Here is a 71,899-nt window from a genome sequence, read left to right as displayed (position 1 = left end):
CCTAAGCCACGATTGGTGAGATTCTCCTTTCCACAAACAACATAAAATTGATCTCTCCATTTTTTATTAAAGCCTGTTTTGAAGGTAGATCTCATTAACTATTTTTACCACAATAAAAATGCAATGTCACATTTTAAAGCATGAAAATTCGTTTAACACCAAGAAATTCCAGTCCACGTGATAATAGCTATGCTTTTATGTGTATTTCAATGATTGGAAAATATTTCGATCAAATCAGTATGATGTAGTGAAGCTTTGAAATGAGCTTATGTTTTCTTTATCACAACAGATGGATATGTGTCTGAAAAATGCTCTCTCTTGTGTGAGAAATAGCGAACTGTAAAGAAGGCAAGATCATAGTGAAGAGCTTAAGAGCTTAATTCCAAGAAGACTGAGATTTATTCTGCAGGAGAAGTCTGTAGAGGTTTCACAGGAAAGAGACAAAATTCCATAATTGAATTTGCCTGAAGATGGCTGCAGTGTGGAGAGCCCTATCAGTGTAGGGAAAGTCCAGTAACAGAGGACCAGGTAGGAGGCGAATGATGCTGTCATAGCAGAGGACCGGATAGGAGGCAAATGATGCTGTCATAGCAGAGGACCAGGTAGGAGGCAAATGATGCTGTCATAGCAGAGGACCAGGTAGGAGGCAAATGATGCTGTCATAGAGGAGCCACATTGGTACAGAGATGCCCCTGCCATATGTGGAGGAATGCCAGAGACAACGTGGGCATGCATATTTCCATGCTTGGAAGACACGTTGGTTAGACATTGAGCCAATGAACAAAATAAGGAATATCAGAGGATTCAGCACCTTTGTGACTAGTTTCTTTGTGAGGGAGAGAGTAGAAACAGGGAGGGATAAAGATAACAGTGAGTGGGGTTCTCTACACGCATGTTTGTTTTATATGTGCAAATCTGCCCAATGATATATTCAGAGTGTATGTAAACATTAAAGTGTCACATGCATGTAGACAATATCCAATCAGCTTCTGTATAAGTGGGTGTAAATCTGATGCAATAGAGTAAGAACTTCAGTTAGCAAGAAGCCATAACCCTAAAGAAAACAGATTATGAGACAGTTGAATTCCATTGCAGGCATTTCTTCCTGACCTCTCTTGGGCGGTTTAGGAGCAGCTAGAAGTGGTCATCTAGATGCCTGCTGAGAGAATTGGCATTTCTGGAGATTCTGTATGTTATTATAATCACATTTCATACTAGCTAATTAAACTCTAATGTCCACAGGGGTTGTGGTTTTAGCTTTGATGTTTTAGTTTAGATTAGGCGTTGAGACGCAGACACAGCATATCTGAGGATTTTAGGAAACATAGCTCAGGATCAGGCCTTGACACACTCAAAGGTCTGAAGGATATGGAAGGGATGAATGAATAATGTCTGTTACCCCAATCTTAAGAAAAAATATAGCTGGGTATAATGCTACATACCTTTGATCACAGCACTTGAGAGGCAGAGGTTGGAGGATGTCTGTGAGTTAGAGGCCAGACAAATCTGCATAGTGAGTTCCATGACAGCCAGAGTGTCATAGTGAGACCCTGTCTTGAACATCACAGCAGAAGGAGGAGTAAAAGGAAGAGGAGAAAAAGGAGGAGGAAGAAAAGGAGAAAGGAGGAAAAGGATGAATGCTGTGGGACAATGGTCTGTACCCTGTCACTTGTATTTTAAATAAATGCTGATTGGCCAGCAGCCAGGCAGGAAGTTTAGGCGGGGTGACCAGGCAGGAAGTAGAGAGGCAGGGCAATGAGAATTCTGGGAAGAGAGAAGTTTCAGTCTGCAGTCATCACCCAGACAGGGAGGAAGCCAGACACAGAGCAAGCAACATGTGACTGCCTTGCCGAAAATGGTACCAAGACCCGTGGTTAACACAGACGAGAACGATGGGCTAATATAAGTTATAAGAGTTAATAAGAAGCCTGAGCTACTAGGCCAGCCAGTTTATGATTATTGTAGATCTCTGTGTTTTAATTTGGGACTTAACGACTGCGGGAACAGGGCAGGACAGAAATCTCAGTCAACAGAGGAAGGGAAGGAAAAAGAAAAGATATGTACAAGCAACAGAAAGGACACCCACCCAGGCCTCTGTGCTTATTGAAATCAGTAAGAAACATTATAATCTAATTAAATATTATCATCTTAATTAAACAGGAAGGGCAATGTCACCATGTACAAATGGTTAAGCTTGTGTCTTCAAAGGAATTAGGAAGGTGCAAATACATCGGGGTGCACTAGTCTTTATCACAAGTATTCTTTTAAACATTCTTCTACAAAATTACTGCACACAGTCACAAAAGCCATATTTACACACAAGTATATAATGTACTTTGAACACGTCCCTCCCACACCTGTAACTCCTCCTTTCACCCCCACTCCCCATTCAATTAATCTCCTTTGATCTCCCAGGATCTAGGGAGGAACTTCTCATCTCTCTGTGTTCATGTCATCTGTACACGAACTATTTTATGTACCTATCACGTCTAGGGCGCACAGATCTGAGTGCTCTTATTACCCAGTACTTAACTGTGTTCACCAGCTCTGCACAACGGTAGCATGTGCTGGACACAAAAAAAAAAGAAAGGATTTTTTTGGTTGTTATGGTTTATTTGTTTGCTTGTTTGCTTGCTTTTTGACTTACACTCTTAGAGATTTCAGTCCATGTGGGGTTGGCCTGTTTGCTTTGTGTCTCTGGTACATTATGTCTTGTAGAGAATACATGGCTACTAAAACCTGTCTTCTAAATTATGGCATAGAAAAGAGAGTGGTGAGAAGAAGGGGTGGGGTCCCGCGACCATATTTGATGGAATGCCTTCATTTGCTTAAAACTTCCTACAAAGTCCACGTCACAAAGTTCTCAGCAGTTCCCAGTAGTTCCATGCGGGGAACAAGACTTTAACTTAGGGACACTCGTGAGGGCATGGAATGTCCAAACTGCAACAGTCTACCCTTGACTCCCAAAGGCTTATGCCCACCTCACAACACAGCATGCCTTCAGTCTGTCCCGCGTCCGCACATCATGGCCACTCAGTACCACTCAATGTTTGAACTCTAAATTCTCTGCTCTAGCCAAACTTAGCTTTCAGCCCTTGTGAAAAAAAATCACTAAAAACGTTCCTTGCTTCTGAGATACAGTGGCTCAGGTTAGACATTTCCATCCCAGAAGGAAGGAACAAGGAAGTACCAAGGGAAAGTGGCAGCAATGCCAGACCAAAACCCAACAGGGCAAGCGTTGACTCCTAAGTCTCGGTGTTCCTCGTCAGGAACAGGCTTAGGCAGCCCTGCTCCTGTAACGTGGCTGCTGCAAGCCACATCAGCTCTCTTGGACAGGATTTGCATTCCGCCTGCTTCTCTGCCTGGCATGCATTACTCACTCTTGGCATCTCTCCCTTCCTTTGGCTTCCCCACTGCCAGCTCCAAGCATTGCCTCGTCGGAAGCTATTTGCAGAGATGCCGTGCTGCCTAGGCTTTCCTCTGAAATCCTTCTGGAAGTCTCCATGACTTCATAAATCTTACAACCAGTGCTTTAGATATGTGGAGAGCACCACTTATTACAAATAACTGTATGTTGGAGATCATGTGATCGTGACTGATTGCTCCCTTGTTGTGACGTCCGATCTTAGTTTTTCACTTGACTCACTGCAAAGAAGGAACCTCAGATGAGGAACTGCCTCCATCAGATTGGCTTGTGAGCATGTCTGCAGGACATTTTCTTGATTCTAATTGATCTATGAGGGCTCAACCCACCGTGTGTAATGCCACTCCTGGGCCTGGGCTGCATAAGGAAGGTAACTGCAAGCCACAGCAAACAAGGTAGTAAGTAGTATTCTTCCACAGTGTCTGCCTTAAGTTCTTGCCTCAGCTTCCCTCACCATGGAAGAATGCTATTTTGGTATTTTGCCATGGCAACAGAGAAACAGTCTTTCTCACATAAAATGGGAATTGTTCCCATTAAACTTTAATGTTTAAATGTTTTTGAAATTGTTCCAATAAAACTTTATCAGTGATGAACATTGTCTTTCATTCATTCTCTTGCTACTTTCAACCCTTAAAATATAAAATCAGTTCTTAATTTCTAGGTAATCTTGTGGTTTGACTCACGGATTGCCTTTTACTGAGCCCTGCTGTAGAAGCCTGTCTCCTTGTGTAATATTTGCAGCCTTTGGTCATTATGTGTCTATGTCGTACCTTACCAGTGCTCAGTACAGTGTTCCGCACACATCGGGTGCTGATGATTTACAGACACATTGACAATGACATTCCCTGAATCTTAATGGTTTTAACAGTGGCTTTATGACTATTTTGTTAAGTTCCATGTTTCTTGTGACATACTTTGCAGTGTTATTTGCTATTTAAACCATTTGGTGTAATAGTGTTTGGCACGCTCCCAAAGCCGTGCTATCATTAGCAATCACATTGGCGCCAGATGTAGCAAGACTAATAAAAATCTAGATACAGATATTGGGGTTCAAGCTGAAGATCAGAAAAGCAAAGCAGCCAACCACTAGAGAGCCCTTATCTATAGAGAATCTTCAGACTGAAAGAGAGCGAGTTCCTGTCTCATCCCACCTTATATTCCTCTCTAGTGCTGGGATTAAAGGCGTGCACCACCACGGCCCAGTGTATGGATGACTAGTGTGGCCGCTGGGATTAAAGGCGTGTGCCGCCACTACCTGGCCTGTACGGTTGACTAGTGTGGCTGGCTTCGCACCCTGACCTTCAGGCAAGCTTTATTTCTTAGATCAGAAACAAAATATCACCACGACTAGCTTTGAGACCTTTTTCATCACCCTAAGAGGAAAGTCACTTCCTACGCTGTTGCTCAGCTTGTCCCTGGAGTTAGTTTCCCTACAGCGTTCATATGACTGGAATAACACAACCTGAGCGTCCTGTGTCTGGCTTCTCCGACTTAGTATAATGTTTTCATTGTTTGCTGTGCTGCAGCGTGAGTCTGTGCTCTTCATTTCCGTGGCTGAGTCATACCCCCTTGTACGTGCATGCCGTATTTTGTTTAGTGCTGGTCAATGTCTGAACACTACGCTCTTTTCACTTTTTTGACTGCCATTAATAGTATAGTTACAAACACTCATGTACAGGTTTTTGTATAGATGCATGTTTTCAGTTCTGCCGGATATAAATCCAAGGATAGAATTGCAGGGTCAGCCGGCAACTCTGTTTAAGTCGGAGCAACTCCAGAATCAACGCCAGTCTTTGCCAGTCACTGCAACGTGACTGCCACCTGTTGGCCAGTGATTTTATCGCGCAGTCACTATAAGGCACTTGAAGGAGGGAAAATTTGGTGGGAAAATTGGTTTAAGGTTTTTATAATACAATATAAGGATTCAGTTTTTCTCAATTTAAAAATTTCTCGTTTGGGGAAAATATACTCTCAACCAAACAAAGAAAATAAATCACCCACAATCCACCAGAGAGATGGCCTGGACTCAGCGGGTCCATTGCAGATTTCTGGCCTCCATTTGGGTAATTCCTTGAGTGAGAAAGGGATCATTCTCAGAACTCTAGGTTGTGACAAGGTACCTGCTGACACAAAAATCACAGCTTTCATTTTAAAGGAAATAAGAGAGTTTTTTTTCTAGAGCCATTTTGAGTGACCAAAGCCTAGGAACACAGATTTGGGTCACCCCAAATTCCATGTTTCAATGTACAGTTCTACAGAACAAGTAAGTCATAAATCAGGGCAAGTTTAAAATCCGTGGGGGTGGGTGTTTTAGAGAGATGGCTACGGGAAGACTGGGGGCGTCTGCTTTGTAGGATACTTTCTGATGATTTCCTTAGCCTTTGAATTGGTGAACACTAGGGGCTTACTAAGTCAATAAATTCCAAAGTTTTTTATCCATTAGTCACAAGAGAGGTGGGCAAAGATTACACGTGAGGCTTTAAGATTAGCCTAAGATAAAGTAAGTAGCCATTGGGCCAGTAACATTGCAGTCTCCCCTCAGGACTGCCGTTCTAATGAGTCAGTCTCTGCAGACACAGCTTCCTTCATGGAGTTCTCGTTCACTGTCGAAAGACGAGATGCCAGAAAGGATGCTAGTCTTCCAAAGACGACCGTGTCTGGAAAGGTTAAATAATTGGGAAACCTTAAGACAAGTATCCAGGTCATGTCACCAGTGCTGGGACAGAGATAGTCACACTGCCACTCTGTCAACCTGAAGAGTTCCCCCAGGCTTTTCGGGGCTTTGACCCACATCAAACCAGGTGTCATGTCTTCAACAGTGGACATCATTTTAGGACTGCCTGGTACAGAGAAGAAGAGCAGGACATTTTATTCAAGGTATTTTAATATCAGACTAAGCAGGACGTTAGGGAGAAAGGCACCGAAAAGGAAGTAAGATACTTCAAGTGTGAGTGCCAGCTTCTCAAAGTCACAAAAAGGAAGACATAGCCAGTGTGGGTATGGGTTCCTCGAGGAAGAGCAAGAACTCATTATCTTAGCTTAGCATTGGCTATACGCATCATTTTGAAGACTCTCCAGTTACATTTCAAAAAGTCACGGTGAAACCTGCCCCTCTCTCCTTTATGTTTTTGTGAGAAAGAGAGGTGAGGTGGTTGGTGGCTCTGGAGATGATTAGGAGGGAAGTGCAATCTGATAAAGAAAGAAAGAAAGCCAGAAGCAGCCCAGTTGCTTGAGGGGTTAGTCTATGGCCTCTTGTGTGGATGGAGATGGAGTGAGCTTCCTGGAATCTGCAGGTTTGCAGCTGTGGAAGGAGAGAGGCCTTAGGCCATCCTTAGTGTACTGGAATTTTTATTCAGTAGGTGAGAGGCTTCAAGCAAATCTTGAGCACATGGCTCCTTTTCCTTCTCAAGATTCCTGGATTTCCCCTGCCTTTCTATTTTGCCTTAGTTTACCCTCCACGGCCTCTGTTTCATCTTCAGTTGTAGCATCATATTCCTTTCCTCATACAAGGAGTGTGTATGCACATAGGACACCTTGAAAAGAGAAATTTATAATCCTTTGTGAGGCAGAGAGGTGGGGACAGAAAGCTCTCTCCTACCCTTTCTAGTGTGGCCTTCAGCTCAAACTAAACCTCATGCATAAGTGCCATGTTTAGGCCCAGTACACTACTCCTCCACACAGTGAGCACATTGGCTTTCGTGGCAAGAGGAACTTTGTTAGATGTCATTGAGTTAAGGATCTTGAAATGGAGAGACTAGCTTGGATTGAAAGTGTGGGCCCCAAGCAAATCTTACTGTAGGTGTAAAGGAAGGCAGGAACCCTTGAGCAATTAAGATGGGTTAGGAGTAGGAAGTGGCTACAAACTTGGGATACAGGCCACCCCTAGAAGCTCAGAAATTCAAAGAAATGGCATCATCCCAAGAGCCGCCAAAGCAATGAAATTCTACTTGAACGAAATTTTCTTGCCCTTAGGAATTCTGATATTTTTGTTTTTGTTCTCATATTTTGTTTGATGATCTTTTTTGTTGTTTTGTTTTCTTTTTAAGTTTAAATCGTAGTTTGTTGTGTGCTATTACAGCAACAGGAAAGCAAAGAAGACTCAACCCTTGAGGGGAAAATATCCAAAGAAGGCTTGCATCTAAAATCATTTTAATCTCTTGCCTCAAATCCTCTCTGTGGTATTTCCACCAATCCTGGATCGACCTCTTGATCCTTGGTCACGATTACCCCCTTCCTTTCTGCTATGAACCACTCTTGGAATTCTCGGCAAACCCTGACCTTATTGTCCACTCCTCTTCTGTCGCGTCAAAACATGACTTAAGCTCGATCTATGTGACTATTTCCTTTACAACTGCAAACCATAAGCTTAGTTTTGGTTAACCCATAGGCTGTCTTTGATTTGGTTTGGGTATGCTTAATTGTGTTCTTAATTGTGAAGAACGACTTGGTTCTCAGTGATGCTTTGGGTGCAGTATTTGGTCTTCAGGCACTGTTTTAGTTCAAGATACTATTGCTATGGTGAGACACCATGACCAAAAGTGAGTAGTGGGGAGGAAAAGATTTATTCGGTTTACACTTTGCCATTGCTGTTCATCACTGAAGGAAGTCAGGATGGGAACTCAAACAGGGTAGGATCCCTAGCCGGGTGCTACTTACTGGCTTGCTTCCCCTGGTTAGCTTAGCCTGCTTTTTTTTTTTTATAAAACCCAGGACCACCAGCTCAGAGATGGCACCACCCACAATGGGCTGGACCCTCCTACGTCAGGCATTAAGACAATGCCCTGAAAGTTCATCTGCTTAGTGCCTGATCTTATAGTGATGTGGGATTACCCCCTGTATGCTGTGAATGTATTTATTTATGTGAATGAGTCTGCTTTGGGCCTACTGCAATGCAGAATAGAGCTAAGTAGGAATTCCAAGCAGAGATAGAGGAGAAAAGAAGGCAGAATTAGGGAGACGCCATTCAGCTGCCGAAGGAGACAGACACTGAAACTTTACCTGGTAAGCCACAGCCTTGTGGCGAAACACAGAATAATAGATATGCGTTAATTTAAGGTGTAAGTTAGTTAATAAGAATCCTAAGCTAATAGGCCAAGTAGTGATTTAATTAATACAGTTTCTGTGTAATTTATTTCAGGTCTGGGCAGCGGGGAAATACACAAGCAGTCTCCTTGTACATTCTAGAGACATTTTCTCAGTTGAGATTCCTCTCTCTCAGACGACTGTAAATTATGTCAAGCTGACATAAAACCAGCCAAATATTGGAGATAGTGCAACATTTAATAGGAAAGTGGGATGCCCATAGGTCACAAGACTATACCTGGGGACTGTGAGCCCTCACTTTCACACTCTCTCTTTCTCTCCTTTTGTCTGACTTCTTGTTTAACAATTTAAGCTCTTAAACACACACACACACACACACACACACACACACACATGCTTACAGCATAATGAACTACGGTCAGGAAGGCTTTGGTCATAACTGAGCAATAGTAGGTACCAGTCCCTTGATCCTCTAAAACTGTGAGCTAAATACACCTTTCTTCTATATAAAGTAGATACTTCAGGCATTTTGCTGCAGATGGCAAAGTTGTCATCTGATGAACTATGGTCTGCTCTCTGCCTGAGTAAAGCCAATATCACTTGCTAGATTTCTAAGATGTGACTTCAAGAGCTCAATAGTAATTTTAGCTAACAGTGCTTCCGACCTCCTGGATAACAGGTGCTCTGTTGGATATTACAGATGCTGCATCCTCTTGAGAGATCCAAACCCTGCTGGGTATGGCAGAACTGTATGACTCTTTTTTGGAGGGTAGATGTGAACAGATGTATGGGCTCCTATGTGGCTGAGTTTAGGATGGAGATTATTATCAAAAGCAAAGTTTAGATGGGAAACATTCAACAAGCCTCAAGAATGACTAGATGTCTACATCCTGGGGTCCTTACCCATTGAGATTTGTGAACTTCCTGGCCCAGAACTGTCTGGAAAGAGTAGCTTGGAGGGCTGGAGGGATGGCTCAGTGGTTAAGAGCTTTTCCTGTTCTTCCAAAGGTCCTGAGTTCAATTCCCAGCAACCACATGGTGGCTCACAACCATCTGTAATGAGATCTGGTGCCCTCTTCTGGCCGGCAAGGATACATGAGCACTGGATAGATAGATAGATAGATAGATAGATAGATAGATAGATAGATAGATAGATAGATAGATAGATAGATAGATAGATAGATAGATAGGTAGATAGGTAGGTAGATAGGTAGATAGATAGATAGATAGATAGATAGATAGATAGATAGATAGATAGATAGATAGATAGATTTTTTAAAAAAAGAGTAGCTTGAAGTATCATCCCATTATACAGAAGTTCAATTTGGAGAAAAATTTTAAGTCACTGAAACTCGACATTAGAATTTCGTACTTCATTTATATCCCTCAATATTACCACTGATGTTTCTTTTGTCTTTTGCTCCAATATTCACTATTAAACAATGTTTTCCTATTCTGTCTAAACCTTGGTTCCCATGCTCCCCAGAACCAAGCCTGAGTCACAGTGTAGAAACAATTCTTTCATAAAGTCTATTTTCTTGCTTTTCGTGCTTTCCTTTTGTCCCAGTCAGTAACAATAAATCTGCACTAATAAGCTGTGTGCAGTCTCACTTCTGGTCCTGGCTGCCAAGGTTTTGTCTCTTTATTGATTGTGCTATTAGAAGTGAATGGTTTCCAGCCTCTGTGTGATCTCAATAATTGTTTATCCTCCTTTTTACCAGTCCCAATTCAGCTCCTTTCCCACATGTCTACCCGTGCCTTTCATCCCTGTCTCTTTGATTTGACACTCTCACAGACGTCTCAGGGGAAGCAGAAAGTCTTCCAAACTTTTCTACTTTTCTCTAGGCTCCCCTGAATGTACCCATTCTCCTCTGCCTTTGCTCTTAACAAGGAGGCCACCTCCTCAGAGATCAGCTCCTTCTCCTGGGCCAACACCTTCTCCTACCCTCAACTCTTCCCACTGCTTCCATTGATCATTTTCCTTGAAGTTAAATACTTGTGGTGAGGAACTGGAAAATAATTTCTCTGTTAACGCAAACAAGATCCAAATAAGACCAAGAGACGTGGTAGTAACTGATCTAAACTGACAAGATCCATTATGTGGCAATACAATTCCTGTATATGTACCTGGGCGTGAGAATTTCTTTTCTTGACTGGATAGTGGTGACTCACACCTTTAATCTCAGCACTGAGGAAGCAACAGAGTGAGATCTCTGAGTTTGAGGCCAGTCTGATCTATAGAGTGAGATCCAGGACAGCCAAGGCTACACAGAGAAAGCCTTGTCTCAAAGCACAACAATGAAAAAAAGAAATAAAAGAAATAGTTTCTTTCCTTAACTTTTCTATCCTGTTTTATCTCACTGAAATTTGTTTAGGAAAAATCAGTACTCTTGTTGCCAGGAACAGCAAAATCAAAAGAATTGGGTAAAGAATTAAAGTGTTTTTAAACTTGAATTTCAAGTACTAAAAAAGAGGTCCTTCTAAATCCTAGGTTGAAGATAGGAGCAAAGAGATGACCATCATGGGGTTACTGTCGTGGAAGGAATTAGATTTGGGCACAGTCGACTTCACCATGTGGTGCAGAAGTACACAGTGAATATGTTCTCATTTTAATTAAAAATCAGAAGGAGAGGGTTAAAAGAGAACCATTCTGTAAAGTAAAATCCATACTCAATTTTTATTTATTTATTCATTTGGTTTTTAGAGACAGGGTTTTGCTGTAGCTTTGGAGCCTGTCTTGGAACTAGCTCTTGTAGACCAGGCTGACCTCAAACTCACGGAGAACCACCTGCCTCTGCCCCCCCACCCCAGTGCTGGGATTAAAAGTGTGCAGCACCACTGCCCAGCCATACTCGGAATTTTTAAAAAGACTCTGTTACTTGTTAAATTATGCCATAGGTAAGGATGAGGGAATAGACATCATTCAAGGGCCGAGGATCATCTTAATTATATGTTCTTGGTTAGTTCTTTTAAATTTACTTTTTTATTTTATATGTAGAAATTTTATCTGTAGAGGTATTTTTGTCCATGTCCCATGCATGACCAGAGCCCACAGAAGCGAGAAGATAGTGCCAGATCCCCTGGAACTGGAATTTCAGACAGTTGTGAGTTTCAATGTCAGTAGTTAAAAAAAAAATCAAACCTGGTCTTAACCACTAAGACATTTCTTCTGCACCTCTTGGTTAATTTTTAATAGAAAATTGTGTTTGCTGAAAAGTCCTGAGCGAGATTTTCTATTGAAAACTGTCCTTAGACCACACTCTGTCCTGTGCCGAAGAAGGCCCATGATGGTGTCTTCAAAGGTGTGTTTTTGCTCTCTTGTTAGAGTCCAAGCCACCTCTTCCTTTAGCCATTCTGACAGCATATGAAAGGCTCATTTGAGACAAATGCAACTGTTCCACGGGATATGGTAGCTTTTGCACAACCTAGCAATCATAGATTAAAACCAATGGCAGGTCATAGCATGACTTAAGGATCAAAGTTAGGTGTCATCCATGAAGCTACAGGCTACACATAGGGTGGTTCTCTACAAACTGTTCTGTCTGAGGTGAGTTCCTCACTTTCCAGTTCAATGATGGAAGTTCCTTTCTCCCTACCCTGATGGTACTGACTCTCTCCATGCTATTCGAACATTCTGTTCATTATTTCCAGCTCACCAGTCCCTGACAGCTTTCTCTTTCATGGTATATTTGATTGATGACATTTTTTTCTTTACCCTAGAATATTAGCATTCTGAACTTGACCTTTAATTCCTTCCTAACTCTCAACTTTCAGGATGATTGTTTGAACTCTCTAAACATTGAGAACTGTCAAAATATTCCACTTTTTGATCAACTGTTTTGTGTCGGGGACAATGTAGCTTAGTAATTCTTTCAGAAAACTGAAAGGTCATTATTAGCATTCCCTTTACACGAGGGTCAAAGTCCCATGCATTGCTCAAGCCGCAGCCAGGGAGAACTAAGATTGGATCTGAGATCTGGCTACAAAACTGCTTGAAAATTACTCTGTCCTAGCAAACATATCTCCAGCTCAGGGTAAACACACGACAAGGGCCTCAGTTAGACTGATCAGCAAAAACTCTTTTAGGCATCTATATTCTCCTTAGATCATAGAAGTATAAACAGCCTTCTTCATCTACTGTGAGAGGAATCATGAACACATCTCAAGGAATGCATTGCAAGGTGTGTGTAGAAGCTTCTCAAGTCTTAAATTTCAAATAAATGTATCAAATTACAAAAGGAATATCTTGTTTTCTCAATTCACAAGTGATAAATAGCAACTATTGTCATGCGAGTCTGTTTAGCTTGTCATAGGAAAAGGACATGCTTATCCATAATTCTGTATCAGCTAGACTATTTTTATGTAAATTTTATCTTTTTGGTTAATACATTCAGCCAGACCCCTTCTCTGGCTGCGGACATTCAGCTTGAGTGTGTTAATTTTATAGCAACTGTGCGATGTGAGGACCACAAAGTGCAGACAGGAACTCTGCAGTGCAGGCTCCAAGACTTCAAAACAAGAACACACACAATTCTTCCTTAATAGCTCAACTGAAATAAGAAAAGATTGCTTGTGGGCTTTTGTTAGCTTCCAAGAAGAATTTAAATAAAGCCTGAGAAATATTCTTCTTTTTTTAATTTTTTTTTGTTTATTTTAAATACCAATCACAGTTCCCCTGTGGGGGCCCACAGACGTGGGTCTGCTGAAGGTCGGAGAATTTAAGCCTACTCTTGGTCTGACTTAAAGTGTGGCTACAAACGAAATATCTTGATGTAAGGTGTGGTTACTTGGTGTTTTGAGTATTGAGATGGCCCACAGAGGACGATCCCGTTCCACCCCCACGACTGATCAGACAATTCAAGCCTATCCTTCTTCAAGGATTTGACAAGAGGTTTGACCCAGGGAGTTACTGCCTACTGGATGCTTGGTCTAAGGTGTGGTCGCTGCATTCCTTTCTAAACAACAGAAACTTAACTCAGGTTATAGTTGCTTGGTGTTTCAAGTATTGAAGCAGGTAATTGTTGTTTGTTCTTTGTATCATGTTAAAACAGTCTTTTGCCTTCTTCCCCCACCCCCTTTTGGACTAGGGTATATAAACATATGGAAAATAAGCACAGGAAAATTCAGTATTCATTAGATTACCCTCCCAGTTCTATTCAGCGTCTCTGTTCATTTTCTTTTGTATCTCTGTTCGTCCTATCTAATATTTCAAATTCACATGCTCCTACCTGGAACGAACTTGCAAACTTTGTCTAGGCTGACCCCCAGTATTCCCCCTCCCTCCCGTCCTGTCCCTCTCCCCTCCAACTTCGCCCACCCCATCCACTCCTCAGAGAGGATAAGGCCTCTCATAGGGAGGCCTGGCATATGGAGTTGAGGCAGGCCTAAGCTCTCCCGAAACTCCATCAAGGTTGAGCAAGGCATCTCACCATAGTGAATAGGCACCAAGAAGCCAGTTCATGCACCTGTGGCAGTTTCTTGCTCTCTAACGGAGCCACCCGCCAGCTCCTCAGTATGTTCATGATCCTACCCACCTCTGGATACGATTTTCTGTAGATTTTATGGAAGTTTCATTACATAGACATGATAGATTAAATTGCTGTCCTCTTTTGATTAGTTAAATCAATAGCTCCTGTTCCTTCCAGTAAGTCAGGTATGGGAGAAGAGAGGCGTTCAAACACTTTGTCACAAGGCTGGTTCCTGTGGCAGCCAGCACCAATCCCCGCAGTCACTACAAAAGCATAAACTCAAATGCAATGGCAAAGAACTTGAAGGACAAAGTGAATCCCCTCAGCCAGCCAGAACTTTCCCAGGGTTTTAGAAACTTTGTGTCAGTTACTGAAGACAAAGACCCGGTTCATGTTTCTAACTGTCCTCCCAAAAGACTACCTACAGGAGACCTTGTGGCTTAACAGTCCATAAGAGCTGGAAGTTCTGTCTGGACCTGAGATACGGAACCAGGCAGGGTGAGCAATGAGAGGCAGAGGGCAGAATGCTAACCAGAAGGTAGGGACTATGCTCAACACTTCATTCACACTAAATTGATCTCTCCTCTCTGGGCAGCAAAGATCCCCCGGTGGAGGATCAGGCGGTGGCCGGTTCTAATACATCCTCCATTGTATGAAATGATAACTTTAGGGTTGTGTCTTGCTGTAAGTGACTCCATTTTACAAATTGCAATGCCTTTCACTTTTTGAGTGCAAATTCTGTAGCAGAATAAATCTGTCTTTTTAAAAACGTATTTTTTCTATAAGATATTTTTAGCATATTCTTTACTTTCCCCCAACTCCTCCGAGACCCTCCCTACTTCTCTACCAGTTCAACTCCTTTCTCTCTCAAAAAGAAAAACAACAAAATCAAAACCAAAAAAGAAAGAAAATTGAAACAAACTTAAAAAATAAAATGAATCAGACAAAAAAAATATCAAAACAGAAGAGCGTGCACACAAACAAGGAATCAGTTTTGTGTTGGACAGCTACTCATGGACATGGGGCTTGCCCCAGAGTGCAGTTAAATGCCCAGGGTCACACCACTGAAGAAAACTGATTTCCTTTCCCAGCATGCTTCAGCTGCAATTAACTTCCTGATTAGGGGAGGGACTTTGTGTCCACTTCCCCTTCTCAGAGCTGGGATAGGTGGGTTTTGTGCCTGCCCTCACACAATTGCTGGGAGTCATTCACCTCCTCTGGCTCCTACAGTTTCTGCTTCCTCTTCCCTCTCTGAGTCTCAAGGGAAGGGGTTTGGTACAGACATCTCATTAGGGCTGAGTGTCCACTGTCCAGTTGCGGGCCTGTTTGTACATCATCACCTGCTGCCACGCTTCTCAACCCCGCTGAGGTTGCAACCCTTTAATACAGGTCCTCTGTGGTGGTCCCCGGCCATAAAATCACTTCATCACTACTTCCTAACTGCAATTTTTCTATGTTATGAATAACAATGTAAATATCGGAGATGCAGGAGAGCTGATATGTGACCCTTCCAAGGGGCCATGGCCCACGGGCTGAGAAACGCTGCTCTACAGCAACAAGAAGCTTCTCTAATGAGGTTTGAGGATGCCCTGATCTGTTCTAGCCTAGCGTGGCAGCTGTGCTTTCTAGTAGAGAGCGGTTCTGTGGTTGGCAGAGTCACAAAGGAGTGGAGATGGGCTGAGCCCTAGCCTAGTGCGACAGCTGTGGGCCTTGGTAGAAAGTAAACCTACGTCTTATTTGTAAAAGTAAATATTTACCATCTGTCCAGCATGAAGGATGACATAGACTGAAATACATTTATTAATAAATATAGTACCACCTGTGAACGTACCTAATTCAGTGAGGAACACACGGCGCGTGGGTACGTCAAATCTCATCAGAGAAGGTAAATCCGCACACTGAGCCAATCACACAGAGGAGGGCACCTGTCCCTGGGGTGTGCCTCACCCACCAGACCTGCCATGACACCATGCTGTGGTGTATGCGACGTGGGGTCCAGAGATGACAAGGGGACCATGCTCGAGCATCTCAGTGCCGCACCCCAACCCATCTTCTGCTGATGAGGTTCCTCAGGCAGCTCCTGGCCTTGCTGTCTCTCCTCCCTCCCCTCCCCGAGCCCAGAAACTGCCTCCTCCAACAGCTCCGCGATAGGGTTCATTCATATCTAACCACCCATGTTGACTCCCCATTTATCAAGGCCTCTCTTAATGTTGAACGCTGTATTATCTTGCCTGTGCCTGGGACCTGATGAGGGGACCTGTTCAACGTGAAGCATTTCTGGAGCACCGGTGAGGCTGTTTCAGCCTTACCCAAGAGTGGAGCTTCCGAGCAGGGTTTGGATGCTGCTTAGCAGTGGGTAAGAGCAATTTGCTCGGAAAAGTGACCCAAACGCCCACACTACGCAGCTGTTAGTGTTGATCTACAGTGGCTCTGGATAATCTGAGTGGGGCCTTCCCCAGCTGCCAGTCTCTGGAAGGCCCTCCTAAGCCAACAGGCAGTCTCCATAAGCAATACTGTCTGCTCTTAGCTTCTGGGGTGTGGGTGACAGCAGCGAGTGTCCTTTGTCCTCCTTTCTCCCCAGAAAAACCTGTCTCCACAATTATGCTAACAAATCTTACTCTGCCCAGACTGTGGTGGCTCACACCTTTAATCCCAGCACTCAGGAGGCAGAGTTAGAGACAGGCGGATCTCTGTGAATTTGATGACAGCCTGGTCTACAAAGTGAGTTCCAGGACAGCCAGGGTTACACAGAGAAACCCTGTGTCAAGACAAGACAAAACAAAACAAAACTTTGAAGTGCTATGTGGTCCAAACTGGAGTAGGGGTGAAACAAATCTTTAACTGGAGGGAGGCTGTGCTAGGTATGGAATCCGGAAAACCATTGTTTTGAGTAGTGCTAGCCGAGGCGCCACAGTTTGGGTGTCCACAGCTGCCTGCCGTAGGAACTGCTGGTGGGGTATTTTCTGAGGCTGTTACCCTCCAGCAGTATAGACTCTGGCTTGCTATCCTGGGGTGATATGCTTAGCATTTCACCAAGTGTCGAAATTCAATTAACTTTCTCATGGGCTGATATTTTTATATGACAGAATGTCAGGATTGTGCTGTTTCTTCAGCACGGTTTTTCTCTATAGCACTTCTTGATTCTTCTCTATATGAAGCTTACCCCCTGTTTCCTGTGTTCCCTTGCCCCCATGAAATCTGACACCCTAGCATACTGGATGCACAAAACAATTCGGTAGGTCAGTGAAGAATCTGAACCTCATTTTCAGTTCTGGCAAAGTGAGCCATAATTTCCACGAGACAGAAGGGCATTGGTCTGCTCTCCAGCCACGAGGGAACTTCAGCATCTAAAACTGCTGTTCACCCCTCCCGTGTCTGAGAACAGCGATGAGACCCGTGTGTCTTGGGTGAGTAAACCAGGGAAGATGCAGGATTTGACACAGATGAGGGAGACATAGCCAGGCTGCAGGGCTCACCATAAGACCTTGATTTTCTGGGGACATTTAATTGCAGGCTGCTAACTGCTAGTGCCTTGACCAGAGAGGATACTGTTTGGAAATATTCAGGGGACTTTGTTTTGAGAAGATCTGCTTTACTGCTGTGTTCAAGGGCCCGGGCTGAGGAATCTTCCATACCTTTTTTACATGATGCTGTAAATCCACCTTCATCTCTCCTGGAAGCACCCGTGCCTGCCTGTTGCTCCGACTTCCACGCTTCTGGCACTGAACATCCAGACTTGTCTCTTTAGACTCTATTATGTTCTCACTCCTGCCCTTTCTTATTCCGGTCCTAATAGCTGTATCAGGTACTCAGGTTAGACTGATTTACACAGCACTTACGAACAACTCCCCAAACTCAGGTGCTTGGAATAAGAAAGATTTCATTGTTCCCTCTAGCTGTCCGGTAAGAGGCAAACTGTGGCCTTTTTCCACACACGTTTTTGTCATCCTGGGCCCTAGTTAGTGGAGTTTCTATCTAAACACTGGCCAAAGAAAATGGAGGAGACAGCGAACCCCAGGGCTGCTCGCAATGACACCTGTCGCTCCTGTGCACATGTCCTCGGCAACTGCAAATGTTGCGTCAGCGGGCCAGAAATAGTATCATCCTCGCCTGGGGTGGGACCTTGAATATTTTTGAGCAAATCCAAATGTGCCCCTCTTGCTCAGGCACACGTGCATGCTTTCTGTGTCGACTCTTTCTTCCAGCAAACCCAGATCTGTTCATCTCTGAGGCCTGACTCCAGCTCTTCGCCTACTGCGTAAGATAGGATGGTGTACGTCGTTCTTATCTGTACCAGGACACACATCCTTCCCTTCTTCGCTGGGCCACCATGTGCTCTCCCTCTGTCAAATTCTCTTTGGCATTTGTCTATTGTTGTTTGTTTTGGTCCCCTACCCATCCTAGCCCCTCCCTCTTTTCTTTCTTGCCCTCCCCTTTCTTTCTGGGTCTCCCAGGCTCACGCCGCCCTAAGCTCACGCTGCAGGTGACCTTGAACTGAGCCTCCTCGTTCTGCCTTCCAAGCATTGGTGTTGTGACCACACCTGGCTCGTCTATTATTTCAAAGGTTTTCATTGTCCTGCTTTCCTCGTGGTTGGCATTCTCCTAAACATTCTTGTAAACCTCTCCTTCTTTCCTTTTTTCTGACTGCTTTTCTATGTTATTTGTTGTTATTGAAACAGTAACCAACCGTGTAGATTTTTCTGTTTCTCACAGATTCGCCTACATCATCACCATTTCTTCCTCCCTCTTGTTTCAGAGCAAAAGCAGCTTTTTCCTCCCTTCCCAACTGCCTTTGCGAGCGTCCCTTTCCTACAGCTCCCGTCTGAGCTCTGCTCCATTTGTTTATGTGTTTTCTCTATTAAAAGGGCATCTCTTCCATTTCCTTAGCTCTTCCCACCTGGTCTGTGGACTGGCTCCAGCTGTCCTCATGAACACCCTCTCAGGTTCCCCCGCCAGTGTCTGGAAGCCGCTTTGTATTAGGAGAGCTCTGGACAACACACTGGAACTGGAACCCTGGGCCAGCTGCTCAGTGTGGCGTGTTAATCACTTTCTTTAGTCATCCACCATGTCTTTAGCTGCCACAAGGAGAAGAATAATTATCTGGTGTGCCCTAGACATGAAGTACAACAGCTATGACCTACTCACTAAAAGGCAGGAAGTGTCATGCGAAATTCTGCCCACAGGTCACCAGCTCTCTGAGCCACACCCAGCCGTTTTCTGGGTTCTCAGCACTGTCTTCAACTCCTTAAAGCACCAACTACTATGATTCTAATGAGTGGTCTTTCCCTGTACATTTGTAACCTTTTACATTGACACCCCAAGCCCCTTAGTCCTCTCCAACAGACTAAGGCACTTGGCTTCTTTTATTTCAGACTAAATTTTATCTATTTTTATTTATTCATTTACTTACTTTATTTATTTGGTTTTTTTGTTTCTGTTTTTGTTTTGTTTTGTTTTGAGGCAGGGTTTCACTGTGTAGCTCTGGCTGTCCTGTAACTCACTCTGTAGGCCAGTCTGGCTGCAAACTCACAGAGATCCACCTGCCTCTGCCTCCCGAGTGCTGGGATTAAAGGTGTGCGCTACTTGCGCCCAGATTATTCTGGACCAAATTTTTAAAACGTTTGGAAGAATATGCAGTTCCTACTGACAGAAAACCAGAGCCGTACAGAATGATCACCCACATGGCCCAGGCTGTATTTCCGCTTGTTTTATAAAGCCCAACCGATACCAGAGAGGCAGCAATAGCGCCACAGCCGAGGTGCCTTGCTCGAGGAGGAATGTCACGAATTGACCATGTTTTTGCGTAACTTGCCGACTGGGAGATATGAAATTGAAGGAGAAGCGGAAAAGACACACGCGAAGACTCGATGTCCTGTTTCAAACTACACTTCAGTATCAAGTAAGAGGGCTCATAAACATCTGACCAAATCTCAGAGGAGACGGGCAGAGGAGACTGCTGCCGCTTCCGTCTTTCTCCGGTGCATACCCAGAGCTCACCAATGCAGAGGGCGACCACGTTCCTCTGAGCAAGCAAACCAGTGGACAGTTCCTGCGAGTGCCAAGAAAAGGGGTCAAGCTCTGGGGACCCAAAGCAGTTATTTCTGACCTAGCGAACGGTTCTTCTAACCTTGCTGAAACATTGCCACTGGAGAGTCAGAGCAGCCTGATAAACTAATTCTGTCCAATGGGCGCCTGTGCTGTTCTTCAGCAGACGCTACCCCTAGAAATGTCAACAGGTTAAAAGCGAGACAAGGCACCTTTGTTTCAAGATATTATTAATCTCAAAGGAGCCCTTTGTTATTGTGTACAGTTTAACCTTAACAAAGAGAGCTACCACTGAGATTGCGTGTTTAATTATCATACGTTAGAAAGGTAGGAAATGGGTGCCCCTTCAAAGAACTATTGAGAAGAACAGATTCAATTTGTATTTAAAGGGACGTAAGAGGTTCCTTAGAAAATTGTACTCTCAAAGCTGATCAAGTGTAGTATTCTTCCTCGTCAAAAAGAAACCCAGAGGCTTTCCAAGCATCAGCTAAAATCTCAGCCTAGTCAATTCCACAGTACAGGTTTGTTATTTCTCCACTTGGCGCTGCTGTTCAGTGAACTGCAAATTCATTTAAGGCTGTTATAAAGTCACAGTATTTACTTTTAATCAGTGTGTTCTCTCTATCAAAGGGACTGCTAATAGTATACTCCCATGTTTATGAGGTCAAGTTGAAAAAGACTTTCTTTTGAATGCTGGAAGGAATCTTCGGGTGTATGACCATGTGTGAGTACGTTCATGTGTGTTTCTGTATATGCATGTGTGTGTGTATATGCCTGTATACATGTGTGTATGTGTGGTCGGAAACTCTTTATATGAGAGGCTAATCTTGAATCCTTCAGTCCCCTGCACCACTATCTACAGTCCTCTGAAAGAGGTTTTGAACTTAAATATTCAAGGTCTACTGATCTATTTGAACTCAACATATCGACTTGATGTAGAATTTGTAAAGAAATCAGTTTTGCACCACGGTTTCTTAGATATGAAGACAAACCTTTATATCACACATGAATTTGTAGTCACTATTTGTACCAGCTCAAGAGTACTTGTTAAAGAACATTTTTTTAGGGGGTATCAGCATTCATGTTTAATCCGAGCATTTGAGAGCAGAGGAAGAAGGACCTAAATCATGACCCAGCCTATGAATGCTCAGCTTAGCTTAGGCTCCTTTCTTGCTGGCTCTTATAACGTAACCTGCTTTTCTTCCTCTACATTTTGCCATGGCGATTTTCACCACTCTCTCTGTATGCCATATTCTGTGTCTGATGACTAGCGGCTGCCTGGCTGGCCCTGGGAGTCTCTTTCTCCACCATTCACTCCTCTCTTCTCTCTTGAGCCTTGATTTCTCCTCCCCCTCTTCTCTCTGCCTGCCAGCCCACCTAATCCTTTCTTTGCCTAGTTTTTGACTGTTCAGCTTTTTAGTAGACCAATCAGGTGCCTTGGGCATGCAAGGTGAAATAGCAACATGTCTTCTCATAACTAAACAAATCCACAGCAAATGTAACGCACCTTTACACACTTAAATATTCCACAGCATAAACAAATGTAACACACTTTTATATAGTTAAATGTTCCACAACAAGCCTGGTCTACACAGCAAGCTCCAGGACAGTCAGAACTAGATAAAGCAGTGGTTCTCAACCTGTGGGTCTCCAACCCTCTGCGTGGTTAAGTGACCTTTCACGGGTGTCCACATATCAGATATCCTACATATCAGATATTTATATTACAATGTATAACAGTAGTAAAATTGCTGTTGTGAAATAACAGTGAAGATAATTTTCTGGTTGGGGATCACCACAACATGAGGAAGGTTGAGAGCACAGACAGGGAGACCCTGTCTCAACCAACGGAAAAATAACACAAACCAAAAAACAATTTTAATTCACAGAGATCTGTTCGTCTTTGTCTCATGCCTGACTAAACATTTATTATTTGTGTGTGTGTGTGTGTGTGTGTGCGTGTGTACCACAGTGCTTGTGTAGAAGTTAGAATTCCCCCTCCCACCGTTTGAGTGCCCGGGGAACTCAGGTTGTCAGCCATGGCTTGGCAGTAGATTTCTTTATACCCTGAGCCATCTTGTCAGCCCTCAAGTGCTTTTAAATGGGAAGTCTCCCCCCCTCAACTCCCTAGGCAGATTATAAATAAGAGAAATATCTAATTTTAGAACAACATTGCAACGTTTAAACAAAACCTGGAAAAAAACCTTTTAACTCCAAAGGAAACTTCATACCCAATAAAATATCACAGTAGTTAGGCAGCCTCTTGCCCTTTATTAGCAGGATAGCTTGGATAACCCAGCTATTCTGAGTCATCCCCGGGTTCAACACAATAAGGGAAAGATGTGGGAATGTGCATGCCTCTCTTCCAATGGTCCCAGTGCAAACATCCCCAGAGGGCGGCTGTTTTGACCCTCTAAGAGATAGACTGCCATTCTAGGGAATGAAAAAACTGAATTTCTCTCCATGGCTACCAGAGCTCTCTCAATACTTTAGGAAGTAGACTTTAAGGTACCATTTAGTTTCTATGTTCTTTGTTTTAAGGATGAGATCCTAGGAATGGGGTGTAGGGTCAGAGCCAGATGATTTCTATAACAATGCAAGACCTGTGTTTCATCCCTAGACATTGCATACATACATACATACATAACACGATCCAGCAAACTCCATAAAACAGAAAGACTACACTCCCTGCAAAAAAACCAAGACAAAACCCACAGTGAATAAAAGACAGTTGTAAGATGCGCCTATACTATTCTAAGCCATAGTGAAATCCAAACAGAAATTCAAGTCCTTTCCTAAAAGCGATACATCAAAAACTAAATACAAGAAGTCAAATTGAATTATATATGTTTAGAATCCACCCGGTGGTATTCACTTAGCTGGGGAACCAAAGAGGGAAGTCATACACACAAGCAAGGTCAAAGTTGTCCACAACTAGACCACAACCACATTCGTCAGCTCTGCATATCCAGAGGAAGTTTTCACCTGCCTGTTATACATTTAATCAGTGTGTGTGTGTGTGTGTGTGTGTGTGTGTGTGTGTGTGTGTGCCCTTCCAGCTATTCCTATCTGCATTACAGTCTCATTATTTCGCCAAGTATTTATGCATCCACATCTACGTATTAGACACTCTGTTAGAGCATTGGAGAAAACAATTAAGAAGGCGGAGATCTACTGCTGTGGGAGCGATGGGATACTGTACTCAATTGATGAAGAATCCCTAAAATATCCCAAGTACAGAGGCTTCTAACTCGTCGGGTAGCTAACCTGACGTAAGCGGTGAGGCGTCGGGCTCTACCTCTGAGGTTAGCCTGCACACAAGGTCATAGCACCAAACAGAACAGAAGCACACGGAACGTCTCCCAGCTCTGGTCCCCAGGGTGCCTCTTCACCGTGCCCTCAGCCCCGCCTCGCGTCGCACGTCAGCATGCGGGCCACTCCCCTGCGCACTGGTTGGGTCCCAGCGACATGATGAAACTTCCCGCACGCGTTACAGGAGCCGGCGGTTGTAAGGTAAGAAGCAGTCCTTGCGGCTCCCGTTGTGGCTGCAACGCCTCCGCTCCCCCTCCTCTCGCCCTGGCCGCTAGCGCGCAGGTAAAGCGGGACCCAGATGCTCGGCGCGGTGCGCGGTGCGCTCTGCACGCCCGGTAGGCGGGTGGATGTTCTGTCCGCTCGTGCACGCGTGTGCTAAACACCCGGGCCCCGCGCGGGACAGATGCTGCGCTGCAGCGGGTGCCAGGGCGGGGCTGGCGCGGCGCGATTGTTGCGCACCTGGGACTGAGCAGGCCAGGAAAGCTCTCACAAGAGCGAAGTGCCTCGTGGAGGCTGGGCTGCTCCAGACAGGACACAACGGTGGCCTTAGTCGGGACATCATAAATGTTATTATGTTTTAATGTATGACGTCTGAGCCTGAAAAACTTCGGCAATCCGAGGGCCTTGCCTGGGACCAGCTGGAAGCCTGCAGCAGTCACGGTTGGGCGCCCCAGCCTCCTTTTGGGGCCTGGTTGTCGCAGGATCGAGGCTCTCCCTAACTCTAGAGCCAGGGTCTCTAGGGTTGACTGTCTAGATCCGGCTCACTGAGCTCCCACTCACCTTGCTGCCTGTCTCCCTCCCCCACTCCAGCTCCATCCGTGCAAGACCGGCCGAGGAGCCATCTGTTTAAGGAGACTGGCTGTCAAGTGCAGAAAAAGGCAAAGGGATTAGCTTGCTTTTTCCTAATAATGGGTAGCTATTCACAGGCCTGGTTTCAGATTAATGTAACTTTTAAATACAAGGACAGGCTTTATTTTTCTTGGCCCGTGGGGCTTACAGTTCTTAACAGTTAACTCTTATCGCTGATTGATGCCAGTACTGTAATATTAATTAGAAGTAAGACTTGCATGTCCACAAGTTAATTATTGAAATCTTCAAATAAGGAGATCTGTTGAAGTTTAGGTAGATTTTAAATGCTCAGTGCACGGAAGAGGCGCTGTCCAGCCATGGAGCCTCACGACAGGCGCTTGCATGCACTGACCTCTAAACACTGGCTAGTCTGAACTGAGATGCGTTATTAACTGTGAAATACATCAGATTTTAATGATTTTGAAAACTGAACTCTTGATGTTTTAGTTGTGGGCCTTGGTCTTTAACGTCTGAATTATCCCTCCAGCCTGGTTTTAGTGATTTAGGGAAGGCAGTGTAAAATAGAATTAATTTTGATTATTTTGTTTGAGGTATGTCGTGTTAAGGTACGTTTAAAATTCATTTCAGCGCTTTCTTTTGCCTTTTTAATGGGGTTTATTGGTGTATTAAAATTGCACACACGGCTCATGTGGACAGTCACAGGGACAGAAGACAGTGGGGAAAATGGGGCACAAGGAGGGCCTTTCTCTGCATGGAAGACTGATTCCAGTTACAAAAAAAAAAGCTTGAACTTCCTTATTCCTGCTGAAGGGGGAGGTATTTTAAACTTCTCCTTCCACTTATAAGTGCCTGGCTTATGTTAGTGGTAACAGACAACGCATTAAAGAGCCTTTGGATGATCCTGATCATCACAGTTGATTTTCAAAGCCCACTGTAAGCCCGCTTTTCTTTCTTTTTCTTCCTTTTATTATTTTTGTTGTTGTACGAGACAGGGTTTCTCTGTAGCTTTGGAGCCTGTCCTGGAATTCTCTCAGTAAACCAGGCTGGCCTTGAACTCAAAGAGATCCACCTGCCTCTGCTGTCCCAAGTGCTGGGTTTAAAGACGCATGCTACCACCACCCAGCTTCCCTCCATTCACTGAAAATCAATTCTTTTTCTCATACAATATAATTGGGATACAGTTTCCCCTCCTATTCCCAGTTCCTCCTCACCTCTTCTTTAGAAAAGAACAGGTTTCTAAGAGATAACAAAAGAATGATGAAATAAAATATAATAAGATAAAACAAAAACCGTCATATTGACGTTGGACAACACTAGCCGACAGGAAAATAAGAGTTCCAAGAGAAGGCTCACGAATCAGAGGTCCACTCGCTTACACTTCCAGGAGTCCCGGGAAAGCACTGAACTGAAGGCTGTAACTTGTATGGACAGGGCCTGGTGCAGACCTGCGTAGGCTCTGTGCTGCTTGCTTCCAGCTCTGTGAGTTTGCATGAGCTTTGCCCACGTGTTTTAGGGGCCTTGTTCTCCTGGTGTCCTCCGGCCCCTCTGCCTCCTCTTCCCCAGGTTCTCTGAGCTCTGAGGGGAGGGATTTGATGGAGACATCTCGGTTAAAGCTGTGTGATTAACCCACTTTTCATTGGCATTGAGTCAAACATTGCGTATGAGCAGCCATGGCTCCTAAATCTGGATTTCCCCCCTGAATGTCCAAACCAGACCCATCCTCAGCACAGCATTGTGGAAGGAGCTGTGCACGCTTGCACGTTGTCCTCAAGTTGCTTTGCTTGATTCCATTTTTTTTTTTATCTTTTGAGCTGATTTTGCTCAGTAGCTCAAAGCTTTGATAGACTGAATATTTTTGAAGGGCTGTTCAGAGGGGCTGAGGTGAGCATGTGTAGTTGTTTGTTCCCGATTATGTTGCCATTTGTTGCATATCTGCATTCTGTGTAGATACGGTATTATTTCCTAGCTGGAGATTCTTTATTAAACTATTTTGAGCTAGTGATATTCAAATGATATATTTGTAGGCATTACTTCCTGACCTACAGGGATCTAAGTTGCCCAGTCTCTAATGTTGCTTCATCTCTATGTATTCTGACTATTTTGTTCACTAACCAATGCAGCTTTGTGATAAATATTTGAGAATATTTTTGTCATTGAGGACGTTCTGATACTCAACTTTTCTGTTGTTGAAACCAGACCTCCTGTAGCACAGGATGGCCCTGAACTCCTGACCCCCAAGTGCTAGGATGATGTACCACAACACCTAGACATAGCAAATACTTTGTATGCTCAGCTTAAAATGGTTGTTGGGATATCTGATATCAGGCTATTTTCCTATTCTTCATCACGATTAGATAAGTCACTTCGATGTTAGGTTAGAAATCGTCCATGCTTGAGGTGTATTAACTCCACATGCTATTAGAAGGTGCAGATAAAGCAAGGGTATTTAATTGTAGAGGCTTGGGAAGAGGCTGTCCTAACGTGGAGAACCTCCCGCATCTTGGGTTATTTTTTGAGTTTCTCAACTGGAAAATCCCTCCTAACTCAGAGCCAGCCAAGTCTGCCATTGATCCTGGGGAACCATCCTGGGCTTCAGAGACACAATGTGACCTGGATGTTGTTGGGTGTAACTCCCAACAAATCCAAGGTGGGAGAGATGTGGGCTTTGGCTGGCTGCTAAGTTTATGTATCTGGCTGAATATAAAGATCACCTGTATTTTTTAATATCTCTAAGCACACTAAGTCAATCTTATCTGCTGGCCAACCTAATGGAAATTTGCTGTAGATAAAGACGGTTTGTGTCCAGTTTTTGGAGAGCGCGGTGTAGGTTTCTGGAATCAAGAGTTGATCACTCAATGAGAACCCCTGCTTTTCTCCAGAGCGCCTGCAGCTCACCCGCAGTATGTGTGGCATTTGGGCTCTCTTCGGCAGCGACGACTGCCTCTCCGTGCAGTGCCTGAGCGCCATGAAGATTGCGCACAGGGGGCCAGATGCCTTTCGTTTTGAGAATGTCAATGGGTACACCAACTGCTGCTTTGGATTTCACCGGCTGGCCGTGGTTGATCCTCTGTTTGGAATGCAGCCCATACGGGTGAGGAAGTACCCTTATCTGTGGCTCTGTTACAACGGCGAAATCTACAACCACAAAGCGGTAAGCAGAGTGAAGCTGGGGGAGCCTGGCTATAATTAAACCTCGGACGTAGAGCTCAGGCTGTTCGCATTTTGTGTCGGGCTTCTTGCCTTGCTAACCTTTCTGTGTTCTTCCCTCATTTTCCCTAATCATGTAGGTATATAAAACGCTGACACAGGAAGGCAAAATGGCTTAGATTCTTAAAAACATAGAAATGGGGATGCCAATTCAGGTTTTACTATTTATTAGGGCTGTGTTATGTTCCGTGTTAGGGACAGAGGTCCAGCAGTAAAAGGATGGTTGGGTCTGTACTGCAGTGGAGCTTCCTCTGTTAGGAGACAGTCCCTGTGCGTGCTGTGAACTTTCTGAACCAGCATGTGGAGCGTGAAGCAGACGGGAGAGCTGTTCACAGGAAGCCTGGATCGGGACAGTTGCCTGAGGAAGCAACACTTAAACTGAGACCTACTTGGCAGAGGACACTGGGCACAGCTGGGAAGAGTGTTGCACACGGGAGGGGACGGCACGCGGACACTCCTGGAGTGGGAAGCAGTCTGGGATAGAGTGAATGGGTACGGGAAAGGAGGGGCCGGGAAGACAATCTGGCACTCCTAGAAGCGGGGCGGGAGAATCATTTTCAAGGGCAACGGCAACCAATAACTTAAGGGAGGGACAGAGTCGAAGAGCTGGGAGGTGATGTTATTTGTAGCGTTATGTAACACTGCCACTGAGAAATGTTTGCGGTTCCACACTTCGTAGGGGCCAAATGGTCGAAAGGTGGCAGAGGCGGTGAAGTCTGTTAAGTAAAACTTGGCAGTGTTAAAACAGAAACAGCTGTCTACTCTGGTGCCTTGGGGCGGGAGTGGGTGAGGGGATAGAAATGTTGATCCCAGAAGCCAGACATGATGTGAACCTCTCAATCCAGGATTATTTGACTAGTTTCTCATAAGGAAAAAAAAAATTAAATTTGAATTACAAGCTTTCACAAATATAACCCCTTGCTATATTTGCAAGCGCATTAACCCCTTCCCCAACCTTGGATTGCTTCAGAGAAATGTGCGTGGAAACCGATAATTGTTACTCTCTGCCTGTGTTTATTTTATCTCTTCAGGCCTACGCATTCTTTTTAGGCTGAATTATTCTAGTACGATACATCATAATTCTTTTTCTCTAGACTATGTAACCATTTGTTTCTTAAGAATCAGAACATTCTCCTAACTAACATGAATAGCAAACTTAAGACTCTGTAACATCTAATATCCAATTCATATTTAGGTTTCCTCAAGTGTCCCTGGACTACATTTAGCAATGTTTATTTTTATTTTAGTTTTGCTTTCCTTAATACTTTGTGTGTGTGTGTATATGTGCATGTTGTATGTGTATGTGTGTGTATGTATGTGTATGATGTGTGTGTATGTGTGTGTTGTGTGTGTGTTGTATGTGTGTGTGTATGTGTGTGTTGTATGTGTGTGTATGTGTGTGTTGTATGTGTGTGTATGTGTGTGTTGTGTGTGTGTTGTATGTGTGTGTATGTGTGTGTTGTATGTGTGTGTTGTATGTGTGTGTATGTGTGTGTTGTATGTGTGTGTATGTGTGTGTTGTGTGTGTGTTGTATGTGTGTGTGTATGTGTGTGTATGTGTGGTTGTGTGTGTGTTGTATGTGTGTGTGTGTATGTATTGTGTGTGTGTGTGTATTGTGTGTGTGTGTGTTGCGCATGTGCACTCCCGTGCACACATGTTTTAGGACAGATGTCCGTCAAGATTTAGGCATTTAGTTACGATGTTTCTTGGTAAAATTTGAAATTTCTGTGCCTATTCTTCACAGGTAAGGTTTCTATCCTAGCTGTTGGTTGATCTCATCCCTGAACAAGAGTTTTTGTTTGCCAGTTTGCTTGCTTGTAGGAACACTTTCAAAGTAGGGTTCTTAGCTGCACCGTTAGTCAATTAGCAAATATAAAATCCTGCTGTAAACAAAGTAAATACTTGGAGATGGATCACTGTCAAGAGGGAAGGAGTGAGGCGGGAGGGATTCAGGTATCATTACATTTAAGTCAGGCCAGTCTGAAGTGAGACTAGGTTTGTTTGAGGCTAGGAAACCTATCTTGGTTTATTTTTGAGATAACATTGCCGCTTGTTAATTTTGTTAAGAAATTAAAAGTATTTTAATCATTTGCAAATGCCTTAGGGTGTTTCCACCCAGACAGGTAGATTTTCAAGAGCTAGGACTTCCTTGGTAGTCCCTGAGCTGGGAAGAGTGGCCAGATGGTAGTGTTGTAGAGGTGGCAGCAAAAGCCTATACTTTGACAGCTCTGTGCTTGCTTTACTCAAAGGACCACGCGTTCGGGCTGGAGAGACCCGAGGCATATTTTCAGGCCATACGTATGCATTCCATTGTCCTCTCTGAAAACTGTGCAAGTCGGGAGTGGGGATGTGAGGCCTTTGTTGCAGCATTGCTGGGGTGCCAGTGGACGCAGCTCAAGCCTTTTCACTTTGCCTTCCTGTGGGTGTATGAACTGATGATGATAAAGCCCACGGTCATGTGTCTGTCCCTGAGAAGTGGCATTAATGTCACCACTGTCCAGGAAGATCTGGATGTTGTTCACCCTTGGGGACCAGCAGTTTGGGTTTGGACTGTGTCATTGTAATGGAGTCATTCATTTGGCAGCAAAGAGTGCCAGCAAGGAGTAGCAACTAGTTTGCCCTTTTCCTGTATATCTTCAAGGTAGAAGGCAGTAAATCACCTGCAGATTGTTGTTTGGAGGCTAGGGTCCTGGAAGCGAAGGACGACCGTGTTTGCAAAAGTACACATGTAACCACAGTGGGACCATGGTGGCCTTGGACCCCTTCATGTGTCACTGCCCTGATGCCTTCCCGCGGTATCCTGTTAACAGAACGCAATCTTTATTTGTCCTGGGTTCAGCTTTTGTGCTGAGACAACTCAGATGTTGATAATGCCACGGTTTCCTTTTAATCATGAAAGCACACGAATAAAGAAGACAGAAATTCCAGGTCGGGATTATCAGTGGGCGCATAGGATGCTAACATTTTGTTTGCTCCGCTTCCTAAGCTGCAAGAGCATTTTGAATTTGAGTATCAGACCAATGTGGATGGTGAGGTTATCCTGCATCTCTACGACAAGGGAGGAATCGAGCAAACCATCTCCATGCTGGACGGGGTGTTTGCCTTCATCCTGCTGGACACTGCCAACAAGAAAGTGTTTCTGGGCAGAGACACCTATGGAGTCAGGCCCTTGTTTAAAGCCATGACTGAAGATGGATTTCTGGCTGTGTGTTCAGAAGCTAAAGGTAATCATGGAGTTTTATTATTCTGGGTTTCTGTTTCTTCCTGGATCATATTGAAAATTCTATAGGTGTCAATGAAAAACTTTACAAATGATGTCGATGGATACTCAGTGTGAAGAGGATTTGAAATCCTGACTACCTGTCTCCTACTCTTTCTTTCTCTCTCTCTCTCTCTCTCTCTCTCTCTCTCTCTCTCTCTCTCTCTCTCTCCTTTCTTCCTTCCTTCTTTTATGCCCAAATCCACAGGCTCCCCACAAAAGCCAACAAAGGAGACCGAGTCTCATATGTAAAAGCAAAGAGCCTTTATTTTAATCAAGTTTGCAAACTCAGTCTTTCCGTTTGTCCAAGGTATTGGAATATCCGGAGAGCCTCGAGCTCAATTAGAATTGGGTTTTATAGTAGTAAAGGTGGGAGTGAGTGGTTTCTGAGGTTCAGGACCTCTGATTGGCTGACGTCTGTCTAGGGGTGTCCTGGAGTGTCCTGGTAAATGTGCACTGGCAGGTGGTTGGTTCTATGGTGGTTGGTTCTACAGCGGTTGGAATGTCAGGCATTTCCTTTGAATGGTCTGTTCCTGGGTGGAGGTTGGGTAATCTCAGCTTGTGGTTCCTCCAGCAGCCAGGCATTGCCTCAGGGTAAACTACTGAGACTCAGGCCTCTTATTAAGTTTATCAATGGCCAAGTTCTAGTCTGGCAAAGAACTTCCTTTGGGTGACCTGTCCATATTTAGTTTATTATGGCTGCTTCCCACACTTCCTTCCTTCCTTTTTTTTGTGTTTGTGTGCGCGCTCGCTCATGCGTGCCTATGCACATGGAGAAGCCAGACATGACGATGCCTTCTTCTACCACTCTTCACCTTAATGTTTTTGGGGTTTGTTGTTGTCCGATCATGGTGTCCGGGTAGCAACTGCCTGTGCCTGAGAACCGGATGAAGACACGTGTTATGTGTGGCTTTCTCACGTACATTATATGACACTTACTAAGATAGAGATGCTGGCTTCCGAGTCCCCGAAAGTCATTTTGCTTGTTAAAGGTGTGGGAACCATGGGTCTTTTCTTCAAAATGCCTCAGTGACGCTTGATGAGATACCCACGACGTTAACATTTTGATTTCTCTAGTTTCTCAGGTTTATGTCTCTTCTTGTTTGCTTTCTGGTAGGAAATAGACTTTCCCTTTAAAAGGTTTCATTTGAAGATTTTATAGGCATCTGAACAATAGGTTTTCTTGATTCGAAATTTCAGGTAGGGAAAAGGAGGTAGAAGCTGAAGATGAAATGAAGGTAGCAGAGCCATTCAGTGTGGATAGGATCGTCTCAGAAAATGTTACTGAAACAACTGGGAAAGCATGGGTTAAAAAGTCAAGTCTGGAATAGCTTCATCACACACCATAGTCAGAAATTACCCTGAGATGGATTCAGTCACTTTCCTATTGCACCAAATAATTACAAGTCTGTGCAGGCTGTGTTGTGTCTCCACGCCACTCTGACCACTTCAGGAGACAGATAGGCAATAGGGTTGGAGTAATTATTAACTCTCCCACTGTTTTGTTTGTCTAGTGGATATATATTTGTGTTTGAAGGGGGAGACAATTAGAGGATATTGGCTAACCTTGAAGGCTGCAGAGAATCACTCAGTTGCGCACCTTACTGTTTTGTTTGTCTAGTGGATATATATTTGTGTTTAAAGAGGGAGACAATTTAGGATATTAGCTAACCGGGAAGGCTGCAGAGAATCACTCAGTTGTGCACCTTACTGTTTTGCTTGCACATGTAGGGCTCGTTTCGTTGAAGCACTCCACAACTCCATTCTTAAAAGTGGAGCCCTTCCTTCCGGGACACTACGAAGTTCTGGATTTAAAACCAAACGGCAAAGTTGCATCCGTGGAAATGGTGAAATACCATCATTGTACGGATGAACCACTGCACGCCCTCTATGACAGCGTGGAGAAACTCTTCCCAGGTGAGCCATTCACACCGTCTGAATCAATTTGATTCTGAGATTTTGACGGTAAGATCTGTTTCCTCTGATTCGGAGGTGGTGAGATCGCCCCAGGGCCGGCCATCTTGCTGGTGTAGGGACTGCATGGTTCCCCTCAGCTAGCTCAGTCTCGGCTTCTCTGGCGATGCCTCATTCCCTTTCTGTGTTGCTAGGTTTCGAGTTAGAAACGGTGAAGAGCAACCTGCGGATCCTTTTTGACAATGCTATCCGGAAGCGCCTGATGACGGACCGGCGGATCGGCTGCCTTTTATCAGGTGAAGCCAAGTTAAAGAAACAGACTGTCATGCTGAGATTTAAGTGAAATGATTTGTCACTGGCCCTCGCTTTATTACAGATGTGTTTGCTAGTGTAAGAGCTGGTTGGTACACATTTACTTATAATCCTGTGTACCCATCTTTTTAAACCACTTTTCGATACGGTTACCATTGTAGGGACCAGTAAAATTTTTGTATTGTATTCTTCACTCACTAAAGTTGATTTCAGTTTATAAAACTGGGAGCTCTTGAGAGCTAAACTCCAACCCACACGCTAAGCAGGTGTGTAACCACCTTTGTCCGGTCCGGTCTCATGAAGGCACGTAACCATTAGCTTGTTCTCATGCTGCAGGGGGCCTGGACTCCAGCTTGGTTGCCGCCTCCCTGCTGAAGCAGCTCAAGGAGGCCCAAGTGCAGTATCCTCTCCAGACTTTTGCCATCGGCATGGAAGACAGCCCCGATCTTCTGGCCGCCAGAAAGGTACATGGCCACCTGCTCGTTGTGTAGTTAGAACTTAATCTTGTGTTTAGCTTCAAAATCAAGCAGAAGGGGGTCCTAGTTTGCCTGCTGTAACTGGGATAAAGGTCATGACCAGAAGCCACCTGGGTAGGAAAGGGCTCATTTGGCTTATGGATGCTGAGGCACGGTCCATGGAGGGAATCCAAGGTGAGGCAGCCCTCTGCAGGCAGGCACCGAAGCAGAGGCTATGGACCACTGCCTGCTCCTCCTGTCTCCAGATTCCGCACCTCTCAGTCCCCACCCTGAGTCCTTGCCTTGGTGATGGACTCTGACTCGGAATATGTAAGCCAAATGAACTCTTTCCTCTGCAGGTTGTTTCTGCTCACGGTCATTATCACAGCCGTAGAGGACAACCTAGGGTAGAAATTGGTACCAGGATTGTGGGGTGTTGCTGTGACAGACCCGAGCACGTTGTTGTGGGAGGATTGTGGAAGGCGCTTGGAGCTGTGGGCTGGAGAGCTCAGAGTTTAGTGTGCTAAAGTGGAAGGTTAGAAGAAAATGCTGAGAGCTCGGCACGTGGGGGTAGAACTGGCGTGGGAAGGGAGAGCTCTGCACACGGTAGGGTCTAGTGTGGGAAAGGAGAGCTCGGAACGTGGGGGTAGAACTGGCGTGGGAAGGGAGAGCTCGGCACGTGGGGGGAGACCTGGCGTGGGAAGGGAGAGCTCGGCCCGTGGGGGGAGACCTGGCGTGGGAAGGGGCAGCTCTGCACGTGGTGGGGGGGCTGGCGTGGGAAGCCAGAGCTCGGCACGTGGTGGGGGGGCTGGCGTGGGAAGGGAGAGCTCTGCACGTGGTGGGGGGGCTGGCGTGGGAAGCCAGAGCTCGGCATGGTGGGGGGGCTGGTGTAGGAAGGGAGAGCTTGACAAGTGGGGGGAGACCTGGCGTGGGAAGGGACAGCTCGGCACGTGGGGGGAGACCTGGCGTGGGAAGGGAGAGCTCGGCATGTTAGAGGGGAACCTGGCGTGGGAAGGGGCAGCTCGGCACGTGGTGGGGGCCTGGCGTGGGAAGGGACAGCTCGGCACGTGGTGGGGGGGGGCTGGCGTGGGAAGGGAGAGCTCAGCACATGCGGGGGGCCTGGTGGCACATGCGGAGGGCCTGGCGTGGGAAGTGAGAGCTGGGCACACGGGCAGGGGGGGGGGGGCTGGCGTGGGAAGTTTTTATGATACCTTAAAAGTTTTTATGATAAGGGTCTGTGGTTCTGGTGAGCTGAGGCTGAAGGTCGGTTGTGACGAGACCCACACCACTTAAAGTGAAACCTTTTCTGACACAAAGTGTTGTTTCTGCTGCTGACCTCGGTAATTATCTTAAATAGAACAAAAGTGCTAGACTTTTGTCCATTGGGTACTTCTGGTTTTTTTGGGACAGAATTTCTCTGTGTAGCCTAGGTTGTCCTGGAACTCTCTCTCTAGACCAGGCTGGCTTCAAACTCATAGATCCACTTAGCTTTGCCTCCTGAGTGCTGGGATTAAAGCTGCACCATCACCGCCACCACTGCCCAGCTCCGTTTCTCTTCGCCGTGGGAATTCAGGATGCCTTGAGAGGAACTGACCTGCTTCACTTTCAAAAGTAGGACTTTAAAAAAACATGGATTTTTCTTCACAATTAGGTGGCAAATTATATTGGAAGCGAGCATCATGAAGTCCTTTTTAATTCCGAAGAAGGCATTCAGGCCCTGGATGAAGTCATATTTTCCTTGGAAACCTATGACATCACGACAGTTCGAGCATCTGTAGGTAAGCGGTTTTGCTGTAGCGAAGAGCTTTAATACTGACAAAGGAGACGGTTTAAAGTGATTTCAGTTTAAGAAAGGTTGTCTAAATAGGAACACAAGCAAAATTCCTCTATAGCTATAAATATATATATATTTAAAGACCACGTAAGAGTGCCCTTTTCAACTGGAGAAAGTGCTTTCAATGAATGGAACCAGGTCTTTGGGACACTGAATTTACAAGGTTAGCCCTGCCTACAGTCTTAAAGACCGCTTCATAAAAATAAACAACAGCCCACGTTTACCAAGCACACACTGCGTGCTAAGCTCCGTGTCCCACATTTCATATGAATTATGTGTGGCTGCCTCCAAGGCACTCCATCGTCCCGCCCCTGATGGTTCAGCGCCCAAGCGACTGAGGAGGAGGGGGATCGCTGTCCATTTCGCGTTTATGGCATCACTATAGGATGGATACATAGTTTGGCTCGCCTTCCTCCCGTTTTCTCTGTATAACGTGTCTTGGGTCTGTTGCAACTCTGTTGCTGACGTTAGTCTGAGCTGCAGGGCAGCAGCTGTTTACCTAGCACTTACACTGTAGCTGGTATTGCACAGAATCTAGAGGTGGTTTAAGGTACAAGAATGTTTCACAGTGTTGCAGGTTCAGACCTCAGCAATAATGCAAGTGCTTCAGTGAAGTGAGTTTTTGTTTGCTCGTGCATGTCAGACTGTTGACTACAGTATACCGTGGTCTGCTAAGTACCTTGACTTAGGATTATCTCATTGCTGTTGGTCATCGAAGCTGTAGGAAAATGATGCGGTATGTTTGCTCATTGAAGGGTTGCTCATCTTTTATAAGAAATGAACTTCCTCTGAGTCCCCACAAAGTTGTCTTAGTTGGGGGTTTCTCCTGCCGTGAAGAGACACTGTGACCACAGCAACTCCTACAAAAAATACATTTAATTAGGGTAGATTGCAGTTTCCAAGTTCAGTTCATTATCATAATGGCGTGACATGGTGGCATGCAGGCAAGACGCGGTGCTGGAGAAGGAGCTGAGAGTCCTGCATCTTGACTTGCAGGCAGCAGGAAGAGATCTTAGTCACACTGAGCAAAGAAGCTTGAGCAAAGGAGACCTCAAAGCCCGTCCCCACAGTGACACACTTCCTCCAGCAAGGCCACACCTCCTAATAGTGCAACTCCCTATGAGCTTATAGGAGCCAGTTGCGTTCAAACCACCACAAAAGCCAAACTCAGTAAACTGAGATAGCCTGTATATGTGTATAGATTATGTGCAAACACTATCACTTTATAAGAAGCTGAGGTATCTGAAGATTTGGGTAGCTGAAGAGAGGCCCCAAAACCAGTCCCATATTGAGGGAACAGTGTTTTTTGATTGTTTGTTTTAATTTTTTTTTTTTTGAGACAGTTTCTCTGTGTAGCCTTGGCTGTCTTGGAACTCACTCTGTAAGCCACGCTGGCCTCAAACTCAACACGATCCACCTGCCTCTACCTCCTGAGTGCTGGGATTAAAAGTGTGTGCCACCACAGTCCAGCTGGGAACACTGTTCTTTATAAAATAGGGAACAGATCTATACTGTAAAACGCTTTCCTTAAGGAGCTCTTACGTGGATGCATTGTAAGTACCCCGTCACACAGCTTACCAATTATTAGTTATTGTCATGTAAGCTGTCCTAGTTTTAGGTGAACACATTCTGAGATTAGACGGGGGGGGGGAGAGGTGGGTGGACACACATCAGATAGATTCAGTGTTGCTGAGCCTTAAAATGCTGTTAGCTGAGTGAGTAGTTCACTTTTAAACTCTGGAGTACAATGAAACAATACTGTAGTGATTTGGCCTTCTGAAAGATAATTAAATAAGCACATTTATAACATGTCTGTGGTTGAATTTTCACGGGGTGGAGGCAGAGTTAGGAAGAGAAGAAGAAAGATGAGATCAGAGGGGACGGCGGTGGATAGAGAAGAGGAACGGGTGCCGAGCCAGCGTGTTCAATACCACACAGAGCCTTAGTCCAGTGTGGAATTTGGAAGTGAGGACTGATAATAGAAAAGAATAAAACAATTAAAACTAAGCCATTTTTGTTAGTCAATCCATTTTTCTGTTACTGTAATGGATAACCCCAGGCAAACAACTTTTTAAAAATGAGTTTGTTTTTTTTTAACTCATTATTTGTAGGCTGAAAGCCCCGCAGCATGACACTTTGGTGGGCAACGTGAAGGAGAGAGATCGTAGTGAGATCAGAGGCCAAAGAACAGAGAAGCGTTCTGTTTAGACAATTACTCAGGAGAACTAATTTGTTTTTTTTTTTCCGGGAATTGCCTTAATGCCTTCAGAGGCGAGATTCTTGAGTACCCGGTTGCTCTGAGCAGGCCTCACCCACTCCCTCTCACTTCGCCATGGACCACACAACCATCCAGAGTCCTTGGGAGAACCAGCTGCATCCGAAGTGGTGCACTCCCCAGGCCCTTTCCGTAGTAATGTTAGGAGGAAGCCATGGTAGTTAGGGATTTGGGCACTTCAATTCAGCAAAATGTTGAGGTAGAGAAATCTTGCTCTAAGAACATAATTTCAGAACCTGTTTATAAAATATTGCCGTGGTTTCTAGGCTTATTTTATTGCCTAAGTTGGATCAACTGTGTGTAAATGCCTCCTAAATATTTACGCAATCATTTGCAAGCTGCTTATATTATCTAAGTCCAGCAAGCCGCTGCAGCCTGCAGTTGTTTCTGAAAGCCACATAAAGGCTTTCTAGAACACACGCTGACATCAGGGCCAATTTCTTCTTCATTTAAGGTATGTATTTAATTTCCAAGTATATCCGGAAGAACACAGACAGCGTGGTGATCTTCTCGGGAGAAGGGTCAGATGAACTTACACAAGGATACATATATTTCCACAAGGTGAGCACTCTGGAGAGAGAAGGTGGCCGTCCAGGCTGAGTTAAGAAAAGCCAGGATCACTTGACTCTTCTCTGTACTGTCTTTGTAATGAGTAACATTTTTGTGTGTGTGTGTGTCTGCATTGATGGTGTCTGTTTCTCTTAGGAGAAAGAAGTCTCAGTAGTATCAGATACTTTTTGTTCTTGAAATTAAACATGAGAATTGCTTTTATTTTTTATCTGTCTGTCTGTCTATCTAATCTATCAATCTATTTTTGTATTTTTGCTGTTGTCCCCACCCTCAAGACGAGTGCTCACCATGTAGCTCTGACTGTCCTAAAACTCACTATGCAGACCAGACTGTCCTTCAAAATCACTGCCTCTGCTTCTCTAGTGATGGGATCAGAGTCATGCAACACCAGGCCCAACTGCTTTTGTTTTTTGTTTGTTTGTTTGGTTGATTCCTGTGGAATTGTGGCTGTTGATTTCCACGTTAAGCACTTTGGGAGGTGGATGGATCTGTCCTATAAAACATGGCTGGCCTCCGAAGTCATACACTCCACCCCTTCATTACCTTGCTTTCTGTCTTGCTTATCTTGTGTTTTAAACGTCAAAGGGAACGATAAAGGCTGCCTGCGTGCCAAAGCCACTAACTCACCTTTCCGTTCACTGCATAGGCTCCTTCTCCCGCGAAGGCGGAGGAGGAAAGTGAGAGGCTGCTGAAGGAGCTCTACCTGTTTGATGTTCTCCGAGCTGACCGTACTACTGCTGCGCACGGGTAACCTTATACCCAGTTGTGAAATGAACGGAGAGAGGGAAGAAACTTAAAAAGAGAGATCAGTTGCTTTTGCCTGCTTTTTGTTTCTTTCCAGTTGGCTTAAAAGTACGATTTTTAGTTAAACTTGTCCCTAAAGAGCTGGGCTCTGCCCTGGGTACTAACATTGGGGTGGGAGAGAGGGTCTTCTGAGGGTGTGTCTTTAAATCGTAAAAGTAATGTGCCTTTGACCTAGAGGGAAGGCCGCAGCTGCTCTTTCTGAGCCTTTTAGAGTGTCCTCGAGGGGCAGGGAAGGAAGATGCATGAGGCTTGATAAGACTGTATACTAAAAATACATTTCTTTGGAGCCGTTTCTTCTTGGCTAGAGTTTTCACATGTAACTGGGTTTGTTGAGGAATAGAATCATATTGTACACGATAAACACCTGTTCAATAATGTAGCTTCTTCTACCGAATCACATGTAGTTGAATAGATGGGAATCATAGGTAGTACCTATCTGCATATCCTGTCCAGAGTCACGAGGACTCTCTAGGTGATGTGACATTTGCGTATCTTCAAGACGAGGACACTCATGATTCTTAAATCTCCTGCTCTCGGAGAAACAGTTAATTTTTCGTAGGCACAGAAGGAAAGAGATAGTTTCCAACGGGAAGCTTCCCCACTAGATGCTGGTGTTATAAGTACAGACTTTAGTAAGCATCCAGTTGTGTAGAGTGGCTGTTAGGAGGCCGGAACATGCGTTTGTAATCTGCATTCCTCAGCCTGATGCAGCTGCTGGGACGCACACGGCAGCTGCTGGGACACACATGGCCCCTGCCGACCAGCTTTGTTTTCTGTTTTCCCCCCAGTCTTGAGCTGCGAGTCCCGTTTCTGGATCATCGGTTTTCCTCTTATTACTTGTCTCTGCCACCAGAAATGAGAATTCCAAAAGTAAGTAAATCAACCCTGGATAAAAACCCCAGACGCCGTTGGCTGTGCTGGTGACTTCGCTGACCTTGCTTTTGTATTCATGTCAGAATGGGATAGAAAAACATCTCCTGAGAGAGACGTTTGAGGACTCCAACCTGCTGCCCAAAGAGATCCTCTGGAGACCAAAAGAAGCCTTTAGTGATGGGATCACCTCAGTCAAGAACTCCTGGTTCAAGATTTTACAGGACTATGTTGAACATCAGGTCTGTCTTTGAAGATAATTTCTGGAACAATACAGATTAACAGAGATCTGGGAATCTCTTGTATTTAGTATGACTAGTTGTGTCTATGGGAGACTCACGGTTCCTACCAAGAGCTCCTACACATTACAGAAGGATTAAGGAAAATGAACGAAGTTGAGGTGACATAGTAATTATCACTGACCCTTTTTGCGTATGTCTGGGTACCGTGGGTACAAAAATCAAACAGCCTCTAAATACAAAATATGGATGAGAATTTTTAAGCACTCACTGCATCTGTTTATTTTTGAGCTCGTTTCAGCGTTTTTCTAACCACTGCGTGGCGTAGAGGGTCTTGCTGACTTTGTGTGTGTGGCAGAGCAAGTGCAGAGCAAATGGGTGACGTTCCTGACTTCTCTTACAGGTCGATGACGCAATGATGGCCTCGGCAGCCCAGAGGTTTCCCTTCAATACTCCCCAAACCAAGGAAGGCTACTACTACCGGCAGATCTTTGAGCGCCACTACCCAGGCCGGGCTGATTGGCTGACCCATTACTGGATGCCCAAGTGGATCAATGCCACCGACCCTTCCGCCCGCACCCTCACCCATTACAAGTCAGTTGCCGAAGCTTAGACGCTCTCTAAACGCTAGTGTGAAGTGTTTCTTCTGACTTAGAAGGTAGAGACGTTGAGACCCAACACAGCAATGATGCGAGCCAGCCACCAACCACTCCGGCTTTTGTGGGCATGGAAAGAAATAAAAATATTACATCTGCAATGCTTCTGGTGGTGGATGCTAACACAGCCTCCTTAGAGGCAGCTAAGGACGGAGTGGTGGCTGCCGTATCACCGCCATGTGGATGGTAGTGAGCTGAAGGGGGGAGAGCTGGTGATCTTCGCATCTCAATTCTGCCTACGCTCCTAGCAGCTCCTAGGTAGACATGGATGTGAGTCCTCCGTGAGACCTCATTCATGACTGTTCTGCTGAATAGGACAGCAATTCAGCTTTTTTGCTTTCTTATATTGTGGTACTATCCCCTCTGAAGACTTGTGGAATTGGGGCTAAACTTCTCCAATAGAGTCAGATGCTAAGTTAGGCTTCTGTGGGTCTCTGTGGAACTGTTTAACACCGATACACAACACTGGGCATTGTGAAACTAGTTCGCATCACACAGCTTTTCCCTCTAAAAGCTTCATTATAGGAGCGGGCCAGTCATGGACCCTGGGCCATGGTTTATTGATGTTTATTACAGAAGAATATGTCAGTGTGCTTGGGAAGTAGGAAATAACCACCTCGAAACAGGAGCTACTCACCTGAAGGCTTCCTCAGTGCTTCAGAACCACATGCTGAGATGCATAGGGCAGATGGATTTAGCTGTTAAAAACTTTTGAAAAGGGAACAGTTGGTGAAAGAATTCTTGATGGTGTCAGGTATTTTGGTGCTTTTGGCTCTGAGCACTGGGGAGGCTGCAGCAGGATTAGGAGTTGGAGGGTTGCCTGTCTCAAATGAAGGAATGCTTGATGGGAAAGCTGTTGCGGCCAGCTGTAGGCCATGACTTACCATTTGTAATTGTGTCTAAGGAACTGAAGATGAAGCCTTACACTAGGGTAATCGGATGCTTATCTTGCACTCATATTTAAGTATTTGAACTTAGCTTGATTTAGCACTATACGTATTTTCTGCTAAAGTTTATCCGGCCCGGCTGTGTGGCATCACAGATGATCGAGAATGTTTACACAGGGCACACCGCCAGCTTTGAGGGTGTGGGAAGGCTTCAGATTTCAGCTTCAGTGTCTAAGATGTATTATCTTCAGATCCCACTCAGAACTCCGACACGCATAGAGATAGTTAAGCCAAACAGCACCAAACTTGTGTAAGAGCCTTTATTGTCCCTCTGCCAAATGCCCAAGAAAGGTGTACTTTGGTTCATAGTTTGAGAACTTACGGTTCATGATTGGCTTGTTACAGTCAGTGGCTACATTATTTCTCTGCCAGTGGTGAGGCAGAAAATCAGGGCAGAAGAACCCGTGTAGCACAGCTGTTTACCTCATGGCTGTGGAAAGCAAGAGGAACGGGTTTAAGGGCAGCCCCTGAAGAGATCTCCAGTGACCCAACCATGCCTCACCTCCAGAGGCTTTTGCTGTCTCCCAGGATTGCCGTTCAGTGAAGGAAGGCATCGATGGTTGTATTCACTGAGTTAGTCAGAACCTTTATGACTTAAAGGTGATTTCATGCACTAGGTGGAGACCAAGTCTACAGCCTATAAACCTTTTTGGCAGACTGTTCATACCCAAACCATAGCGAACAAGGCTGCCAGTGATGGCTACAGGTGACTTTCAGATTCTACACATTCATGTGGTTGACCTTTTCTTTTACAACCTCAAAGGAAGGTTTGGAGAAAGTGCCCCTAGGGTTGCTAGCATGAGTGTCTTTGGACAGTTTTTCTCCTCGGTTTCCTGACCATCCCGATGGCTCCCGTTCCCACAGACTGCTACTCAGCTGTCACTCATTCAGGCACCCCTATAACTAAGCATTACCAGCTGGCACCTTGCCTCTTCAGCCTCCTGGGCATCTCTTGGCAACCTACCCCGCAGAGCTTTGCTTCACTTTGACTTAATATCTGCAACATAAAACCCCACTTCTCCCTTAGCCTTTAACAATGGTCAGCGTGTTCTTGCACATCTTTTCAGTGGAAAGCGGGCGTGTGTAAAGTGTGTAGGAAGACCTCCAAAGCTCCTAGTACAGGGGTAATGTAAGGAGCTAGCCCTGAGCCAGATGGGCTAGCCTCAACCCACTTTTAAAAGAAATCGGTGTGACATTCTGACTGTGACCACGGTGTCAGCATGCTCCTATACATTTATTTTTTTTAGCTTGGTCTTTGTTTTAGCCTTGGAGAAGCCCATATGGTTCAGAATCTGACTGCGAGAAAACATTGAAGTGGGTCTTGACTAGTTTGCCACACACAGGGAGAAAGCGTTACTACCCAGAGACATTCTGCCACTGTCCTAAGCCCTTTGTTGCCCTAACTCACCCAGCCTCAACTGCAAGCTTGTCAGGTTTGACATTCTCAAAGTGGCCACAGCAGTGTTTCTGGTCTACCTTCCCCAAATCTGGCTGCTCTGTGAAATGTCTGCTTCCTCGTCCTCAAGCCAGGTAGGCGTTATGACCCTGCTGGCTAGCAGAATGCAGCGGGAGTGAGGTGATGGTGGCAGACTGTCCTGATCGGTGTCTGTCTGTCTCTAAAGTGGAGGGAAGCCCCAGCCACAGAGACGGGTCATTTGTAAGAGCTGGCATCTCCAGTGACCAGTCATTCAACATTCAGGCACTACCATCCTGCTTGCCGGTGAGCGAGAAAAGACTGGGCTTCTGGGAGATCAGTTCATAGTCTAAGATCTCCATCTGCGACCTTGGTGTGGTGCCACGGGTTGGCAGTCTTGGACTCTGGCCATGTTCCTCATTCATAACCGCAGAATGCAGTGGTTCTCAGCAGTGTCCAGCTGGGGAGGCAGGAGCTCTCACATATCACAGTAACTGGAAACGCTAAACACTGCCATCTTTGTTCACACAGGGTCAGCAAGCTGCCAGCCGGAACCATACGCTGGCCAGTAAGGGTTCGCCAGGCTGTTTGCTCCCGGTGTCTTGGTGGTAGTCCTACAGTGTATTGTCACCATTGGGAATCTCAGGGGAAAGTTTCCTCTGGGAAAGAGGGCATGCCCCCAGGTTCCCATGACAGCTGAGAAACCATCCTCCTGCAGTGTATCGCACTGAAGAGTTTTCATTAAAACCGTGAGACCATCTTGGCGAGCAGAGGGCTTTGTTCATGGTTGGTGGTTCTATAACCACTCTGGGGTCCAGGAAGACATTCTCCCTCCATCAGTCAGAGAGGAAGAGAATGGGGAAACATGGGCTGAAGCACAAAGCTGACACAGGTCGCTTTGGTTCACTTTCCAAACCAGTCATGTGGCAGCACTTAATCCTCACGTGTGCGTGTACATGTGTGGTATATGTGTGTGTGTGCGCGCGCGCATGTGCATGTGTGTGCGTGCATGTGTGCGTGTGTTCATGCTTGTGTGTGCGTGTGCATGTATGTGTGCGTGTGCATGTGTGTGTACATGTGTGTGTGTGTGTCAGAGTATCAAAGCAAAAAAAATACGTGTTTTGGAAAAAAGCCCCCCAAACCCACTAACCCATCCTCTGGTCACCAAATAGTTCTTTCCTATGTATAACGTACACTCGCCTTCGCCTTCAAGAGTGACATGCTGGGGATTGTACTCTGTTAGGGCTTGAAACCCAGATTCCGGGGTTTCTGGGCGAGGTTCTGCTGTGGCAGTGTGTCAGGCTGAGAGGGGGTGAACAGATAACTTCCCCCTCCACTTTCTGCTTGGTACTAAAACAATAGAGCAATTGCAGCAGCAACACCAGAACATATGCCACGATGTTGTGGGGTACTTGCACACTGTGTAACATTATATTGCTGTGACTGGTTTGATAAGGAGCTGAACGGCCAATAGATAGGCAGGAGGTATAGGCAGGACGTCTGGTCAGAGAGAGGAAAGAAGAGATCATCGATATGCCATGGAGATGTGGAACAAGTCGGGCATGCAAAACGGGAGAGAGGTAAAAGGCACATGGTAGAACATAGATTAATACACGGGCTAATTTAAGTTTTAAGAGCCAGTGGGCCAAGCCTGAGCTAAGGCCGAGCTATGAAAACATCCGTGCCATTATTTGTGAGCTGGCTCTAAGGAAAGTCTAAATACACCACAGTGAGCAACCAGGAAGCATGCGGGACTCTACAGCAACATTGTGCCCTCCTTTCTGCTCTGCTGCCAGAAGAACCCGTCTCTAGCCGAGAGTGTGCCTCTAGTAGCGGCCAGCAGCCGAGGCGTGCAGGTAGAAGGCAGAGGAAGCTGGGGCAACTCCTGTGCATGGCTGAGAAATGGGGCTTGAACGTGTCTAACAGAAAAGCCTGCTGGGTTCGCGCACTGCAATTTTGGTTCCCTAGATTCGACTTAGCAGCTATAGATCCTCCTGTGTGCCGAGGACTGTCCCGGAAGCTCCAGTCTGATCATCAGTGCAGTCCTGTGCCGTGTTCTGTTGAGCTCGCCCACGACTTATGGATAAGGAAAGTGATGTACAGTAGGAATTGTGCTGCACAGCAGTGTCACGTGGCTGATGGTAAATGAGGGCCATGGTGGGCTGCGGTGTCACGTGGCTGATAGTGAGAGTCATGTGACTGCAATGTCACGTGACTGAGAGTAAATGAGGGCCATGGTGGTGTCACGTGGCTGATAGTAAGTGAGGGTCATGTGACTGCGATGTCACGTGACTGAGAGTAAATGAGGGCCATGGTGGACTGCGGTGTCACGTGGCTGATGGTAAATGAGGAAGACGGTGGGCTACAGTGTCAATTGGCTGATGGTAAATGAGGGCCATGGTGGGCTGCGGTGTCACGTGGCTGATGGTAAATGTTGAACTGTGGGTTCCAAGAGTTTGGAAACTTTCTGTTCCATGTGACACGGCAAAGAATTAGAAATATAAACACAGAAAAATACTATTCCGGTTGATATTGTAATGGGAGTGTGTGTTTTATTTTGTGAATAGTAAATTATTTAGCAAGTCTACTGATTTAAACTTACGGTTATTCTAGTTTTCTAGTGGATAATGAACACGTACATTTGTAATGTAAATATTGTATGAGATAGGTACTCTGAATTCTGGCTTGATTTCAAGCCGTTCCTAGCTGGGGAAAGCACTAGGGAATTTGAAATAATTCAAACGAAAGCTGTGGGCAGAAAAGCCATATCTACATAGTGTCGGAATCTTTAAAAAGCAATTTGATTTCTGAGGACGAATGGTATAATACCCAGAGCCACAAGGTGGCAGCCCTGGTGTATCTCTCTTCAGGCAAATATTTGGAATTTGGCAAAGGCACTGGCAGAACCGGCATAAGGAAACTTGAATGTTGCCTTGAAGAGACAGGACGTTCATTTCATAGAGTAAATGACAACCCAGACGTTCCGTGGTGTGCTGTAAGCAGTTATGGAGCTAAAAGCATGGGACTGTTTGCTGTACAGGCTGGTGTAGCTTATGTATTCATTTCTTATGATCTCTCTTTATCTGCCATCCTTAACACAACCTGTACAAGAGAGTCCATGTGAAAATAGAGTCCCTTGCAGTGTGTGTGTGTGTGTGTGTGAACTAAGCACCTTGGTGTGGCCACTGTCCCCACTCATGTTCATGGAAGCCACATTGCACAGACACACACATGCACACACACATGTACAGACACATGCGTGCACACACACACACGAACTTGCAAGGAAAACAAAGGGATTTGGTGGGTGTGGGAGGCAGATAAAGACGCTAATGAGGGTATAATCCTGTTATTTCATATGTGAATGGAAGTACCTCTAGACTCTGGACTTTGATTTGCTTTTGCTTTGTAACTGATGTTGGTCTTAAAGTTGTTATCCTCCTGCCTCAGCCTCCTGAGTGTGTGTCAACATTTCTAGCCTTATTTGCCTCTGAAGTGAAGTAAAAGACCTACACGATGCCACTTCCAGAATCTTACACTCTGAACCTCAACCTCAGCTCATCTCAGTTTGTGCAAACACAGCTAAAAAACAAACCCAGCATCACGCCCTTTGCACACAGTGTGGCTAACACGTACTGTGTGTCTAATGTTGGTTAAAGATACTGGTCTGTGCAACATCCTGAGGTAAAGGGGAAGACATAGCTGAACTCAGAAGCAGAAGATGTTTCCTGTAACCAATGGAATCTTCTGCCTGATATAATGGTTACCACAGAAGCTTGCTATATTAGCAAGGCAATTTTCTGACGTGGTTAGACAGCCCATAGAAACTTGGTGAGGCCTCATCGAGATGACCGTCGTCCTCTGCCATCTTTAGTTCTTAATAAAGACAGAGAGAAAAGGAAGGAAGGGAGAGAGAAGAGGGGGGTAGAGTGGGAAGGGAAGGAAGGAAGAGAAAGAAAGAAAAGAAAGAACCATTGACCTTGTATTTATGGTTTTGAGCGCATGAGCGACAGCTTTAATGGAGGTGTAGATGTTGGAGTGTAAGTGCCGAGTTTGGAAGAACCCTGAGGACACAGACATGCTGGTCTGCGTCAGGAGTGAGGATACACAGCTGAAAAGAATCACTAGTGAATAAAGGGCAGGGTAGGCAGAGCATCCAGAAGAAGCAGCTCTCAACCTCTGATGAAACAGGCCGAATGCAGCATTAGCTTGATTCTATGGTATTATCATTTGATCCATCACGTTAGTTGTAGTGAGCACTCAGATTATCACGACTGTGGCTCTCTAACCCTAGCAGGGTAAGGTCATACTCAACTGAATATCTTTCACCAACTCTTGGGTTGAAAATTTTCTATCATTCTTAATATGTGAATTGAGAACATCTATGTGCATCTGTAGTTAAACAATTTTCTCGGTTATAGATTCAAAGTCCCAACCTCAGGTAATAACGTGTAAACAAACACCTTTGTCACAGCGTGATATGGCATGCTACAGACTCAGGCAGTATGCCCTGTGCTCCTTCCCAATTTTGTGATTAACCTAGATTTAGTGGTGTGAGAAAATGAATAACTCAGAGAGAGATTAAAGAGAAGGTTGTTATGCCCAAATCCACAAAGTCCCCACACAAGCCAACAAGGAAACCAAGAGTCCCGTATGTAAAAGCAAAGGACCTTTATTTTAATCAACTTTGCAAATTCAGTCCCACGTATTGGAATAACCTGAGAGCTCCGAGGTCAATTAGAATAGGGTTTTATAGTAGTAAAGGTGGGGGTGAGGGGGTTTCAGAGGTTTTAAGACCCCTGATTGGCTGACATTTGTCTAGGTTGTCCTGGTGAATGCGCTGGCAGGTGTTTCTATCTACAGCGCTTGGAATGCCAGGCATTTCCTTTGAATGGTCTGCTCGTGGGTGGGGGTCAGGTAATCTCAGCTTGTGGTTCCTCCTGCAGCCAGGCATTGTCTCAGGGTAAACTATTGAGACACCAGCCTCCATTCAGATTCATCGATGGCCGGAATCCCAGGAGATAATGGAATCCCAGGAGATAATGGTTGGACGTAAAGAACTTCCTTTGGGTGACCCGCCCAGACTTAGCTTATTACGTCTGGCCCCTACAAAGTGAGGTGGGGAACCATGAGTTCTGTACTGGGCAACAAGACTTCTGATGGCAGTGGGGGATTTATGAGGTATGTCGTCTGTCAGTGCCACAACGTCACCGTCATCCGGCCACAAATTACGTGCTCAGTTGCCGAGAGGGACCAGGCTGCAGCCAACGATGAAGGGCACTCAGCCAGTCCTCGGATCCAGTTCTTCCAGGTTCTGTGACAATACCTGTCATGCATCGCAAGAGAATCCAGAAACAGAGATTTCTGTGAAAGTTTTGTTTTAATTCTTAAGTATTGATTGAAATGTTAAGGGGACTCAAGCCAAACAGAATGTCCTGTGTGTTGACAATAATATTAGTGTCTGACTCTGAGGCCTGTTAACTAAAGCAAAGCCTTCTGGGAATTCTTGACAGGGAGTTCCCACTCCTTAGGGAACTGCTGGAGAAGGGTATAGCCCTGTGTGGTGTTGACCATGTTCGTTTGCACTACTAGGGAATCTGATGTGCTAATCTAGGAAAAGGACAGAGTGGACAAAGGATCAACAACATCCCTGAACTTTCAACATTAATATCTACAAATATATAATGACCTTGATATAAATAATAACGTGTGAACCAGGTTTTCTCCAACTCTCTAATAAACGCAACCTTGTAGTGTTTTGTGTGTTTCTGATTTCACACTGTGTAATTTTCACTAACTAGTCCTAAAGTCTTTCTTCAATGTCCCAGATATTTTGTTTGCACTCTGAGCCATCCTTGACACCGAGATGAAAGCATTCACTCATTTTGTTTTATGTTTAAGGATTCCCTTGGCCTCATTATGACAGTCTGACTTCCTCTCATGATATGGCAAAAGAAGAAACTTCAAGAAAGTCAGTGAACTGGCCTACGTGTTTTTTTGTTTACCGTTCCAGAATCTAACCTTAGTCTTTCAAAATTTGGGATAGGATGCTTCCTTGCTACCATGTTCATAATATTAGTATATTCCCATTGTCACCATTCTATAGCAATGTTGAAGAATTAGCTCACTATGTGTGTGAGGGAGTCCGGTGTCTTAGGACAGGAGAAGCCATTCCAAGCTTCCTGGGGTGGTGGGTTGGCTGCAGGTATTATTGGTTTACTGACTGTTGAGGGCATTGAAGGAACAATGAAGCTCAGGATATCCAGGAAGCCAACACAAACACCTCAGCCTGAATCAGCAGAGCAGGTGACTCTTGAGAGAAGAAATTTCTAGAGGTTACGGCTTCTTTCTCCTGCCCCGTTTACATTGTGATGTCTCCCATGGGCAGCTCCACACTCTAGAAAGGGGATCGTGAATAGAGCGCCTAGAGGAGATGGTGGTTTTGCCCCATTATAATAATTGGACAGAGTTATAATGATGATATGTCAAAAGACAAAACTTCAAAAAAGTCAGTGGGCTGACCTAACTGGATTTTTTTTTACCATTCCAGAATCGCTTTTCATCTAAAAGCTGTAGAGACTCTCTGTTGGGCTTTGCCACACCGGTTGGTTTTTATAACAGTCTGAGCAGAACCAGGAGGCGTTGCACGGCAGAACACAGGTCTGTCACAGACTGGCGATTTCCAGTCACTACGCCTTGAGGGTTGGGAGGAGGATTAGTTCGTTACTCCTCTTCGTTACTTTCTGCTGCTGTCATAAGATACCATGACCAGAAGGAACTTAGAGAAGAAAGAGCTTGCTTTTTTTTAGTGTGTTGTCAGGGGTAGCAAAAGCTGAAAGAGCATCTCGCTAACGGCAAACCGGAAGCAGAAAGAGCAAACGAAGTTGGGAGGGGATATGAACTCTCAACACCCATTCCTAGTGATGTACTTCCTCCAGCAAAGCTGTACCCACTCAAGGTTCTACAGTCTCCCCAGACAGCGCCTCCACTTGGGGACCAAGTGGTCAGGTACGAGAACCTACGGGGGACGTTTCTATTCGGTCCTCCACAGTGCTTATCAAGTTGTTTACTACCTGTGCTTCCCGGAGTTTGCGTACCATCGGACCCTCGCCTTTCTCAGAAGTTCAGGTAACCACTTAGTTGTGTGTGACTTTAGCATGAATGACTTCAGTGGGTCAGTCTTTCGGCATCCGCTGCAGAACCTTGGTCCAAATGGCCTCCTATAAAGTTTTTCTAGTGTAGATGACCAGCTCTCTTCAACTAGACTACGAATCTTACTCAATTCATTTTTATGGCCTCAGTGTCCAAGTTCACGGAAAGGATAAATGTCCACTACATAACCAAGTAAATGAGGAGGGAACCAGATGAGCCGGACTTCACTATAAACAATATTCAAAGAGACTGTTTGCCAGTCTGCCAAAGAGCAGACTGTCCAACAATTTATGTTTGATAACTTATGCTAGAGATAATGGCAACTCAGGGTTAAATCGTTTCCAAGATGACTAGAGCTGTCGCATTTCTGAATTTCAAATCCTAGGTACAAAGGAAGCTTTGGAAATCAGGGCACTGCAGCTGTTGAGGCACGTTAGGATCGCGTCAATGCCTGTACCTTATTATCTTATGCAGTGCCCTGTAGCCTTGTGATGTTACGATATGGCCACTGGGTGGTGCTCATGCTCGTTATCTTTTCTAGGCAAGACCACCAAGTCCAAAATGTTCCAGTTTGAAGGCAAATAAACCCTCCCTCAAATACTGACTACAGTATTGACATCTGCTAACAGTTCAGATAATACCTCGGGTAAGAAAAGAAGAGAAGAATAAGTGTCTAACAGCCTTTGCTATGATGATTTTGCGATTTGGGTTTCAGTGTAATTGGCACTGGAATTTTATTCTCTTTGGTGTGTGTGTGTGTGTGTGTGTGTGTGTGTGTGTGTGTGTGTGTGTGTGTGTGTGTGTAGGGGGAGACAGGGGGGCGAGGGGTGTTATTTGCACTTACTGGTTCTTCCATCCAGATACAGTGTTGGTTCCTTAGCTCTTGTCTTACTTTTTTTGTTTGTTTTCTTTTGTTGTTGTTTGTTTTTCAAAACAGAATTTCCCTGTACATCCTGACAGGACTGGAACTCACTCTGTGGACCAGGCTGGCCTAACTCAGAGATCTGCCTGTCTCCAGGCACCCACACCAGTGCTGGGATAACAGTGTTTGCCACCGCTGCCCGGTTGCTTTTGAGGCCTCTCCCCGCCACTCCAGCTGGTGAGTCGACTCCTGAATGAACTCAGGTTATGACTAACAGCTGAGCATGATGAATAGACAAAATAGCTATAGCCTGACTAAAATCTTTCCCTTTAAGATTCATAAATTTCTTTTTAACTGGGTTAAAGCTTTGCCTGTGATGGAATATATTTTTTTAATATCACAAAAGTCATACATACTCATTGTATAAAACCAGAAACAATAAAGAGAAGAAAAACATGATTCATCTTGGTTCCAAGAAATAGAAATAGAAATAATTGGACAACATTGTTTGTTGGAGACTCATTGCTTTGTGTGTGTGTGTGTGTGTGTGTGTGTGTAGTGCCTACAGAGATCACAAGAGAGTGGTGGATGCCCTGGATATAGATGACTCTTAGTCACCACCGGGGTGCTAGAAACCAAACCTGGGTCCTCAGCAAGAGCATCAAGCTCAGTCCCATTGGACTATGTATTTTAAAAAACACGATCATGTTTTCCAATACTGTTTTGTATCTTGCTTTGTATTTTGTGTTTTCCTGAATGGCGTAGTTAGAATATTTTTCACATCTTCAGTTCTCCAAAAACATATTTTAAAATTTATATTTTATTTTTTGAATATATAAAATTAATCTATTTTTTATTTTAAACTGCATAATATATATTTGGTAATAAAAATATCAATTTAACTGACAATATTTCAGCCAAATCTTTGCTCACATCTACAGTGATAAGCTAAGTTTCCTAAGATGGGGCTGGAGGATTAAGTGATTTGCAGCCTGGTAAGGTTTGCTATTTCTTCTTACACTTTCTGCATGAGGCCTGTGCAGATCTGTCTCTACTCTCACCATCAGTGAACATTGCCATTCAAATATAGTTTCTAGATCTGAAGGTAAAACAGTCCTTGAAAATTTAATTTATTTATTCTTATTGTGTGTCTAGTTTATATGGGATATGTAGTGTGTGTGTGTGTGTGTGTGTGTGTGTGTGTGTGTGTGTGTGACAACACATGTCTGGAGGTCAGAGGACAACTTTCAGGAGTTGGTTCTCTCCTCCCACCAAGTTCTGTGACCTGAACGTTGTCTAGCTGACCCTATTTATATTGCTTTGACTACTAACATGGTTAACTATGCTTTCTAATGTTTCTTAATATATATATTTTTTGCACTGCTTTGCTGACTTTCTTGGTTGTATTTTTTTTAAATTGGTATTAGTTTTTTTACTGTTATGAAGAGATTGAAATGTTCGTTATTAACTTGCTGATCATATTTATTGTGTTTCTGTCATATAGAATTTAACATCTTATGAATGTAATAGCTTTTGCTAAGGTTTCTCACTTAACAGTCAGAGAAAGCAAGAGAGAGCATTTTATGTTTTCCCTTGTGTCCCTAGATTACCATTTCTCCAAACAATGTTTGCCCAAACACTAAGGAAAATAACTGGAAATTATTCAACTCTTACTGGGAAAACTTATCAAGTTGGAGAGAGGCAATACCATTTCCCTGGGGGCCACTTGGAAATCTATGGGAGCATTTTTTAAACTTATTGCTGTCTGATTAGATCTATCAATATTTCTGTCAGGATTCCAGAATAAGGAATGGTGCATCCCCAGTGCTAACAACAGTCCCCACTAAGGAACACTGAGTTCGATTATTATCCGAAGACACCTTTAAAATATACGTTTGTTTGTTTTGTCTGTTACTGTGATTGTTTGAGATAGAATCTTGTTATGTAGCCTACGTTGATCTTAACCTTGTGATCCTTCTGCCTCAGCCCCCTGAGTGCTGGGGTCACAGCATATAGTACCTAACTTGGATTCAAAATAACAAATTCCTTTCTTTACAACATTTGAAAGCTGCATTCCAGCTTCTGTATCAGTGATTCTCAACCTATGGGTCGCTCTCCTTTGGGGAACTGAATACTTATGGGTCACCTAAGACCATGGGAAAACACTGGTGTTTACATTATAATGCATAACAGTAGCAAAATTACAGTTATGAAGTAGCAGCGAAAATAATTTTCTGGTTGGGGTCACCTCAATGTGAGGAAATGTGTTAAAGCGTGGCAACATTGGGAAGGCCGAGAACCGCTGTTCTGTATGGCCATGTGTTTTCCTCAGTGCTTATGTAAGCTTACTGGATGCGAGCAAATACACCAGTGTTGTCAGAGTAGCAGCTGCTTAGTTGAGCGTGAGCACTGTCCTGTCCTTCTGCATGGGAGTGGTCATCAATGTGACTTAGCCAGTCAGTTAAATTATCGTTTTCTCAGAGAGTATTGCAGGGGGAGTTGAAAATACATTGTTATAGTTAAATTATCGTTTTTCTCAGAGAGTATTGCAGAGGGAGTTGAAAATACATTGTTATCTTGGCAGTTACAGTCTTAACGCCGCCCCCACTCCAGCAAGAAAACACTACCTGCTGGGCACATTTCTTCTTCCCATTCTCCTAATGCTTTCCAGTCCCTATCTGCTGTCAGAGGTGGCAGCCTCGGCCAGGCCAGCGCAACTGCCTTGCCTCCTCCTGTCCTTTTCCTCTAGGTGCTGTTTGTTCCAGGGAAATGTGGAGGGCAGGAAACAGCCAGCTCTATTTTTATCTGTGGGTACATTGCTCTTGGAAATATAATTATTTTGTTCACTTGAAATTGCCTTTGATCAAACAACAAAGAGGTATAAGCCAGAGAGGATTTTTTTTGTTGCCTGCAGATGGCAGCAATTATTAACATGTCCTCTTAAATACAAGGTGTTGGCTTCTCCAGTTCTAACGTGCTATATTAATGCAGGGTTGATTGTGTTCTAATAAAAAAAATTAAAGATGCACACAACACATTTGAAGAAGAGGATTGGATTTACACACTTGATACAATGTCATTTAAAGCACTATAATCAGAAATGGATCACAAAGGGCTTATTAAATTAATACCCCCCCCCATCAGACAACATATTGAAAAGCGACAAAAGAGGATAAGGACAGGGTTTGATTAATGTTAGCCTGTGGTTAAGCCCAATTAATGCATGTTAGAAAATCACATTTCAAAATATGTTTAAAATATTATAAACTTTGTAATCTTTAATTTTGGTTCCACAACAGCAAATAACAGTGATGTTGATTGTTCTTTGAGAGATACCAGTGAGATGTGTTCTGGAATGTGGACACTAGGTAATCCCTTCAGCTAACCATACTATCCAAACCGTAGACTTTAGTAAGGCAACGGGCATCAGGTTACAACACCTGTGCCTCTTCGTTTTCTGTCATGTGAGCATATGGATAAAGTGTACGGTTCCGATGCCTCGAGGTAGAGTGGAACTGACTGCAGAACCCTGGGAAGCATCCACTAACATGGACAAGGGAAGCTGAAACAAATCACATGAAGGTGCACTCAACAGGTGCGTCTTTCAAAAGCGAGAAAGGGCATGGCTGTTGGAACCACTCCCTTCCCAACTTTTGTTGCAAAGTAGTTTCTTCTAAGAATGGAACATTACATCCTACGGGATGCACATGAAGACGAGAAGTAAACAATTCCAAATAGCTTCAGGAAGCTCCTGAAACTGACCAGATTCACTGAGGCCCCTCCTCTCCAAAGCTTATGCAAAGAGTAAAGGACACTGTTGTCCCTCTCTGAAGAGTCATGCTTCAAGACGACTTTCAACAGCCTGGAAGAAACAGAGACCAGCGGAACTGCTAAACCAGAGGAAACAAAGACCAGGTGGGTTGCCAGGAAGGTGCTTGAGTCAACTGGGCCACCAGGAAAGGACACTCTTCCACCTGTTGAGCTGACTGCAGGCTGGGAAGTGTGCTCTGTGTTCCTCGCTTTGTGAGCCATCACCCACGCTGGGGTAGACTTCGGTGATGCAGCTGTCTTTGAGTCATTTCCACGCCTGTAACCCCTCACCCATATTCCATTAAGGAACCCCAATAAAACTCACTGGCTTACCAAGTTAGACTTTGGTGATATCTGTACTTTGGTCTTGTGAAGAGCTCCATATCTGGGGTGATTTGTGTTGTGTCTCCATAGAATAAGCCTGGTATACAACATCATTAAGTAATGCATTACCTCCAACAGGGGATAACAGCAGACATGATGAGAGATACCTTGTACAGCTATGAGCTTTCACAGAATACATGTCAAGAGTATGTAGAATATAAGAGCATAAACATGTTGAAGATTACGTGCCCTGATGTAGGGTTCGGATAAGTTTCAAAACAGAGAAAATAGAAACTTTGGGAATATACTTGAACCCAGGCAGAAGTGATGGGCTGGCTATAGAGATAGACTACTTAAACTGGAGGCTTATGTCAAACTCCATGGCGATGCTTGTATTCCCGTCATCATAACCACAAAGCACTATGTAAAGGTCAGACTAAATCACATTATTGGCATAAGTCTAGACATCTCTCAGCCGTCCTGGGTACTCTTACTAGAAGTATTCAGAGGAGGCTGGATGATACCTCAAGAGGAAATGTATGCATTAGATATGGACAGATCGGATTTGTATTCTATAATTACTTTTTTGAAAGGACTATTAAGAGAGGAAAATGAGGGCCACTACATGAGTGGAATGAGCATGAGTGTACAATGCTGCCCGCTCTCTTCACTCCCTCCATGCTGAAAATTTCATTTATTTAGTTAGTAGAGATTTACCAAGCTCTTTCTCTGAACTGACATTAGAAGCCAACAGTCTGTCAAGCCTTTATCTGGTTGGTAAATTATGATAATTAGAAATAAAACAAAGACAATCAAACCCATAATTTCACCCCTATGTGGATAAAAGAAGATCTTGAGAAATGGAGGAACAGAGGAAAAGAACGTGAATGTAGAGTCTATAGAAATACACACAGGACATGATGCTGTCTGTCTAACGCTCTGCTCCAGTGGGCTATAGAACCCTCCCAGACATACTGAAATGGGTTTTCATTTTTGCCTCTTCTAAATACTTTCTAATTTCCATTAATTGACTTGTGGGTTTATTATAAGTGTTTTATTTGTTTTTCCGGTATTCAAGCAAAAAAAAATTCCTGATTATTTTCTGTTGATTTATTAATTTATTTTCATTGTTTTTTATACATTACTCTGTAAATCCTGTAAAGATTTACTGACCTTTTAAAAATAATATGCTTAATGTATAATATATGCTTATATGAAAATTTACACAAAGAAAATTTAAAAAGAAGAAATAACTATACAGAATGCATTTTCTTGAACTTAGGTAATCACTAAGCATACTGTCAGGTTAAGTAAAACTAATTGCTTAGCTACTGTAGTGAATACTCACAACTTCCAATAGCTTAACATATTAAGTGATTTTATTATCAACAAGAGTGTTTGGTGGCAAACTTTCCTGTTATGATACAGGCAGTTGAACGGCATCGTTCAGGCTCCATTTTTCTTTAGGTTTTCTGGAACTTTCTGTACTGTATGCTTTGTATTCAGCTGCCTGAAAGAACACAAATGATCACATAGAACACTCCAGATGTTGAATTTGGAAGTGCTTTTCTACTTAGCTTTTATTTTCTGGGCCCAATTACATGGTCCAACCTAATAGCAAGGAAATGTTGTTTAGGGGTGTTCAAAGGAAGAGGAGACAGAAAGACTGAAGAAGGATCTGGAACAATTGATAAAGAAGGATCTGGAACCACTGATAAAGAAGAAGGATCTGGAACCATTAATAAAGAAGAAGGATCTGGAACCATTAATAAAGAAGAAGGATCTGGAACAATTGATAAAGAAGGATCTGGAACCACTGATAAAAAAGAAGGATCTGGAACCACTGATAAAAAAGAAGGATCTGGAACCATTAATAAAGAAGAAGGGTCTGGAACCACTAATAAAGAAGAAGGATCTGGAACCATTGATAAAGGCAGGTATTTATTAAACTTTCTGAAGTTACTGGTTTCTTTCATCTTTAAACCAAACCTCAAGATTTCTTCCTGTGAGGTGGCAGAATAGTATCCTGTTCTGTAGGGTAATTCTGTAGGATTGCTGCTTGTCACCCATCACCTACCTACCAGATGGTCTGAGCTTTTGATATTTCCTCTCTACTACTCTAGCTTGCCCAAGCCACTATAAGCAAGGACACAGAACCATTCCTCCCACTGGGACCACACTGAAGCACAAAAGACAGCCAGTAGTAGTATAACTAGCAAAACTTCCTTGAGAACTAAGATGATCGATCAAGTCAGAATTCCAATTTGATAATAAGGATGGCCAACTTTGCTCTTTCCAAGTTTCAGCAACCAAGCCTTGACATAGAACCCTGCACCTGGACAGTTCCTCCATACTGACCAGAACCTAGAAGTCTAAGCCCATCCCCTATCTTCAATTTCTTCCTTTCTGCAGAAGCCTCCCCCTGAACAAGCAAATCAGACAAATGAAAAACAAAAAAACAGAAGGATGCAAAATTATTTGGTGACTGAAGAAATCTTTTACTTGAATGAACCGAATGATTTTTAACCCCTTAAGAGTCAAAGCTTCTCATAGTTTTTTCTTCTTTCTTTTTTTGCCTTTTCTTTGTTTCTCTAAAAAGCCTTATTTTCCCACAAATAGCAATTTTCTCTCTAAAATGCACTTTCATTTCCCAGAATAAAAATCATTGTTTTGTCTTTGTTTATTTATTTGCCTGAATCCCTTTGACATCCCCCCTCCCACCTTCCTATGCATTCCCACAACTTTTGGAAATTGTTTAAAAAGTAGATGGAAATCTGAGCTATCAACGAGTCCTCAGGAAAGCACAGCAGATGCTCCCCCTTGTGTGCACACCAGGATTCCCTAGGGGGCTTCTAACCCCCTTGGTTGTCAGACCACACCCAGGCCAATTAAATTAGAATGGCGTGGAGAGGCACATGGACCCCAGTTTGCTTTTGGAAGTGCTTTACATGACTACAGTGTGCAGCCAGGTCTGAAAGCTACCAGCTTAAAGAGAGATCCTTCTTCAACTTCAAAGAGTTACCTTTTTAGATGATGGCCAAATTGCAGCAGGATATATGTGTTTTCAGAAGGGAAGCACTAAGTGTACCTTTAGAGCCACTTCGCTTGGGAAAGAGCCTACAATTTCTTTGGACTGTCACTGCTTGAAGGTTTGACATTGGGGGTATGATGTATTGGCTTCCAGATGCAATTATACTGCCTTTCCCCCCTGCAAGTAATAGTATCAACCGTAGCAATATCTCGGCTGTCAAATTTGTACATCTCAAAGCTAAGAATAATTCCCATTACCAGTAGGGTTTTATCTAGGGGTAATTAAAACATTTCATCATAAATATCATTTAAAATAGAAGACATTTTATTAAGTTTTATTAAGTTTCTCATGATTAAGGTTATTAGACAGCTAGAAAAGCTTTTAGAACTATCAGGAAAATGAAAGAATGATTAAATGGCTTTGCAGAACTCCTACTAGCTCACCCCACCCAGTGTATTAATACACTATTAACTTCACCGTTAGCTCTGAGTGATGGCTTCTCGTCTGAATGGCGGAAACCATCTGAATCCCATCTGTTAGTAAAGGCTGGAGAAGCGCGCGCGCACACACACACACACACACACACACACACACACACACACACACCTTCATTCAAGGTGTCTTTGTAAATAAACCTCCACTTCCCACTAATGTGGAAAGGCTGAAGGGCTTCTTCCGTCATTACCGGTACCCATTCCTCCATTTTCTCAAACATACTAATTCCCTTTAGTCTTCTACACCAGAAAACCTTATTTTTCACTCTTTATTCCTCAGAGTCTCTGCACTCAAGGGCTACCGAACGAAGATTTTTGTTGTTTGGAACATCTAGATTTTTAGCATCCTCTATTTTTGCATTTCAATTACTTTCTTTGTGGGGGTGACCAACTGGCTGCCTAGTATTGAACTGCTTACCTGTGTCTCACTTGTAACATCCCCTGCCTTTTATGATTAAATCTATTTTTCTGTGACTTTTGTCTTCTTGACTTATTTTCACCAAAGCCACGAGTTCCAAAATCCTTAACCTAGGCGTTTAGGACTATCTCTTACTCTCCCATGCCCTTCTTATAAACCAATACCCACTTGTGCCACCAGGGTAGAATCCCTGCTAAAACAGGAATGAAGGAGAAAGGGGAGAGGAGTTGATACAGAGTTATTAGGTATTTTGAAAATTGCTTTCAATGCAGCCTATTTCCCCGAGGACGTAATTCGGTTGATTGTTACAAATGCAGTTCATGTATCTCCCTAGAACCGACTGTCCTGTGCCTCGGGAAATCACTGACATTTGTCTGGTTGTAAAGGGATGATAGAAATTTCTGACCCTCTTCCAGTCCTTGTGAGAGTGGACAGCCAGAGAAGATAATTGAACAATTAGCATTCAGGGGGAGTTCATGAGCACAAAAGATGTTTCTGAAATCTGTGCAAAGTTCATCCATTACGAGTCAGCCTTCCCACGTTCGCAGATGGCTTCAGGATGGTCACGTGGCGAGAGAGCTCCCTTCAGCTGTCTCTGCTATAGGACAGTGGCCAGCCTGCGGTCCTACAGAAGTGGTGGGAATTAACGTCAAGTAACTGGGCTTTCACTTCATAACTACCTGTTTCTGCCCCTTTGACCCACTGGCTTAGTCTGTTGCTGCACTAACTCAACGTCAAGGATCAGCTGCTTCTGGGCAACAAAAGGGTCTGTTCTAGAGACAGAAAGGCCAAGCCCAAGATGCTGCTGACTCTGTGTTTGGGGAAGACCTATTGTTTATAGAGACTTCAGCTATTTCACATGTTGGGGGAGAGGGAATTCTGGCCTTTGTGCCCCTAATAATGACATTAATCCATTTTATGGGGTCTCTACTGTGAATGAAACCTGAAAAGAAGTTGTTCCCCAAAAACGTATTGCCAGACTAGAATGTCAGTGCTGTGGAGAGAGCGTAGTGTTGTAGGTCTGGAGGCTTCTTCCCTCTCCTTAAGTCGGTTCTCAACGTCACAGGCAGCCATTCCTTGCCCGCCTGCGTCACTAACAGCTTGTGAGTGATAGGAACGTTTTGGAATCTATTAACTTAACAGACCACTGGTTTCTACCAACCCCCAAACTAAGAATGCTATCAAATAGCATCTTGGACTTATAGGAAAGCACCCCCCCCCCCGCTGTAACTGCCTCTATGATATACCCGCCAATGCCTCTATGATATACCCGCCAATGTATTTAAAATTGACTGGTTTTTGAATTTTTTTCTGTAAAACTATAAAACTTCATGAAACTGTTGAGAAATGGAATTTGGGGTTACCCATATCTGAGTTTCTGGATCACAGTCACTCAAAATATCTCTCAAATAAACCTTCTCTTATTCCCTGTAAGATGGGAGCTGTGGGTTTCCTGCCGGCACCACCATCATGAGTGATCACCAAAGGCTTTGCCTCCGGATGCCGTCCCTAATGCCATCACACGGAGACTGCATGTCACATGTGATCCCTCCTCCCCTTCATCACCATCTGTCTTCTTCAGCCTCATCCTCACCCCTTTCATCAATATCCTCCTCATCTTCTGCCTCTCCATCTTCATCATCCAGATCAAGAACCACATATTACTGCAAGGGATTTGGGCCAAATACCATCTTTGATGCCCTCCTAGCTCATCCGCACCTGCGTGAGAGTGGTCAGTAAACCGGTCAACCAGCTCTCGGGCTCTGCCTGCTGCCTCTTCCTGCTGGCCTCAGTCTGGGTTTGACTGGAGCATTTTGTCAAACCCTCTCCAGATTTCCATTTGATTTCAGTGAACTTTGAAGATGGGTCACCACTCTGAGTCTGATGGAATTCTTTGGAGAGAATGTTCTTTTCAAAGTAAGAATTTTCATCAAAATAAAAATCTGTTCAGTAACCTGATTTAATGTCTTCAAATTCTGTCATGTCCGTTATTTGGGAAGATAGGACATCTTACCGATTTCTGTAGTTCGTAGCCTTTAGCATCAGAACCCACATGATCTGCATCTGATCTGCATCTGTGGTGTTGGATGCCCAGGTCTTCAGTTTGGTTTGCATTTTTCTGTATAACTTTACTTCACTTCTGGTCAAACAATGCAGGGCCTTCTAGTCTTTTTTCCCCAAGCAGAGCAGACACGTATGGATACCTAACAAATGTTGCTACCGCAACATCTAGGATTTTGGCAATCAATTCTGACTTCTTTTGAAAAAAATGGTTGGCAAAGTTTGTTATATTTTTGTTCAACTTTCAAAATCTCCTCACTGGCTTGTTTATTAAGTCTGCTGTTTCATGTTGTATGTCACGAATATGTCAGTTGCTTCTCGCCATTCTTTCCCTCCCTCTGCAGGCCAGGAGAGCAGGCACGTCCTTCAGTTTGGGGACAGGAGCCTTTCTGTATTTCTCGAACTGAGGCAGGAGCATGGATTATTGTTTGAGGACACAGCACAAGGGAATGACCAGAAGCCAGAGGCCAGAACCCGATGTTCTCAGCAGGAAGAAACTCACAGAAACCAGTCAATTATTCTTAGCAACTTGTTCCTGATGTTCTTTAAGATGGTTGTTCTTTTGTTATCTGGTATTTTGGCAGAATATTTAAAATAGATGATTTTTATTAATCAATTTGATTTAAATTTGATGTAATCAATTTTGCTGCTAGCAGTGCCTTAATTGTACCTGATAAATCTCAATACACGAATTATTGACCAATATTCCTTAGAAACTCTGTGTTGTGTGCATATTTCTACTTTCATCCAACAATGTATAACATGGTACGATTATACGTCCAGGGTCTTTGCATCTCTAGTGTGAGCACATGGCCTACTGCCTTGCGTTTTTGCATATATATTTGTTTATCTCTGCTTTGTTGAGACTTAGGTTTTCTTTGTGACTTACGTACATGTGCACTTGGGAAACAGCGTGATGCTCCCTAAGTGCTTTTCTTATAGCTGCTGAGTTTTGAAGGCTGCTCTGTTATTTGGGAAAGCAGGGTGTCTTACAGCTTTTGTAGCCTGTAGCTGTTAGCATTAGAACTCACACATCTTTGTTCTGTCTTTGTGCACGCGACCTGCGCCTGTGCTGTTGGAGATCAGGTCTTCAGTTGCGTTTGCATTTTCTCAGCATAAGTGCTTCTCCTTGTGTATCCAGCTTTTACGAATTACCTTGAGTATGTCTTGTGTCTAACAGTATGCTTTTCTTCCTTCTGTGTCAATCTGAGCCTTTTCAAGTACTTTTTTTATTATTATTCTAATAGCAGTATGTACTCCAGTAGACAAATGATAACTACACCACACAGAGAAACCCCCAGCTCTTCTAATTCTGCGTTCCAAGGACAACTGCTATCAGCATTATGCTGCATCTCATTCAGTTATCTTATGTCCCTTAAAAAGTCTGTTATGAAATAGTTCTTCCTTATTTGTCACCTATTTTAAAAAGAGTGTTATTTTTCAGAGAATAAATTGCACTTTCTACCTGTTTTCAGAGTTTCATTCTGTTTACCGTTTCTGTGTTCCCACATCCAGCTATTCATAATGCCCACTCACGGATTTGCACTACAGTTCAGACTAAAGAGAAAAACTCCAACTAGATGTTTTTCTGAAAACTTCAGTTCTATAACGTTTATTGTTATGCAGAATATATTCTCTGATCTGCTTTGACTAGCGCCTACTATAGTAGGTCAAAATGAGCTGGTTGACGTGTGATTGAGGCTTTAAACTTGGAATATTCAAATGAAAGGATAGCTACTAATATTTATCTCAGGATGACAGACTTTAACCCAGGCTGTTTTCAACAAATTGGGTCTGTAAGTACCATGTATATGTGGGCTCCATCCTTGCGACGCCTGTAGGTATTCCTCTCTCTGTCTCTCTCTGTCTCTCTCTGTCTCTCTGTCTCTGTCTTTGTCTCTCTCTCTGTCTCTCTCTCTCTCTGTCTCTCTCTCTGTCTCTCTCTCTGTGTCTCTCTCTCTGGCTGTAGCTCACTGACCATCTCATTGAATTGGACAAGACTCTTCTGCTTGCTTTCAACACTGATGTGGCTTGATGTTCTTCAACTTCCATTCTACTCTTCATGATGATGCAGATAGTTCAAATGAATCTTGAGAATTAACCCATGGAACGGAGACATCAGTGCTAACAGTGTTTGCTGCTGTTGCACACAACCCTGTCTGGTTCTCAACACCCACACCAGGCAGCTCACTACAACTCCAGTTCCAGAAAAATCCATCATCCCTTACTGATGCACATAAGTTCATGCCAGCGTGTGCACGTGCACATGCACACACAGGTTCACACACACAATAAAAACGCGACTCTTCAGCATTGTATTGATCTGCTTCTTGGAACAATGTGCTTATTGCCTTCCTCAAATATTTATATGATCGTTGTCAAAATCTTGTTCTATTATATTCGAAAGGCACATTGAGGTGCTCTCAAGCACATCAAATGTTTCTTTGTTTGAGGAACATTTGGGAACCCAAAATTGCCTGACATATCGATACTCTCGATTACTGTATACTGAGCTTCATAAACCCAGATGAGCACACCAGGTTTTAAAGATAATCACAGTTTGTGGTTACCTGATATAATGATAGTATTAATAGTTAAAATTCCAAATATTAATAAGATCAGCCGAGCATGGATGGGCCAGTTTTCTCATATGTTGCCTGGACATTTGTACCCCAGGTCACAGCTTTCTCAGTGTTGATGTAGTTCAGGTTCTCATTATTAAAGAAGTCCTGAAAAAACTTCTGATTGGCGTTATGGGCAAAGTCACAAAGAAAAGAGGAAGAAGAAAATTATGAAAGCCCTGGTACCATGATGATATAATATCATGCCAAAATTACCTCTGTAATTTTGTGTATCTCTTCTCACCGAGCTGTAGATAATTATTTTTTCATTTCTCACTTATGAAACATTTGGTCTTTGGCCTGATTGACTTATTAGAGAAGCAAATAATCAAACCTTTGCCTAATCCTACCTCTGGCAGCAAAAGTCACATTTTGATATTAACCGTGACTGGCTCTTTCCCGTCTCAGCGTCATTTGTATCTCTTAATGGAGCACAGCATCAATGACGGCAGAGAGCTCAGGTCTACTGACGGGAGACAACTTCCTAGGAATGCCTTGTGTCAGTGCCAGCTCCAAGTTCTTCCACTTGACTCAGGAGACAAGCGGCTCATTAGAGACAAACATAGAAGCCAGAGCTACTGTTGTATTCAACAAGCAGTATTATTATTTTAACACAGAGAATATGGGAACAGATTTCCTGTTCCCCGCTGCTGCTGCCTTCAAGTCGGGTATAATGAGGCTCTTCATGCTCGCAGACTAGCTCTCTCTCTCTCTCTTTCTCTCTCTCTCTCTCTCTCTCTCTCTCTCTCTCTCTCTCTCTCTCTCTCTCTCTCCTGATTTGGAATTCTCTGAAATTGAATCAGTAGTGACTTGAATTCATTCTGATGACTGGCCCAAAGTGAAGCTAAGGAGACGAGCCTTTGATAATAACAACAGAGTTAGAATTGATGACACACGCCTGGGAAATAACCATCCTGTAGGCAGGATGTTGACTTTCAAACATGAGTTCTTATTCTATATTTCCCGTGGGATCCAACTTCTTTGTTCCAAGGAAATGATGTTTTCTCATTGCCTAAGATCAATTTCAGGCCAGCGCTGGATAGCTTTTATACACTCCAGGTAGTTGGCTTTGGGCAGAGGCTGAAACTCTCATCTCTGGTGCCTCCTGAATGAATAGGTATAATGCAAGAACCTTGAGTGACAGCTCTCAAGGAACAGAAGAAGTTCAACATCAGCTTCCTCATGAAGAGAAACCGTAAAGTTGATTCTAACACTGATGCCTGTATTAAGACCTTCCCTCTTTCCCAACTTTCAGAATCAAGTGCTGCATACTTTTGTGGACTTCAGTCACTTGGGAAATAAAGCCAACAATTCACAAATGAGACTTCATAAAATTAAACAACCTTGGTACAGTACAGGAAGCAGTTGATCAAGTGAAGTGACGACTTCCAGAAGCACTCAAGGAGCAAAGAATGATGAACGAAGGCCCCCAGCTTGTTTATTTTATCGAGTCCAGGGTCTCCTGACCAGAAAATGGTCCCACATTCCTAGATAATCCTCTAGGATGGGAATCCTCCACTACCTATCACAACTCCACCCCTAGTCAAGTTGAGACTCTGAACTACCACTGTGAAGCTAAAAACCTCCACCTCTTGCTTCCAAGGGCTCATGATCATTTTAATAAAGTGCCTTCGGTGCAACTTTAAACATCCTCATTGTCTTTAAAAACCCCAACACTTTCAAAGTCCAAAGTCTGTTCACCATGAACTCCTATATAAGGAAAAAATAAGTTACATATTTTCAAAAAAAATGGCACAGAGTAAAGATCATATTCCTAAATGGAAGATCCCAGGAACAGCAAGGAACAGGCGTACTAAATCCTGCAGCTCCACGTCCCCGTCCTCCAGCTCTGCTGCCGTCAGCACACAGTCCTTCCTGGGCAGACTCCATTCCATGACGTCAGCTTTCCTCAGCGCGTCTCTGGTGGTCCTGGGATCACCATAATAGCCTCCCCTCGTCTTCACAGCTTCGCACAGTTGGCTCCCTGGGCCTCCATGCAAGGATGTTAAGGCATTTCCTGCCTTATCTAGTCTCTGATATCACGAACTAAAAGACTCCTCTACCCTTTCAACCCTTCATCTCCCATGCTTGCAAAACTACAGGGACCATGCCTCCCTGCTCTGCCAGCTCCAGAAGTTTCAGCTGATCCCCGCTGGCCCACAGGTGTCTGAGCTGACCCTGAGGAAGCCCCACAGGTGTCCGAGCTGACCCTGATGAAGCTCGTGCCCAGGCAGTTGCTTTGGAGGAGCTTAGGCAGTCTTCCCAAATGAATTTGGGTCATCGTTAGGGAGAGCCTCTGGATGGGTGGGGCTTTGCCCTGTTAACAGCTTTCCGGTTGTCTCAGTGCAGAATAAAAGGTTTCTCTTTAGTGATGATGATCTTTTAAAATAATTTCAGCTGCTTTCTCAGCGTCAATCTGATATTTCCCTGTTTTGAATTTTATCTGGCAAACATATCAGTCTATCATTTTGAAGTTCAACTTTACTTGGATTCTCAGGACACAGGAAGAGCGGAGCCATGTTTGTAGCTGGAATATGATGAGACTGGCCCCAAGCCCAGTTCCGTCTAGAGTTCTTGTTTTCCTTTGAGAATTATGTATAGGGCTACTGCTGTTGTGTTTCTCTCTCACCATTGATGGCCTTCTATCACAGTGGGGAGGGGATAGTCTCAATGCACCGCCTGTGTGTGTGTAGAAAATGCCCATTGTACATATGTAACATAGTATTGTATAAATTGAGAATACACAATGAAATAAAAAATAAAGAACTGTATGGCAAAGCTGACTTTGAAATTTAGTCTCTTTTCACCATTTCTTTAAATATTTGATGATAATGCATTTAAGATTTTCTGAGGTGTATATGAATCTATATATTTGTTTATATTGCTTGGTATTGTCTACTTGTGTTCCTCACTCAGACTTGCGTTGATCTGATTTACCTGCAGTGATATGCGTGGGCTACTACATTCACTGTGGCTTAGCCTTCTATTGTCTGAATAGATCCAAACTGATTCATTTTCCCATTTGTCTAATGGTATTAGGATGCCTTTAGAGCACAGACATCTGCGCCCTTATAAACATCTCTACCCAGAAGGCAAGTCACAGTTTTTCAGGGAGCTTCCCATCATCCGGGTGAACCTACCCTGTTTCCTGTCATCTCCGCCTGGTCCTTCGGAGGATGCTCTGTAATAGGTGGTGAATAGCGACCCATAATGCACTTCTACCCTGCACATCTCCTGGGCTTTTATCTGGGGAGAGGCAGTAAAGGCATCCCCTTAGTCACTGGAAGGAAATGAATACACAAATACAGAATGGTTTATGAAATTACCGAGCACAGCCAAGAATAATTCCCCAAGGTTCCCTCTCTCAGCTTCTAAGAGTCAGAGGAAGTAAAAATCAGAAAATATGATGGTACCAGGCACCATAGCAGAGGCATTTATGTGGTCCTCGGTGTGCTCTGATGTATTGTTCCTAAAACATTGCAGGGGAAAAATAAAACGCATTCAAAAGTTCTTCCCCACAACCCCTAACGCAGTATGGTAACACACAGAGGAAGACCAGGAGTTCAGAGTCTCTCTAGTGACACAGTGAGCTGAAGATCAGCCTGGCCTGCATGAGATCCCGTTTTAAAAAACAAAACTTCAAACCAAAAACAAAAATAAAAAGCTTTTCCCTGCTTATGTTGGACAGAATTATTTTTTAAATTTTTGAATTTATTCTCTGGTAGTTTTTATATGTGAGGATCATATCCAGGCTTACTTCCAACCTCCAACCCTCCCAGATTCCTTTTCCAATCTTCCAGGCTTACTTCCAACCTCCAACCCTCCCAGATTCTTTTTCCAATCTGCTTCTCTGTGTCAAAAAAAAGAAACACAAAACACAAACACAGAAACAAATATTGATTTCATTTGTTTTTACATATCACATACAATAGCACAGATGCTGAAAATAATCTGACTTTGACATTCCAAATATTCACCAAATTTGTGATCACTTCCTTCTCAGTTAGAAAACTGGATTTCTTTCTGACAAATGAGATTTCAGAAGGTGCAGTGTACAGATGATCAGACTTGCCAATAGTAGAAACCCTGCAGGCAAGTAATGTTTCCTATAATTTGTACCACTCCATTACTGATGAATAATTTTTTCCAACAATTTTGGAATTAATAACTCAGATGGAAGGCATCCTGAATTTTCTGCCGTGATAGAATGATGCTGTGTGGAGCCTACCTGCTTCCACATGCTTTGCTGTGTGATATTTTTCTCCTTTGTGGGGGAACAAAAGGACACACATGTTCTCCCCTCTTCAGACTTTAGGGATGGTCGTCAGAATCCGGAACAACAAGGAAGTTAAGGATGCATGACAGAGAAGAGGGGGAAACAGAGCAGGCAACACTTTCCTAAGCCTTGATAAAATATTTTGGGTGTCTGCCACCCACTGAGACCTCTATTGCCCTTCCCTGCCAGAGGAACGCATCCCACGGGGCCTAGGGAGGACGCACCTCCTCTTCCGATACATTGCATGCTGCTGCCGCTCAGGAGCTGGACCTCCACCCAGCATTTAATTCGGGTGCCAAGATTAGTGATGCAGCTCACATGCAGGAAGCACAGAATACTTAGTACTCATATCATGTGGACCTTTGGGGCAGGCGGATTAGCTGCAGAGATGGGCAGGAAATGAGGTTTAGTGTGGTCTAAGGTAAGGATTCCAGCTCCAGGACACTGGAGCGCTTGGGAAAGCTGCCTTTCTTGGAAGCTCAGGGAACTCCATTCTGACTGAGGGAAAGAGAGAGGATGGGCTAGCTCCGTCTGCTTGGTCTAGTTTGTCCCATGGGAACATGGCACATTCCAGGTCTTCTTGGGTGAGAGCTGCAAAACACGGACAGGAAGGCAGAGATCTACCCACACCTGCAAGACTTAAGCCACTGGGCACCTGAAGGGGAAGGTAGGCTCTTCATTCAGGGGTGTGAACGGAGGAAAACCAAAACCTCAAACACTGGCATGACTCTCCCAACCCTTTTCTTAGCTCCCTTTGTAGCGTTTAAAATTTCAAAATCAAAGGTTCATTTATAGTCTAGAGAGAGGCTCAGTAGTTAAGAATACCAACTGCCCTGCCAGAGGACCCTAGTTCTATTCCCATCACCCATAAGGTGCTCACAACCATCTGTAACTCCAGTCCTGGGGGGAGGGGTGCAGTTCTCTTTCCTGGCCTCTGTGGGCACTAGGCACTTAACAGGTGCACAGGTATATATATATGCAGGCAAAACATACATACATACAACAAACATACATACAATAAAAAATGAAAGCTTATTTTCTTCCGATTCAAGCTGATTCAAATGTCCATGGCAGTGTGAACATTCACCTTCCATCAGCCACTTAAAGAGAGGCTGCGCTTCCACCGTGAAAATGGAATAAGTGCTTACAGAAGGCACCCCGAATGAGCTCTTCTGAGGGCAGCCTAAAAGGAAAGAACCTGCCCTTGATATAAAGACATGTTCAGCGTGCCCATGGCCAGGTAGTACTACTGTGGCAATTCATTTCAGCAGGAGTCGAGATGGATGGGAGACACAGGAGATGGAGTTACTGGAAGTGAAAAAGGGGAGAGAAAAGGGGAATGAGTTTGTGGTCAGAGCGAAAGGACCGGGCACATCACAATTTGACTAGTTAATTACCCTAGCAACCAAGTCCTTGACTAGGGCGTTTCTGTTTTCAAATTACATCTTAAAATATTTGTTTCTTATTATTTTATGTATATGAGTATTTCACCTGCATGTTATCTAAGTGAACCATATGTCTGGCAGAGGCCAGAAGAGGGAGCCAGGTAAATTAAAACTGTAGGTACAGACATTGTGACCCACCATGTCAGTACGGGGAACCAAACTTGGTCCTCTGTAAGAGCGGTAAGTGCTCTTTTCCGTCTCTCCAGACCCTAGACGTACATTTTTTGAATTAACTGTCTTCAATGAACATACATTTTTAAGACGGTTATTTTAGGTTATCTTTGTTCTTTTAGGCTAATTTCTGTTTCAGTCTGCCCATCGAGTATGGGCAATATTACTCTGAGCAACTAGAACAAAAAAAACTTCTCTACAAAACATCTTTGCAACATTTCAGATAAACCAACTTTCCCCAACATGACAGCATCCTTTAGCAGTAATGGAGGAGTGTTAGGCAGCAGAAACCTGAAGGTGATACATTGTAGCCTTGTTTCACCAAGTGCTGGTCCAGCTCTGGGGATTGGGCACAGAAAACACAAGGAAACAGCTCCAAGGGTGGCAATAAAAACTTGGAGCGTTTTGTGCTTCACTGTTAAAAAGAGTTGTAGATATTTAGGCAGAATATCAAATAAGAAAGCTAGAGTTACACATGAATAAGTGCTTTTCGAGGAAAGTCACTCAGCAGACATCAGCTGAGGCTCCGTTAATGAGAACAGTCAGCGAGTGCTCGTGCTGGGAGAGATGTTTTATTAACACCATGTCATTGGTTTGAGAAATGCCTGAAAAATGGCTCTCGGAACATTCCATGAAGCCGAGGTGGACACACGGAAAGTGTAAAGAGCCAGTGCAGGCTGTCTGCAATCTCCTTTGGCTGGTACCTGGGTGAACAAGAGTCCACTCTGGGGCGGGTGGCTGGGGAAGGTTCAGAGGAACTGGTATTGCTTGGAGACGTAGACGATGAAGGAGAAGCAGGGCTCCAGGTCAAGGACAGAAGACTGCAGTGGGAAGCAGGAGCGTGGCACATCTGAGGGGTCTGCCCTGGATGTAGAGGAAGGTGGTTCAGCCTTGCCAAGGGCTTTAATAACATCTTGTTTTGTTCACAGTGCTCTAGTATAGATATAATATATTTTATCTATAAATAAGAATTATTAGAGACAACCAAATGCAAATAAAATGTAAGAGTTTGGTAAAGATCCATATTCACACAGATAAGCATAAAAAATAATATACACGTACCTCCAGAGGTAGGCACAACACTGAAAATATTTGCTATTGCTGTCACGTTTCTGTGATATATGTGAGTGATTATGCACAGCATCTAATATTGTTTTACATTTTTCAAAAATTTCATTAAGAGTATGTGATTTCGGCAAGGAACTTTTTCCCTTCAATTTCATGTTGCTGTGGTTTAGTAATTTTAAGTATTATGAAATATTTCACTGACAAAATATTCCACAATTCTTTCCTCATCTTCCTATGGGTGACAGTGCCTCAACTTTCCTAGTGAGTTCGAAGAGAAGCCATCTTGAATCATTGAATTTGTGTGTCTAAAATTTTCAAGATAATTACATGAAAGGAATTATTAACTTATAGGAGTTATTTATTTCTACAGTAACCCTCATCAGTTATGTGCATGGCAATCAGTCCTTCCTCTTTTATTCATTTTATTAACCAATAGATAGTGCTCAATGGTGCTGAGTTCACTGCTGCATTCTGCTAGGTTTTTAAACTTCAAAGATATTCTTGCAACTTCTTAAGTTTGGAGTCTTGATTTTCCAATCACACAGCAAGCACCCAATACATTTAGAATTTGTTGTTGAGTAGAATGTCAAATCTTTGCAAGCATTTCTTTTGTTTGGTTGACCAACTGTCCCAACGAGATGGTTAAACCATCTCCCTCCACAGATCTGTGGGACAGCCAGTTTCTATGCGGTAGTGAGTTTGCTGCCACTGTCTGGACTATGTATTGTATACTTGTCTATCTCAATGCCAATGCTAAGCTATGTTTATTATAGCTTGTAATAAATCTTGATATTGATATATGTTGTGTCTGAGATTAAATAAGATAAACTGGCAAGAACCTTTTTTATAAATATTTTCCTCTAAGAGTTAATTCTCTTTTTGCAAAATTCTCTTGATTTTTATTTGCCCATTTCTTTCCCAAATAAGTTTATGAGGTTAGAGAATTCCTTAAAAAATAAAGAGTTTTGTGTATAGTTAGAGGCTGTAATTAATCATACGAAATGGTATGAGCTAGCAATGTAGTGATTTAGAATGGTTAAAAGTCAAACTGAGCGCTAGCCAGATACTAAGGATGCCAGGCTACATGTGCTCTCATTCAATGCCAGGGAACAAAAGATGGCACAACAGCTTTAGAAGCCATTTTTGCTCTTTCTTACAAAAATAAACACCTTTACAACAAAGCCAGCTGCTTTACATCTTGGAATTTACTCAAAGACATTGTAAACATTCTCTTACCAAAAAACAAAGAAAACAACCTGAGATGAGTTTGTTAAATGTTAAAACTTGGGAACAATGAATATTTGATA

The 71,899-nt window shown here is 43.9% G+C and overlaps 1 protein-coding gene across 2 annotated transcripts; it reads left to right on the top strand.

The window, feature by feature from the left end:
* Positions 1 to 23,404: 23,404 nt before the first annotated feature.
* On the top strand, positions 23,405 to 43,619 carry Asns (asparagine synthetase (glutamine-hydrolyzing)). 2 transcript variants are annotated; one of them, XM_075953571.1, is made up of 12 exons: positions 23,405 to 23,493; positions 26,982 to 27,253; positions 30,297 to 30,534; positions 32,301 to 32,486; positions 32,678 to 32,779; positions 33,132 to 33,259; positions 34,902 to 35,028; positions 37,814 to 37,920; positions 38,576 to 38,676; positions 39,522 to 39,603; positions 39,690 to 39,845; positions 40,246 to 43,619. In XM_075953571.1, exons 2-12 carry the CDS (start codon positions 27,005 to 27,007, stop codon positions 40,453 to 40,455), a joined length of 1,686 nt encoding a protein of 561 aa, XP_075809686.1. In that variant the 5' UTR covers positions 23,405 to 23,493; positions 26,982 to 27,004; the 3' UTR covers positions 40,456 to 43,619. The 2 variants fall into 2 exon arrangements, with proteins under 2 accessions (XP_075809686.1, XP_075809685.1); XM_075953570.1 differs by having other exon boundaries at positions 23,476 to 23,574; positions 40,246 to 40,593.
* Positions 43,620 to 71,899: the final 28,280 nt, after the last annotated feature.

The sequence above is a fragment of the Microtus pennsylvanicus genome, chromosome 19 (genome assembly GCF_037038515.1).
Source record: "Microtus pennsylvanicus isolate mMicPen1 chromosome 19, mMicPen1.hap1, whole genome shotgun sequence".
Lineage (NCBI taxonomy): Eukaryota > Metazoa > Chordata > Mammalia > Rodentia > Cricetidae > Microtus > Microtus pennsylvanicus.
This window is presented reverse-complemented; position numbering and strand designations above follow the sequence as displayed.

What these genes read in the sequence shown, in the direction of transcription:
- Asns (XM_075953571.1), top strand. Translation starts at nt 27,005, where the DNA reads ATGTGTGGCATTTGGGCTCTCTTCGGCAGCGACGACTGCCTCTCCGTG. An exon ending in GACAGTTCGAGCATCTGTAG is followed by an intron (nt 35,029 to 37,813) that starts GTAAGCGGTTTT and finishes TCTTCATTTAAG; the next exon opens with GTATGTATTTAATTTCCAAG. An exon ending in CGTACTACTGCTGCGCACGG is followed by an intron (nt 38,677 to 39,521) that starts GTAACCTTATAC and finishes TTTTCCCCCCAG; the next exon opens with TCTTGAGCTGCGAGTCCCGT.